Source organism: Pistacia vera, unplaced genomic scaffold (assembly GCF_008641045.1).
Source record: "Pistacia vera cultivar Batoury unplaced genomic scaffold, PisVer_v2 Contig331, whole genome shotgun sequence".
Classification (NCBI taxonomy): Eukaryota; Viridiplantae; Streptophyta; class Magnoliopsida; order Sapindales; family Anacardiaceae; genus Pistacia; species Pistacia vera.
Genome location: NW_022196148.1, coordinates 639,425 through 711,513, shown reverse-complemented (window position 1 = coordinate 711,513; position 72,089 = coordinate 639,425). Strand labels below are relative to the sequence as shown.

General features: G+C 36.9%; 7 protein-coding genes and 2 pseudogenes across 10 annotated transcripts; 6 read left to right on the top strand and 3 right to left on the bottom strand.

Moving 5' to 3' along the window:
- The first annotated feature begins 10,620 nt into the window (after positions 1 to 10,620).
- LOC116137642 (early nodulin-75-like) lies at positions 10,621 to 11,646 on the top strand. The gene has a single exon (XM_031423322.1). The coding sequence runs from the start codon at positions 10,621 to 10,623 to the stop codon at positions 11,644 to 11,646; it is 1,026 nt and encodes a 341-aa protein (XP_031279182.1).
- Positions 11,647 to 14,523: 2,877 nt separating this feature from the next.
- LOC116137641 (early nodulin-75-like) lies at positions 14,524 to 15,375 on the top strand. Its single transcript, XM_031423321.1, has one exon. It carries the CDS (start codon positions 14,524 to 14,526, stop codon positions 15,373 to 15,375), a length of 852 nt encoding a protein of 283 aa, XP_031279181.1.
- Positions 15,376 to 25,602: 10,227 nt separating this feature from the next.
- LOC116137640 (uncharacterized mitochondrial protein AtMg00810-like) lies at positions 25,603 to 26,419 on the top strand. Its single transcript, XM_031423320.1, has 2 exons — positions 25,603 to 25,695; positions 25,796 to 26,419. The coding sequence occupies exons 1-2, from the start codon at positions 25,603 to 25,605 to the stop codon at positions 26,417 to 26,419; spliced, it is 717 nt and encodes a 238-aa protein (XP_031279180.1).
- Positions 26,420 to 30,655: 4,236 nt separating this feature from the next.
- On the top strand, positions 30,656 to 31,048 carry LOC116137639 (repetitive proline-rich cell wall protein 2-like). Its single transcript, XM_031423319.1, has one exon. The coding sequence runs from the start codon at positions 30,656 to 30,658 to the stop codon at positions 31,046 to 31,048; it is 393 nt and encodes a 130-aa protein (XP_031279179.1).
- A 3,858-nt stretch (positions 31,049 to 34,906) lies between these two features.
- Positions 34,907 to 37,514, bottom strand: LOC116137582 (annotated as a pseudogene).
- Positions 37,515 to 42,594: 5,080 nt separating this feature from the next.
- On the bottom strand, positions 42,595 to 43,634 carry LOC116137607 (ethylene-responsive transcription factor 1B-like). Its single transcript, XM_031423299.1, has one exon. It carries the CDS (start codon positions 43,538 to 43,540, stop codon positions 42,887 to 42,889), a length of 654 nt encoding a protein of 217 aa, XP_031279159.1. The 5' UTR covers positions 43,541 to 43,634; the 3' UTR covers positions 42,595 to 42,886.
- A 5,772-nt stretch (positions 43,635 to 49,406) lies between these two features.
- LOC116137645 (ethylene-responsive transcription factor ERF098) lies at positions 49,407 to 52,664 on the top strand. Of its 4 annotated transcripts, XM_031423325.1 has the most exons (4): positions 49,407 to 49,964; positions 50,064 to 50,117; positions 50,500 to 50,783; positions 52,354 to 52,664. In XM_031423325.1, exon 1 carries the CDS (start codon positions 49,483 to 49,485, stop codon positions 49,948 to 49,950), a length of 468 nt encoding a protein of 155 aa, XP_031279185.1. In that variant the 5' UTR covers positions 49,407 to 49,482; the 3' UTR covers positions 49,951 to 49,964; positions 50,064 to 50,117; positions 50,500 to 50,783; positions 52,354 to 52,664. The 4 variants fall into 4 exon arrangements, with proteins under 4 accessions (XP_031279185.1, XP_031279184.1, XP_031279187.1 ...); XM_031423324.1 differs by having other exon boundaries at positions 49,407 to 50,117; XM_031423327.1 differs by lacking the exons at positions 50,500 to 50,783; positions 52,354 to 52,664 and having other exon boundaries at positions 49,407 to 49,687; positions 49,806 to 49,964; positions 50,064 to 50,192.
- Positions 52,665 to 55,277: 2,613 nt separating this feature from the next.
- LOC116137654 (ethylene-responsive transcription factor ERF096-like) lies at positions 55,278 to 55,844 on the bottom strand. Its single transcript, XM_031423338.1, has one exon. It carries the CDS (start codon positions 55,821 to 55,823, stop codon positions 55,374 to 55,376), a length of 450 nt encoding a protein of 149 aa, XP_031279198.1. The 5' UTR covers positions 55,824 to 55,844; the 3' UTR covers positions 55,278 to 55,373.
- A 7,770-nt stretch (positions 55,845 to 63,614) lies between these two features.
- LOC116137638 overlaps positions 63,615 to 72,089 on the top strand; it is a 13,741-nt pseudogene continuing 5,266 nt past the window's right edge.

Here is a 72,089-nt window from a genome sequence, read left to right as displayed (position 1 = left end):
GAAACCAAAAAGAGAGAATTGAAATAGAAGAAGAAAAAACAGAAAAAACCAAAAACACAGAAAGAGAAAGAAAACAGAAAGGAAATAAAAAAGAAAATGCATTGCATAGAAAAAGTTTATGCTTTTGTGCATATGCATCATGCCATTTCTACTACCCCGAGTTAGTTTCCCTATTTGTGCTTACATATCGGGAAGTGAGAAACTAGAATCTTAGAAAGAGCAAAGAAGAATTGAGAAGTTTGGTGTAAGGAAAGAAAATCCAGGATCTGAGTAACGGAGAAAGAATAGAAGTATTGTGGGTTTACTTACTAAGCAATTAGTTCTCACTCCGTTGATTTCATTGTTTTTGCAGGTAATAGAAGAGATGCGGTCGGAAGGAACGTCAAGTAGCGGAGGAGAATGGCACCACTGTCCGAGATTACTTTGTACTTGTTTTTGTGACTTTATTACTTGATGTAGAGATTTGTATATAAAGTTAAATTTATTTTGGGCCCATTATTACATTCTTATCTACATATAAATTTTCTATAACATGTTAGTGAGTTTTACTTATATTTTTCCAAAGAACTACTAGCTAGACAGAATATTACAAGGGTTTTCAGGGTTTCTTTTGTTCTTTCACGTCATCGTATGGGCCACTATACGTAGACTGAGTCATCTCTGCATGTCGCTCCTTTTTCAAACTTTTGGAGCAATGGACACTTTTGAGACTAGAGCAGCTGAGGGGATGAGCCCGCGGGCGCCGAGCACCTCAGCGGGTCCCATGCAAGAGACATCATCAATGACCACTCGGGATGAGATACAGAAAATGGTGGACCAGTTCTCGCTTAGTGTAAACGTCTACCAGTATAAGACGTACACAACTTAGAACCCCCTAGAAGGAATGGCCATGACCTTCGAGGCGATCTTTAAGTGTGGGGCATTGATTCCTTTTCACCCCTTCATCAGATCGATCCTCGACCACTTTGAGGTCGCGTCATTACAATTGACGTCTAATGCGTATATGATAACGGTTGCTATGTATATCGTCTGTGGCGAGAACGGTCTTGGTGAGCTGACAACGCTGGAGCTTGCATGTGCTTACTATTTGAAGAAGAGCAAAGATAAAGACTCTTTTTACCTCTCGAAGCGATCTATGATCGAGGGAGGAATTTGATTACCCTAGTAATGTCGAGGCTTATGAGACCAAATTTTTGTTTTTTGCATATAATGGTGTTTGTCAATTTAGGGAGCCGAGTAGGTTTTCCATTCCTTTGGTTTGCGAACTACCCTTTTTTCTTCAGCTCCTCTTCGATAAGTGAAATTAACTAACTTTTGTCTCTTTGCAGAAAACTAAACGACTTGGTTGACGGCTCTGATAGACTTTAACGGCATTGTGGTGTTCGATCGTCTGCCCAAACAGAGTCGCGACGAAAGACTGCTTGTGACTACTGCTAACTTGCAAAAGTACGGTTTCTTTAACCCGAAAGCATCTTTGGAACCCCCAGCTTATAAGTATCTTCGTACTTAGAACCCTTTTTTTTTTTTTTTTTTTTTGCCTGAGGTGACATTTTCGCTAACAAGCGTTGTCGCGACATTCTTTGACTAGGTCCAGACTTGTACGTAAAAGTGCTTCATTGTCTGCCTCATTGAATAGGTCTCTCCGGAGTGAACCAGCCCTTACTTCCACTGAAATCATAGCCTCACAGTCATATGCTAGCGAGAAGGACGTTTCTAAAGTAGAGGTTCTTAGAGTTGTTCTATATGCCCATAGAACTTCTGGAAGGTCATCAGCCCAATCGCCCTTGGTAGCGCCAAGCTTAGCCTTCAATGTGTGCTTGATGGTTTTGTTGACAGGTTCAACCTAACCATTGGCTTATAGTCTTACTACTAAGGCGAACTTCTTATAGATCTCCAGCTCATCGCAAAACTACTTGAATTCCTTCATTGTCGAACTACTTTCCATTATCGGAAATGGGTGTATGAAGAATCTCGTAACGGCACACTATATTCTTGAAGATGAAGTCTTTTAGCTTCTTAGTGGTGATCGCGGCTAAAGGCTCGACCTTGACCTCGACCTCGACCTATTTGGTGAAGTAATCCACTACGACCACAGCATACTTGACGCCCTTTCTTCCAGTCAGCATGAGTCCGATGAGATCAATTCCCCACATAGAAAATGGCCAAGGGCTGGTCATTATCGTCAACTGGTGGGAAGGAGCTCGTAGGATGTTCGCAAATTATTTACCCTAATATTATATCTTCAATTGGATCGTCATTCGGATGCTCTTCGGTTCCCGTCTAGCCGATTCAATTACAAATTGGATATTAGGCAGGCAGGCAGGCCCGATTAAAATAAATAAATAAAATTTAATTATTACATGCCATTTAATAAAAGAATATTACAAACACTTTTGAATATTTTTGAAAAACTAAATGGTGCCCATGATCAACCCTCTAATCTAATATTCATTCATCACATAAATAAATATTAAACATTTATACCAAATATAATAAACAATTATTTAAAATATAGTGGTAATTTAATTATAACTTTGGGCTATGCAACAATTACACATTTCATAGGAATCATTACACAAACATTTTTGTCATATTCCACCCAAAAATATATTATTTAATTGTTATCATCATTTCAACACTTTTCACAAAAGTCATGTATGACATAGATAAATGAGTTATATTATTCCAAGAGTAATCATTCTATGATACAAGTTGCTTTTAACTAAAGAAATGTTTTTTTATGACACATTTATCTTCTCAAAGACAATCATGTCATTTTGCATCATCAATTTTTGAAACCATTCAAACAACCAAATTATTACATTTCAAAAATATAATAATTTATGCCAAGCAATGATACATTATAAGATAATTTAATCAAATTAAATATCCTACATTAAAATTACCACCATCATATATACATAATATCATAATTCATCATATGAATTAATAATCCATAACTTTATGCTAACATCAAATTCCACCACTAAACACTTGCAACATTTGCATACACTTTATGCAAAAATATACTTTAATCAAATTAAAGAATAACACATTTAGCATGTCAAAGCATAAACAATTTAATCAAAGTCATGGAAATGAACATGCATGAACATTTTTCTAAATGAATCATCATGCAACATTTCCGAAAACATCATTCATCAATACATGAATGAAATGACATATCCTTATGGCAAAACTAGTCATGGCCGAGAATGACATATATGCATGCATGTAGTTCTCAACACATCTCATATAATAACCATCATCCAAACATGCTATAGCCATCATCCAAACATGCTTTAAATCATATTCTAACATATCCAAACATATTAGAGCAAGAAAAAAAAACATGTTTTCCTTAAACAAAGAGATGGCTGAGAATCACACATGCATCAAACATGCTTATTACATCAAACAACTCATTCATTACAAAGGCATGCTCATTATAACCATTACCATCATTCAAAACATATGAGAATGAGAAGAAAAATGAACATATACCTCCGATCTATGTATGGCCGAGACATGCATGTAAAGATCTACTATGAAAAAATCATTTTTGAACATATCACTAACATGCAAACTCAATCAAGTTTGATGAACATATGAACACATGGAAAATGTCATTTTTGCTTATAAATTCGACATGCAAGGAGCTTTTAGCTCTGATACCATTTGAAAGAACAGCATGCATGCATGAAGAGTGGTGGAGATGGAGAATGAAAGCATGACAGCATGGATTCTAAAAACCGGTTTTCAAACAAAGCTTGGAAAAGAGATTATACCTACTCCTTTGCTTTGGATTGATGAAGATTAGCCTCAAAGTAATGAGACCTCCACACTTTAACACCACCTTGAGAGGTTTAGAGAGTGGTTGTGGGTTTGAGAGAGAGTTTTAGTTTTGCTTTGAGTGAACAATGTGTGTTATGAACTAAAACGAAACCTTTTGCATTTATATATACTTGGACAATTTTGTAATTATTTGGTTTTCACTTCCAAGCCCAATAAAATCTTATTTTAAAAAGAGAGTCCAAGTATTTATTAAATTTATTATGTCACCCTTTGAATAATCAATATTATTCAAGGGTCCATGTAAACTAAACTAGTTTACATTAACAACCCATAAATTTACCCTTTTACCTTTTAACTATTAAAAGGTAATTTTCGTTCATCTCATTAATCTTAACGCTTTAAGATATAATAATTAAATATAATTAATTATTGCTTGACCATTTTAACCCTTAAAATGTCACAAACAATTTTCTATGTAACTATTACCATAGAAATCCCGTCATTACCCTCGGAAGGTGCTAGCCCTCTTCGGATAATCTTCGGATAATCATTTATCGCTCTCATCATTCTCTAACTTCTCAAGGCTATTGGTGTGACCATGTAGGTCCACCGTGGATTAGCCGTGAGCCAGTTTTGGATGAATCCGAAAACCTGTCCGGAGGCCCAACAACTATGGTAAACATCTATTAATGTGCTATAGTCCATAAACCACGATGAAGAAATACTTCATCGAACCCATTTCAGATCATATGTACCATGCAGGTAAAGTCCCTCCATTGAAATATCCTGATCGAGCATGGATTCATTTAACGTCAAAATCCTAAACTCGATCTTCTACCGAATCGTTGATCAATATGTCTGAAACTCGTCAACACAAACTTGCTGTTGTATGACTAATAATAGACTCTGGCCAGAGATTCTGTTTTTGGACATTTATCGACGTTCTTCTAGGAACTCGAATTCGGATGGAGTCAGCGGTACTCTCGATCCTATATTTCTGAGTCAATGGATCCCCTTTTGACCATCGTTCATTTCCGCATATGAACAGTGCATGACCAAATAGGCTTTATTATACGAAACATGATTAGTCTTGTACTTATACACTGTATAAACCATACGCATCCGTATCGGATCCGACTACAATGTCTCAGGTCAAAGGACTACATCGTGCACTGATATAACCAAACGATAAATCATTGACTACATGCTTTTCCAAGTGATTTGTCGTTATTCGGTTATGTTCAAAAAACAGTTCACCAACTGTTAATCCATACCAATGCCCCAGTGACATAACTATCATCGTCATCTGTACTTATATCAACCCATGATATCTTTCGGAAGCATCCGATATGCCTACTGTGCAATATAGTTGCCCAAATTATATTGCTTCCGTAGGGAACCCTTTTTGACAATTCATTTATCGATTAAATGAATCATCTAGACAATTCATATACATACTTTATTTTAAATGTATGACTGAATAAATGAAGCAATTTATATATATGAATTGAAGAACTCTTTCTTCTATTATTTATGATATATAGATACAAGACAAAATGCTCTGAAACCGACAACACGAATGGTTTCTAGGGCATACACTAATATACACTAACACAGAAAACCCGCTCCAGCAAGACCAACCCATCCTTGCCATCCCATCTCACTTCCAGTTGACCATCCCTACACAAACACTATTCGGCTCGGCTCACCCTTGCGGGTCGAACGGCCACCCAAACCAAACTATCCCACTCGAGTCCATCCATCATAACGGGCCCAACGAATACTAAACAACCCCCCTGACCATCCATGTAGGGCAAAACACCCGATCAGTTACAATGGGAGTCATCCAACCGGAGGGAATGAACGGCGATCTAGGCTACCAAGATGTGCACGAAAGAATGATCCACCAGGCTACACCACGTGGAATGACCCAACAAAATATATTGAGTGCGAATGCAATGGCCGACCCAGTCAAACAGGATGACCTAGTGGTATCCCCCTCTCCTATGGAGTAGATACTGGCCAAGAGACTGGCTGATGTAGAGGCAGTGATGAGGGGCATACCAGGAATGTCGATCCCCACCAAGAAGAGCAAGCCTCACTACTATGCTAATTCGCCCTTTATGGATGCGATCGCCCTAGCCGACGTGCCCCACAAGTTTACTATTCCAGCATGAAGCCCTATGACGGCACAACTGACCCAGATGATCACATAGTCTCGTACAAATAGCGGATGCTCATTGTCTCAATACCCCAAGCGCTAAGGGAAGCCGGCATGTGTAAGAGTTTTGGTTCAAGCTAAACCAGTCCAGCACTCCAGTGGTACACAAATCTCCTAAACGGTTCCATCGACTCATTCGCACAACTCACCGACACCTTTGTGGAGCAGTTCACCAGCAGCAAGAAGCTCGAGAAACTATCGGCTGATCTATACAGAGTATACTAGAAGAGGGGGGAACCACAGAGAGAGTATGTCAGCAGATTCAACAAAGAGAAAATTTCCATTCCTTCCTGCAACCTCGAGACAGCCGTAGACTCATTCAGAAAAGGTCTCCTCCCGGATGGTGAATGATACAAAGAACTGACGAAGCTCAATTGCACCACGATGGAAGACGCCTTGGCCACAACGACGATTCAAATAAGGTGGGAGGAAGAAGAGATGAATCGGGCGACTCATGTCAAGAATGACTGAATGCAGAATGATAGGAGGCCAGAGCTTAGATCGATTGTAGGCCCTACAAGATCACCAAAGCAGCAAGGAAGGGCGCCTACCGACCCCAAACTCCCGAAGGCAAAGACATCAGCAACAATTGAAATGCAGTCCATCCCACACGCCACTACTTTTAGGTAAACTCAATCTAAATATTTGTTGTCTTTTCATTTTTAATTTAAAAATGATGAGTGGGCCCGTCCACTTCGTTCACAGGCAGTCAGTCTCATGGCCCAAATTCAATGAAGCATTATTCAGCAACTGACACCTTCGAATCGGCCCAGCCCGATTCACAAGTTTATACCTTCGGATCGACCCTGCTCGATCCATGGATTTACACCTTCGAATTGACCCTGCTCGATCCATAGATTTACACCTTCGGATCGACCCTGCTCGATTCACGAAGTTTTTACACCTTCAGATCGACCTTGCTCGATCCACGAATTTTTTACACTTTCGAATCGACTCTGCTCGATCCACGGATTTACACCTTCGGATCGACCCTGCTCGACCCATGGATTTTTTACACCTTCGGATTAACCCTACTCAACCCACAGATTTTTTACACCTTCAGATCGACCCTGCTCGATCCACGGATTTACACCTTCAGATCAACCTTACTCGATTCACGAATTTTTTACACCTTCGGATCGACCCTGCTCGACCCACAGATTTTTTACACCTTCAGATCGACCTTGCTCGATCTACGGATTTACACCTTCGAATTGACCCTGCTCGATTCACGAATTTTTTACACCTTCGGATTGACCCTGCTCGATTCACGGATTTTTTACACCTTCGGATCGACCTTGCTCGATTCACGAATTTTTTACACCTTCAGATCGACCCTGCTCGATCTACGAATTTACACCTTCGGATCGGCTCATGAAGCTACACACTCAGTTAGCCAGACTGAGCAAAGGGTTGATACACCCATAAATCGACAAGTCATCGACCTAACCCAACGAGAAGTCTACATGACTCAGCCACTAAGTCGAACCAAAGTCAACACCAGCATATGAGTTCAACCCCTAGTACATCTACGAGCAAAGAAGCAATCAAGAACTCACTCACCCATCAAGAAAGCATCAAAAAACATAACAGCAAGTATAACATATAAATAGCCTCAAAACAGCTCAGTTCATAGTACAATGAAAGGCACACACGCCAAGAAAAAGGGTATCACATGCCCCAAAATACATGAGCAGAAGGAAAAACTAAGGTAAGTGTCCTCAGTTCGAGCCGTCTCTCCCATCTCCGACTCGGTCACCCTATCACTAACACTCACCCAACCTTTTACCTCTCAGTCAACCCGTTCGTATGAACATGGTGCCCTGATCTGGATCGAATCAAGAATGTGATACATTGTCCGGAGCCGCCACACGTCATTTTCTTTAAGCATGGGCGGATAATCCTTGCTTAGAATCCCATTTCCCTGTTGACTCAGCTTGTTCTCAGAGCCACTACTGGACGAGGATGGACTACCAACTCCTTTGGAGTCTTCCCCACTCGCCCCTTGTCGGCCCAAACCACTCGGCTTAGTAGCATTCGTCCCTTGGGCAGCTATGGTCACATCGGTCGGTATACTTATCAGAACGGCCCCTTCGGGCATCATCACCATGGTCGGGGCACTCTCGTACTCATTCCCAACAGCTGCCCAAGCCCCACTAGAACCACTCAACCCCGAACCAGACATTTTTAGCGTATCCACTCTACCCAACCGACTCAACTCTAGAATCCTTACTCCCCAGGAACCAAGTATTAGATCACCACTCTCCCTATACCACCGACCGACCCGGTCTTTTCAAACTTAACGACTTTATCACCATTCACCCCACCCCACCCCACGCCACGCCACCGATCAAATCACAAACTTAACCTATCTAAAGATTCAATCACCCTTCCTACCCGACCGAGCTAGCACACTGTAACACGCCGGCTCCCTCAACGAAGCCGACACTCCCATGCTTCATGTCCAGGAGATTTTCCCAATCGGGGCGACTGGCCTGGAACAGTCTACCAGACCTTTTGCCTTGAAACAAGCGAGGCAAAAGGGCCCGGTTATTCGGTCTTCCCTAGAGGACGAGTGGATACTGTTAGCACTCACACAACCCTTGGCCTGGATCAGACCGCTCAGCCCGAGCGAACGTTTGGCCCAATCTCACCCATTCGACCCAATGGCACCTAGTAAGGACAGCCCCAAGCGATCATTCTAGTATCCTCCATGCGGTCAAGCAAGCTGGTCGAGTCGATTTCATCTACTCATTCGGCCCAATACATCGAGCGAGCGCGCCTTCGGTTAACTTGTTTACTCACTCGACCTGCTTACCGATCGAAGACACCTGTGATAAGTAAATTGTTCATCTCTGCACTCAGCCAGACACACCGAGTGATTACTTGTACACAGATGGATTACCCCTACTCTGATCCGCTCGGCCTCGCACACCGATCGACCACATCCCCTTGAGTTGGGTGCACAACATGACTCCGCGAAGGATACCGAATGACTCTTGACCACACGCCATCTCCACCCGATCGATCAGTTACATCGGAGACATTAACTTCTAGCGTGATCGTGCTAGCAATCGGTCGACTGTGGAGGACGATCGGAGACGCCTCGGGGGATTCCTACTCTCTAAGTTAAGCACACCTTAACTCAGAGAGTGGGGGACAAACAGTCAGGGCCAAAAAATGTCCTCGGCCCAAATAGGATAACACATCTGACAGAGTTAAGCCTAGGCCTAGTCCCGATGCGGTCTGAGCCAAAATTCCCCATATGAGGCCCATTCGGTGCGAAGTATAGCCAGTCCATACCATCTGGACCCAAGCCTCCTGCTCCCAGCACACCACCTGGGCCTATGGCCCAATTTGAAGCCCACAGTCAACTACGGATCACACTCTTACTTGAACTCTAATAGGGTAGTCCACTACTACTGCAACTCCTCCAACACCCGTATCCGAATCATACTTGGACTCCCTTTTACGCCATGATAAGGGGGCCAAAGGATACATCACAGGGGGAGGACGATTACAATGAGAACTCCCAATCCTACCAGGATTGGGAGACCAGATAGTCACTATTTAAACAGAGGTCAGCCCTCTCACAAGGCAGATTACACTACACTTACAAACCCTGGAGTTCTAACTTGAGAACTTCACATCACAGTCGTAGTCACAGTCCCCGACTAGACTTTTGGTAACCTTTCTACTCCCTAGCCCTCACTAAATTAGCCTTTCAACCTTGCTGACTTGAGCATCGGAGTGCCTACGGCAAACACCACCTCGGTGTTCTTCGTCGCTTCACGTGTGTTTCCTTACGTGTGCAGGTATAGCAGATCGCTAGTGGCCTCAACCTCACGGGATCAGTCCCTCCTTCTGTACTAGTAGATTTTTATGTCTATGGTCAACAAAAAGCTACTATATATAATATCGTGCATTGTTTTTTTCAGGATCACTTCAGCATAGTATGGATACATGATATATGGTACTACCCTTTCATGTGTATCGTCAACAAAAAGCTACCATATATACTATTGTGCATTATTTTTTTGCCTTTTTTTCAAAATCACTTCAGCATAGTATGGATACATGATATATGCTCATGAGATAAGCTACTGGTCTAACCAGAAAATTTTCTATGCTTGAAATCAAAGATATGTATCAATACTTCGCAGTTGATCGGTGTAGAAATTTAGATTAACTTGGAGATTTATTACGAAAGTATCAGGAAGATAATGTATATTTGGGTGATTACCTAAAGATGGTAGTGCAATGTTTAAAGAGAAAACAATGGAAGAAGTTCCCGGTTCCGCCAAAATTTACTTTAAAAAGGTAAAAGAAGAAGGAAAAAAGTCTACAACAAGGCCTTGACCTCTGCCACATTGTAAAAATTTTCAAATTAGAGGGCTTGAATCGGTCCTTTTCACATTATCCTTGAAAAATGCAACCAGAAAAAGATATCAAAAGAAATTTATCGTTTGTGCATGTGCACTCAAACTAGTTCAGTAGCAGTGATATAAAAGACAAATGAGGCTTAGATAAGTGATGACGATGGCTAGCTCCCTCGTTCCCTATAAAAGGACACTCAATCTTCTCAGTTTTCCACAAACTCGAAAATGTCTTCCAAATACTTACCAGTGTTGTTCCTGCTCGGAGTGGTTCTTTTCATCACTTCCTCACTTGCTGATAACCATCATGAGCCTCCCAAAAATGAGCATAAGCCACCAGAACACAAACCACCAAATCACAAACCACCTCACGGACACATGTTGGTAGAGGAAGTTGAGGACTCACACAAGCCCAATTTCCCAGGACATGGTGGCAAGGGTGAGAAGCAACCACCCAACAAGCCTAATTTCCCAGGACACGGTGGCAAGGGAGAGAAGCAACCACCAAAACACAAGCCACCGCATGGAAACATGTTGGTGGAGGAAGCTGATGACTCACACAAGCCTAATTTCCCTGGACATGGTGGCAAGGGAGAGAAGCAACCACCGAACAAGCCTAATTTCCCAGGACATGGTGGCAAGGGAGAGAAACAGCCACCCAACGAGCCTAATTTCCCTGGACATGGTGGCAATGGAGAGAAGCAACCACCCAAGCACAAGCCACCGCATGGACACATGTTGGAGGAGGAAGTTGAGGACTCACACAAGCCTAATTTCCCAGGACATGGTGGCAAGGGAGAGGAGCAACCACCCAACAAGCCTAATTTCCCAGGACATGGTGGCAAGGGAGAGAAGCAGCCACCCAACGAGCCTAATTTCCCAGGACATGGTGGCAAGGGAGAGAAACAGCCACCCAACGAGCCTAATTTCCCAGGACAGGGTGGCAAGGGAGAGAAGCAACCACCCAAACACAAGCCACCGCATGGACACATGTTGGAGGAGGAAGTTGAGGACTCACACAAGCCTAATTTCCCAGGACATGGTGGCAAGGGAGAGGAGCAACCACCCAACAAACCTAATTTCCCTGGCCACGGTGGCAAGGGAGAGAAGGAGCCACCAAAGCACAAGCCGCCAACTCATGGAGAAGTTGAGGATTCACATAAGCCACCCAGGAAGCTGAAGCCACCAACTCATGGAGAGAAGGAACCAAAGCCCTACCACAAGCCACCCCATAAGCCCCCATCTTCCAATTGATCAGACCCTACACATATATATATCTATAGGAATTTCCTCGTATGAAGAAATAACAGACCATGCAAATCATATATCAATTTCTTGAGATTAGTATTCTGTTCTGTGTATTAGTTACTACTTAAGAGGAGTATTATTTGTTTTGCTTTGGTCATTGTAGTGCTTATTATCACTTGGCTTGTACCTGATGAGCATATTTTATTCAGTAGTTTGCTCGTCTTATGGTGTCATGTAAATTATCCAGTTTCCCGAGTTATATTTGAGATTTCTTCTGTTCACTATTTGCATGCTTTTTTTTCCTTTATCTTTATTTTAACCTATAAGGATTAAGATTTCTTCTATCATCAATTAATATACAATCTTATTTTATCGACCTCCAAATAACGAAAGTGAAAAAATAAAGAAGGGGCTCAAAAAATTCATTGACAATTCATATAATTACATAACACAATTAATTTGCAGATAGATTTTAATTAATTTTAAAATTTGTCTGAAATCTCTGTTAAAATTGTAAAAATTATTTTTCAAAAAAGTAATCTGTCAAAAAAATATACGAAAAAACAAAAGGTCAAGCTGACACGCTTTAATTGGTATTGAGATAATATTTCTATACAGAAATATAGGATGAGAAAAGAAGGTCGACTATCACGCATAATTAGCAAGTCTTTTCGCCGCATGCAAGGAGATGTTTCCTTATATCGATCTTTGATTTTACGTTTAGCTGCTTTTACCCAACACGGAACTTTATAATAAGGCAAATTAATTAATCTTGTCAAGAATTCATCACAAAGACATTGTAAGCAATTATATAGACAATAATGAAAAGTTTTAAATACACATAACGTAATAATATATATACAAAATGATATGATAAAATTTAGATGATAAAATTAATTTATTAATTGGTATGTCATTTAAAGAGTAATATCACGTAGTTTTATATTAATCTCTTTATTACATAGAGTTTGTAACTATAACATTATTCATAAGAATAGAATAATATTATATTTATAAAGTACTCATGCAAAAATGTATAAATTTTTTAATATATAAAAACACACAAGAAGATAAATGAATGAATTTGTATACAAACTCAATTCAGTCAAACTAATTTATATAAATAAAATGATGTGACACTAAAAATATTGTGCCATATATATATATAATTTAAATATTCTACCTTCTCATAAATAAGGAAAGAAAAATGTTTGAAAATATTAATAAAAAAGGGATACATGATTATAATTAAACTCTATTTTTATATGAACTCTCCTAAAATTTTAGTGATTTGTGTAATTTATGTAATTTAATTAAGTCTTTATATTTGTATTTTTATATTATGAAATCATGATGAGAAGCAGACAATTAAACTAAAAGTCAAAAATCTCAACTAAATGGACCCAATAATTGATGTGTTCCGAACATTTTGTAACAAAGAGTAGCAGCAATTAATGTAGTATTGCACAATGACATGTATGATGACGAATGCTGGGCCCCATTCTCAAGACCAATTAGAGTAATTCACTGTTCACATGCAGCTTGCACTTTGCTCATTATAACGCGCCCTTCTTTCTTTCTATTCGGATTTTATTGATTGAATCATTGAATGAAATAAACTTATATTATTATATAGTAGTCGGTGCTTCTAGTTCTATAATTTATATATGTAGCGGCCTTCTTTCTAATCGGATTTTATTGATTGACTAAAATAAATTTGTTCACTAAATTTATATTATTATACAATAGTCGGTGCTTCGAATTTCATACTCTATATGGGTAAGTGTCACTGTTTTACCATATGTATCTACTCAACTAATAACTAATGTGACCAATTACGATAGGTTATCGTTTACTTTAGCAAAGTTGATGTGCATAAAAAATGATTTTCGACCTAACAACTTAAATATTATAAACCTGTTGGAAAACGATAGTTAGACTATGTTACACTTGCAGCCAAACCATATAATTAGTTTATATATATATATAAATATGTGTTCCATGCAATAAGTCTTCTTTCCTAGCGTGAAATGGAGAAAATAGCTAGACATTTTGCCTGTTTTCAGCCGATCTATATGCTTAATCACAGGATGATAAAATTCTAATTAAAAATTGCATGTACATATATAGTCTATAGCTTTCCATAGTTCCAGCTGATTAATTATAACTTTGCACATGCTGGTGTGAACGATCGAAATGTATTTAAAATATTTTTCCCTCTTTTCCTGGCACGTGCAATCACAGATCTCTTAGAAAGATTGTGTTCACAAGATATCTTACCATTTACAAAATGGAGTAGAGAAGTAAATTATATAGATTAACTCAAAACAGTATGCCTGGGCTATTAAGAAGGAAGAAAAAAGATTAACAATAATTAGTGTACCATAGAAGTTTCTGATCATATTGTTCCTAATGATTGTATCTCTTTAAGTAGTACTTAACTGTTAATGGTAACTAGTTAGAATTGCCATTAGATTTCTATAACACATTCGTATGGGTTCGTGTTTAGTACTTCTTAATCAAATAAGGGATGGAATTTCTTTTGGGAGAGCAAAATGGTTCATTTTCTGTTCATTGAACTTGAAATAAGACCCACCAAGAAAGAATAGATATATCTCATTAAGCATTGATACGTGTAGTAGGGCACTCACACATTTATATCTCATCAGGCTGCAAGACGAGATGCCTTGGCCCCATTTTTTAAACTTTTAAACTCAGTGCGGGACTCTCCTCCACTCACATTATTCTTGGTTGTTTAGTTGATGTAGTGAACTATTAAAAAAAAATAGAGTGACATAAGTGATGACGGTAGCTATCTCCCACATTCCTATAAAAGGGCATTCACTCCTCTTAGTTTTGCATAGCTTCAAAACTCGATTCAAAATGTCTTCCAAATACTTACTAGTGTTGTTCCTTTTTGGCGCGGTTCTTCTCACCACCTCCTCGCTTGCTGATCACCACCATGACCCTCCCAAAAATGAGCGTCAACCACCAGAGTACAAGCCACCACATGGACACATGTTGTTAGCGGAGTCTGAGGTTTCCCACAAGCCTAATTTTCCAAGGCAGGGCGGCAAGGGAGAGAAGCAACCACAGAAGCACAGGCCACCGCATGGACACATGTTGGCAGAGGAGGTTGAGGATTTGCACGAGCCCAATTTCCCAGGACATGGTGGAAAGGGAGAGAAACAGCCACCGAGCAACCCTAACTTCCCTGGACACGGCGGCAAGGGAGAGAAGCAACCTCCGAAGCACAAACCACCACATGGACACATGTTGGCAGAAGAGGTTGAGGATTTGCACAAGCCTAATTTCCCAGGACATGGTGGCAAGGGAGAGAAACAGCCACCGAGCAAGCCTAACTTTCCAGGAGACGGCGGCAAGGGAAAGAAGCAACCACCGAAGCACAAGCCACCACATGGGCACATGTTTGTGGAGGAAGTTGAGGACTCACACAAGCCTAATTTCCCAGGACATGGTGGGAAGGGAGAGAAGCAACCACCCAGTAAGCCATTCCCAGGTCACGGGAAGGGAGAGAAGCAGCCACCAAAACAAAAGCCACCACATGGACAAATGTTGATGGAGGAAGTTCAAGAGGAGTCACACAAGCCATTTCCTGGACAGAATGGCAAGGGAGGGAAGCAACCACCGAGGAAGTTGAAGCCGCCAACTCACAGCGAGAAGCCACCAACGCCCTACCACAAGCCACCCCGTAAGCCTCCAGCAGCCAATTGAGTGCACCAATACGAGTTTATATAGTAGAAATAAAAGCCCAAAATGATATAACTAAAACGCCATTCGGAGTTACTGTTCTATGTTATCAGTCACCGCTAGCAGCGTGCTCGTTCTTGCTTTAATTAGGTCTTTGTGCTTGGTTTCTCATCTTATGTAAACTGAGTATTTCGCGTCTCCCACGACATATATACTTGAGTTTTCCTTCTGTTTATTATTTGACAAACATATCCATCTCAGACTTACGAATTAACTTCCCTCTAGCAAATTTCAAACAAACGAGAAAAAAGAAAAATACGTAAGATGAAGATTCGACCTCATATTTTGGCCTCATCCTCATGCAATAAGATATAATTAACCATTTTAATTACAGTCTACTTCTGATAGGACTTATATGATCATATCTCTATTTGGCTCTTAAACGAAGAGAATGTAGTTTCACTGCCGTGCTGATTTAGGTCCGTTGGAGAGAAAGCATAATGAATGAAGATATGACTAAAAAACTTTAAGAGGCCACTACGTACAATACTGAATAACACAACCAAACCGAGTACTAATAAGGGTGATAATTGGGATATATGAAAATATTCTCAAAGATTGATAACCTCCTTTCTCTTAACTTATAGATGGGATTTGACATGAAATTCAATTTTGTTGATGCTTGATTTTGACACCAACTAATCACACGTGAGAAATGCTAAGCGAGCTTAAAAGTCACACATGATTATAAAAGTATTTAGTTGAATAAAGGGTGAAGAACAATGTTTAAAGTGGTTCGGATGCTCATAAGGTGAATCTTACGACCACTGATATAGAGAGAAAGAGAGTATGCTATTCCAGAGTGAAATTAGCCAATCCCACAAATGGGAGAGAAGTCCCCTATTTATAGTGGGATGAATCAAGGTAATGATTACTAAATCTGCGAGTGGGGTGGATACCATGCAAATCCTTCTTTGCGTCTTATTGTTCACCTGCCCGAGTGATTTTCTCGACTTGTGCAGGGATTGGACACGTGGACCTTTTTCAACCATTCACCAATCTGGCGTACACCCACTACACTGGCAGAAGCATGCCACTCACGTCATCATGCGACGTGGCTGCATCTGAGCTGTTGAAGAACTTTCTTAAGCTCTGACCGCCCATGCTAACAAGACTCCACGTCAGTCCTACTTTTCCAGGCATAATAAAAGTCCCCTAGTTTTTAAGGTTTGAGAATTGAACCTTGAGAACTTCATAATTATGCCTTGATTTGACACATTCTGAATGACACCCGATCGACCTGACCTGGCTACGAGGAGGTCGCGAGACATTTCCACATAGGCGACCTGAAGTGGTCTCCTTTCGCAAGGTCTACGACCTGAGCCAGACCTTATTCAGGGCAGTATTAATGCGCTTCTTATCTTGACCGAGGTCAGCGACCTGGTTATACTTAGCGTATTTTTTGCTGAAGGCGAGGAGTCATATTGTTTCACGACTGACCGTTGCATCACTTCGCAACCGTCATGCGACGAAGAGTATTTTATCTAACAACCTCTTCAGATGTTATCCGTTACGCTTTGGCAGCTAATCTATTAATGAAACACATTTTGCTCTGACAGACGTGTCCTATGCGCAATAAGTGACACCCAGGCGAATTAAATGTAAGCCATGCTGAAACGACATTCCTTATCAGAGCATTAAATACGGATGAGAGCACATTTAATGTGGAGGAGGGAAACGAGCCGTCGCTCGATTATTTCAACGGAGGGAAGCGACGATTTGGTTTCTCGAAGCGTGACGGTTACTTCTTCTTGTTGATTGATGACATGTGGTCGCGATCAACGGTGAGAGATGATTTCCGTTCAAACGTCGCTTGGCTTCAGGAAAACCAAGCGCCATTTCCTTCACTATAAAATCCCAGGCTTATCTCAAGCAATGTCACAATACTCACTTTTTCAGAAAGAGCTAGAAGCTTTCGTGAGACCAGATTTTCCATTTCTCAGATTGGTGCACACTTGACGTTCACAGCAGGAAATTCAATCTCCATATTTAAGGGGTAAGGATGACTCTTTCATTATTTTCCTTTTTCTGATTTGATGATAACCATGCAATAACGATGGACGTTTGCGGGTGGTTGATCGGAGAAGAGGTTTTCCCCTAGGTTTTGAATCTCTGGGGGTGGCCCCCAGGGATCCGCAGGTTTTTTCTGGGGTTTAAGGAAGACAGTGTTTATCTTTTCTTCCACGACTTTGTACGATGACTGAGTGATTCTTGTGTGTCGCTCTTTTTCAAATCGCAGAAGAAATTGACTCGTCAGCGACCCGAACTGACGAAGGAACGAGCTCGCGGGTGCAGGACCCCCCAACGGGCCCCTCACAGGAAATCCTATCAATAGCAACAGGAGAAGAAATTCAAAAAGCGGTAGACCAATACGCAATTAGCGTAGATGTCTACCAGCATAGGACGTATACGGCTCGGAATCCGCCAGAGGGAATGGCTGCGATCTCTGAGAACATCTTCAAATGTGAAGCACTGATCCCTTTCCACCCTTTTATAAAGTCGGTCCTCGATCACTTCGGGGTCGCACCGTTACAGTTGACGCCAAATGCGTATAATATGATAGCCGTAGCTATGTATATCTCATGCGGCAAGAATGGTCTTAGCGAGCTAACCGCGCCAGAGCTCGACTGCTCGTATTACTTGAAGAAGAGTAAAGACAAGGACTCTTTTTACCTCTCGAAGCGATCAACGATCGAGGAAGGGATACATAGTTACCCTAGCAATGTTGGGGCGTATGAGAAGAAATTTTTCTTTTTTCAAGACGATGGCATTTGCTAGTTTAGGGAGCCGAGTAGATCTTCCTTTCTTTTACTTGACAAATTTTCCCTCTTTTAATCTTTGCTAATGAATTTTTTGCTTCTTCACAGTAAACAAGACGACCAGGTTGTTGGCTCTCACTGACTTCAACCGAATAACTGCCTTATGTTTTCTGCTCAAACAGAGTCTTGACGCGAGGCTGCTCGTGACAACCGTAAACTTGCAGAAATACGGCTTCTTCAACCCCGAAGCGACCTTAGAATTCTTATCGAGTAAGTATCTGTATCCTTAACCAACTTTGTTGTTTGCATACAGTGAACTATTTCGCTAACGATGTTCGCATGCAGCGACCATGCCACCGAAGGTACCCAGGTCGCTAAGAGCCAGGCAATTTGCTTTTCCCTGGGTTGGTACCACGAGACCAATCGGGGTGGCCTCTACTGGTCCCCCCATCGGAGGAACGTTGACGGGGGTGCCGGCTCGAGCAGCGGATGCTCCTCAACCTACGGCTGCCCGACCTAAGCAGAAAATCGTGGTCTAGAAATTGAAGAAGAGGAAGCAGCTTTGGGTCGAGAAGTCAAAGTCCGAGCCGAAGGGCTTGGGCATTCAACCTGGGAGGTCGCAGCGTTACCAGGCCTTTTGCTCGGGAGGACCTCCCAAGGGCGTGTTCGGCACTTCCATTGCCCCTAAGGATCCGCAAAGGGAGTAAGGGGAGGTCGAAGATCCTAGGAGGAGAGCGGGCAAGGAACCAGTGGGTGAGACGCCACATGCTGCGGGCACAGGCACGCCCATGCTAGACTCTATGGGGCAACTCCGGGAACATTTGCAGCCAGTGATGTTTACTCTGCTAGAGTGTCAGCTTGCAAAGGCATTTCAACAGTTCGTGGCCTTTAACCCCGTGGACCTGATGACCATGGCGTTTCAGTATCAAATCCAGGTAAACAAGGTTTGTCCTCGTTGAGGACTTTCTTACATTTCCTTACTTTCTTAATGAAAAGGAATTTAACCTCTTGCTCTCTTTGCTACGCAATCCTTGCTTGCCATGCACCTGGCCCAACAGAAGACTCGGTTGGGGGCCGTTGAGGGGCTTGTCGAGCTGAGAGAGGAACTTATCCACCGTTCAAATGAATCAATATATGTCTGAGAGGAACGATGCGCTTCGTACGGTGGATTTTTAGAAGGCCAAGCTAGAGAAGAGGGGAGAAGAGGTTAAAGAGCTCCAAAGGACAATGGCCAGGCTCACCAAGGAGGCTGGCGAGAAAGAGCTGGAGCTACGAGCGAACTCCGAGCGAGCCTTGCAAGCAGAGCACTACAGAACAGCATAGCTGTGGGAAGCCACCGAGAAGCAGAGGTGGGCACTTGAGGCCCAATTGCCCTAGGGTCGCGTCGCTTTGCTAACCGAAGAGATGAAGCGACAAGAGCTGGAGATTGAGAAGAGGGTTGCCAACTGGTCGATCCAGTTCATCTATGCCTTTCGGCCAAAGAATCCCAAAATAGACCTCGCGGACGACTACCAGAGGATCCTCACTTCCATGGCACAGGCCGATAACGAAGAGAAAGGTCAAGGGCCTGATCTAGAGGATGAGCATCCAGAGGAGTACGTCCTGCAGGATCCAGCGGTCGACCAGGTGATTGGCGACCAACCTGGAGATACTGAGGTCGCACCTTCGGGGCCTAGAGATGAAGGCCAGTGATGGTTTCTGCTTTTCATTGCTGTTTCTGTGCTTGTGAATCTGTACTTGCCTTTTTTAATTTTCTATAAATAAAGAAGTTATTTCCTTAATCATTCATGAGTACTTATAATTTTTCGTACCTCACAAACGTTACACATGTGGACACGAGGTCGCTTTCTAACTATTTACAATAGTATTTGTACAAAGGATATATGCGAACAGAATTGGCACACATGCGAAAAATGATATTACAAAAGAGCTTATCTTATTTACAAGGCTTTTTTTTTTTCTAAAGTAAGTCTTTACAAGAAAATTAGAAAATGAGTTCATAATTACTAATAATAGGGGCGAAGATGTTCAGCATTCCAAACTCACGGTACTTCAGAATCATTCAGCCTTTTAAGATGATAAGTCCCCAACCTTATCACTTTAGCAATGCGGTATAGGTCTTCCCAATTCGGACCCAATACTCTCGCACTTGGTTCTCTTAGACCAAAAAAAACTTCTTTCAGAACAAAGTCGCCGACCTGGAAGTCTCTTCTTCTAACCTTAGAGTCAAAGAACCTTTTCGCGTGCTGTTGGTAGGCTGTTATCCTCAGCTGAATCTTGCTGCGATGCTCTTCAACTAAATCAAAACTTGCACGCATAAGTGCTTCATTGTCTGTTTCATTGAACAGGTCTCTCCGAAGTGAACCAGTTCCTACCTCCACAGAGATCATCGCCTCACAGCCATATGCTAGCGAGAAAGGTGTTTTTGAAATAGAGGTTCTCGGAGTTGTCTTGTATGCCTATAAGACTTCAGGGAGGTCATCGGCCCAATTACCTTTAGCAGTGCCAAGTTGGGCTTTCAAAGTATGCTTGATGGTTTTGTTGACAGCTTCAACTTGGCCATTTGCTTGTAGTCTTGCGACTGAGGCGAACTTTTTATGAATTCCCAACTCATCGCAAAACTGCTTGAATTCCTCGTTATCGAACTACTTCCCATTATCAGAGATGAGGGTATGAGGAATTTTATAACGGCACACTATGCTTTTGAAGACAAAGTCCGTGAGCTTTTTGGTAGTGATCGCGGCCAAGGGTTCGGCCTCAACCCACTTAGTGAAGTAATCCACCGCATACTTGACCCCTCATTTACCAACTAGCATGGGTCCAATAAGATCGATTCCCCACATGGAGAATGGCCAGGGGTTGGTCATAGTTATCAGCTGGTAGGAAGGAACTCATGGTACATTCACAAACCGTTAGCACTTGTCATACTTTTTAACAAAGTTGTGGGTATCCTCTTGGAGTAGGAGCCAGTAATACCCTTGATGAACAACTTTGTTAGCGAGGGATCACGCGACAGTGTAATTATCGCAGATCTCTTCATGTATCTCTCTCATGATATAATTTGCTTCCTCATCGGTTACACATTAGAGAAAAGGGGCGCTAAACCCGCGCTTATACAGTTGATCTCCTATAAGCGTGTAACGAGCAGCTCTAGTTCGCATGGTTCTCGCCTCGATCTTGTTGTTGGGCAAGGTCCCATCTCAGAGATACTGAATAATCAAGGTCATCCAGGAAACTGACTCGATCACATTCACGGCCTGTTCGGGCGAGTTTATACTAGGGATCTTAATGAACCGAACAGGAATACTTTCTGGCACATCTGAGTCTAGCGACGAGGCTATCTTTGCCAAGGCATCCACGACAAAATTATTGTCTCTAGGGATCTACGTGATCGTGAAGTGCTTGAATGGCTCGAGCGCGGCTTTAGCTTTCTTCAAATAACTGATCATGTTTTCTTCCTTGGCCTGATATTCTCTCACGACCTGGTTAACAACCAGCATGGAGTCGTTGTGGATGCTAATCGCGGTCGATCCCATTTCTCTTGCCAACCGTAGACCATCGAGAAGAGCTTCATACTCAACCTCATTGTTGGTCGCTTTGAACCCAAACCGGAGAATGCCATGAATGCGAGTCCCTTCGGGACTAAAGAGGAGAAGGCATGCTCCAGCCCTCTTCCTGTTCAAGGATCCATTAACATAGAGGCTCCAGGTCGACAGATTTTGAACGGTTTCCTAGGTGACTTCGTTGGCCTGTCGCTTGGATTCCTTAACTGGTTGATATGAGAATTTCGAGATGAAATCGGCAACAGCCTGCCCTTTGATGGTTGCTTTTGGTCTATACTGCAAATCGAACTAACTTAGTTTCATAGCCCACTTGAGCAACTTACCCGAAGCCTCTAGTTTCTAGAGGACTTGTTTGAGCGGATAGTTGGTCAATACATGAATTGTGTGGGCATGGAAATAAGGTTGCAACTTCCTGGAGGTGATCAGCAGGGCATAAGCTAATCGCTCAATTTCTGGATACCGCATTTCGGCGTCTAACAGATGCTTGCTCGCGTAATATACTGGCCATTGTACCCGGTCTTCCTCCCGGATTAAAGCTGCACTGACCACATACTAAGAGACGGACAGATACAGAAGAAGAATTTCTTGAGGGAGAGGCTTGGACAAAAGAGGTGGCTTTCCGAGGTGCTCTTTAATGCTCTGGAATGCTTGTTCGCACTCGGGAGTCCATTCGAATTTCTTGTTGGCCTTGAGTATATTAAAGAATGGCAAGCAGGGATCTGTTGCCTTTGATATGAAGCGACTTAGTGCTGTTATTTGCCTATTGAGACTCTGAACCTATTTTCGATTGGTCGGGCTTTTCATATCAAGGAGAGCTTGGATCTTTTTGGGGTTGATATCTATTCCCTTCTGGTTAACCATGTACCCCATGAATTTTCCCGAGGATACTCCAAATGAACACTTGAGAGAATTAAGCTTCATTCTGTATCTCCAGAGTATACTGAACATCTCAACGAGATGCGCTATGTGATCTGAAGCGACATGTGATTTGACTAACATGTCATCAACATAGACTTCCATTGATTTTCTGATCAGCTCGAAAAACATCCGGTTAACCAGTCACTAGTAAGTCACCCCAGCGTTCTTTAGGCTGAATGGCATAACCTTGTAGCAATACAGCCTCTGATCTGTAACAAAGGAGGTATGCTCTTCGTCCGGCGCGTACATTAGAATCTGATTGTATCCCGAGTAGGCGTCTATAAAACTTAGCAGCTCGTGCCTGGAGGTGGCATCAACGAGCTGGTAAATTCTTGGCAAGGGAAAGCTGTCTTTCGGACAGGCTTTGTTGAAGTCAGTGAAGTCAACACAGGTTCGCCATTTATCGTTAGGCTTCTTTACCAAAATCGGCCATCCACTGACTCTCTGGTTTTTGCAGGGCTTAAGGAAAACGAAGATGGGCGCTCGCGGCTAGGGCAACCTGCAAAAGAAAAGGGCATGAATTTATATGCAAAGATGAAAGGCCCAGATTTCATCTCGCGATCTGACGGCCAGAAGCTGATTGCGTTTTTAAATGCATCTAACTGCTCAAATCGAGCCACGTCACAATCAGAGTCAAACAGGCCAACCAACTGATCAACTGGGCCCAAGTCTTAGTCAAACGGATCTAGAAACGGGTCCAATGGGTCTGACAATTCACTCTCTAATCGGGGGCAATTATATTGTGACTATTGCAAACGGACCAATCATGATCGAGACCATTGCTGGAAATTACATGGTCGCCCTAAAGACAAAAATAATAATTCTTCTTCTTTTCAGGTTGATTCAGTTTCTTCCAGCAATCCGCAAGCACCCGTTCTCACTTCGGATCAATATAATCAATTACTTCAGCTTCTGAATAATGCTCCCACCGCACCTACAGCGTCTTATGCAGGTACTTCCTACTGCTTCAATTTAATTACTACTGACATGTGGATTATTGATTCAGGAGCTAGTGATCACATCATTTGTCATCCAAAATTTTTCCACTCTATTTGCACTACCTCATCCACCTCTGTTCGCATGCCGAAAGAAAACATAACCCCGGCCACTCACATAGGCACTGTCCAATTATCCAAAAATTTATTCCTTAAAAATGTCCTATGTGTCCCTACTTTTCATTTTAACCTCATATCAGTATCCAAACTATGTGAAGACAATACTTGCACTATAAAATTATGTCCTAACACATGTGAATTTCAGGACCCTTCGACTGGAAAACTGATGGGCTTGGGTAAGGTTCATAAAGGTATATACTACTGGGCACCGGCTAAGTCTTCTAGAATTTTTCATCCATGTATTACACCTAATAAAATTACCAATTGTAATGCAACAATTAATAAAACTCTTTTATTCTCCATCAAAGGTTAGGTCACAGTGCTACTATTCCCCAACCTCATTGTCCCATCTGTCCGTTAGCTAAACAAGCCCGAATTACTTTTCCACATAGCACTTCCACTACGACACAACCTTTTGCCCTAATCCATCTTGATATTTGGGGACCTTATCACACTCCAAATCATGATGGATCCTGTTTTTTCCTCACCATTATTGATGACTTTTCTCGGGGTACATGGACTTTTCTCATGCAATCCAAAGCTCAAACACTTACCCACATCACACACTTTCTAGCCATGGTCAACACACAATTTCATACTTCTGTCCAAAGGATTAGAACAGACAATGCTAGAGAATTCTTTAATCATAATTGTTCTTCCCTTTTTTCATCACTCGGGATATTGCATGAAAGCTCTTGCTCCTATACTCCACAACAAAATGGGGTTGTCGAACGAAAACACCGTCATCTCCTAGAAGTAGCCCGTGCCCTCAAACACCAAGCCCACCTACCTATCTCTTTTTGGGGCGAATGTGTGATCACTGCTACCTACCTGATCAACCGCATGCCCAGTAGAGTCCTTCATGGAAATTCCCCTTATGAGGTATTATTCCAGAAGCAACCATCTCTTGATCATCTTCGAGTATTTAACTGTATTTCTTATGTTGCCACTCTTGGATCACATGATAAGTTTGGTACTCGGGCTACCCATTGTGTTTTTATGGGATATCTTATGCTTCAAAAAGGATACAAGCTATATGATCCAGTTACCAACAAGTTTTTGATCTCCCGAGATGTAGTATTTCATGAAGACATTTTTCCATTTGCCACAGAAGACACTATTCCATCACCATCACCATCACCATCACCATCACCTCAAGTGTTCCCTGATAATGATACTCTTCAAGATCCTCTATTCACTATGGTTCCTAATCCACCAGTTCTTCAACCTAGTACTCCTACTATTGACCCTAACACAACCAACACTGATAACACTACAGCAGATCCACCTAATCAACCCCTTATTCCTCCACCCAGTTCTCCTCTTCAAGCTCCTACTGTTCATGTCCGTCGCGGCACTCGTCAGCCCAAACCACCAATCTGGGCAGCAGATTATGAGTGTCCCACCATTTCAGATCCTTCAACTCCACTGTATCCCACCTCAAACTATGTGACTTATGATCGTCTCTCTCCTATATATAGAGCTTGTATCAGTAACATCTCCACAGAAAGAGAACCCACTAGTTACTTAGAGGCTGTTCAACACTCTCACTGGCGTCAAACCATGGCTGCTGAGCTTACTGCTCTCTCTCATAATCATACTTAGGACCTCGTGCCTCACCCCTCTCATAGAAAACCTATTGGCTGTAAATGGGTCTACAAAATCAAGCATCGTGCTGATGGCTCCATAGAACGGTACAAAGCTTGATTAGTGGCCAAGGGATACACTCAGCGGGAAGGTTTTGATTATCAGGACACCTTTTCCCCCGTAGCCAAACATGTCACCATTCGTACTTTTCTTACAATAGCTTCTATTCGTGACTGGCCTCTCCATCAAATGGACGTTCATAATGTCTTTCTTCATGGGGATCTTCATGAAGAAATATATATGGATCTTCCGCCGGGATTACGCAGACAGGGGGAGAACACAGTATGTCATCTGCAAAAATCCCTCTATGGGCTAAAACAAGCATCTTCGACAATGGAATGAGAAATTCAGTAAAGCTCTTACTGGCATAGGATTTGTTCAGTCCAAACATGACTATGATTTATTCACTTGGAACAAAGGTAAAACTTTTATTGCTCTCATCATATATGTCGATGACATTCTTATTACGGGGAATGATGAAACATGCATCAAATCCTTAAAGGAGCATCTTAATAGACAATTTCGAATAAAGGATTTAGGAGAGCCAAAGTATTTCCTAGGCATTGAAATTGCAAGATCCTCAGCAAGAATATCCCTTAGCCAACGGAAATATGTCTTAGAAATTATCTATGATTCAGGACTATCAGGATGCAAGCCAAGTATCATTCCAGTAGAACAGAATACAAAGCTGACTACTCAAGAATATGACAGTGGGATATCATCTTCCGAAAATGATCCACCATTGGAAGATCCTACAAAGTATCAAAGACTTGTTGGGCGATTGATCTATCTCACCATGACTCATCCAGACATTAGTTATGCAGTCCACATTCTTAGCCAGTTCATGCATAGGCCCAAACATTCTCACATGGATGTAGCAATAAAGGTTCTAAAGTACTTGAAAGGATGTCCTGGATTAGGACACCTCCTTCCCCGAGACAAAGAATTAGTTGTCACAGCTCATTGTGACTCAAACTGGGCCACATGTCCAATGACAAGAAAGTAACTTACAGGTTTCTGTATCAAGTTAGAGGGAGCTCTTATTTCTTGGAAGACCAAGAAACAATCAACAATATCTCTATCTTCAGCAGAAGCCGAATACAGAGCCATGGCCAAAACAACATGTGAGATCATCTGGATTTTGGGGTTATTAGAAGATCTAAAGGTACAAGTAAGAAAGTCTTTCCTTTTATACTGCGATAACAAAGCTGCAAATGACATCGCAGCAAATCCATTATTCCATGAAAGAACAAAACATATAGAGATTGATTGTCACTTTGTCAGAAACAAGATACAAGAAGGGGTAATCAAAACTCTGCACATTCGTACTTCAGAACAACCAGCAGACATTTTCACAAAGCCATTGTGCAGCAGACAGCATTCATATTTACTTAGCAAGCTTGGAGTTTTTGACATTTACAAACCACAAGCTTGAGGGGGAGTGACGAAATATGGAATGCACAAATTCCTTGATTCATGCTGGTTGTGATCAAGGAGCAATTCTCTCATTCAATCAATCCATAATTTATGTGATTGATTGAATAATTACATTTAATTGTATTCATTGTTTTCCATTTTTACAAGTACAAAAGATGTATAAATTAGCACTGTACAGATTAATACAGCAATGAAATATACAGAAATCTTTTCCTCTTTTCTCTTCTCTCGGCATACTTTGGCAGTATCAACATCCTGAACTGCTACTCTTTGCCTCTTCATATCAATTCCTTACATTATTTTCAACATAATTTGCTCAAGATTTTGCTTCTCATAGATTTATTCAAGTGGTAAAGTATTGTGTTGTTGCATTATTTTCTTTCAGATTATTGATATTATATTAGTACATTTGCTTAAGGTTTAGTGACTTTTTTAATTTTTCACTAGTTGTTTGACAAATAATGGGGGCCACGAAGCGGCCCGCGCCCCCCCCCCCCCCCCCCCCCCCCCCCCCCCCCCCACAAAAATCTGGGTCCACCACTGCACATAAGTTAAAACATTGTATTTTGTATCTAAAATTTATACCATATAAGATTAAGACATTGTATTTAGTACGTGAAATTTATTATACTACTTCTAAATAATTCATATATAAAATAATATTTTAATTTGTAATTAATTATATTATTTCCATCTAAGGTCGTACTATACAAGGGTGCTGTCACGATTCATATCATTCAAATGGCCAGGTAAGGTAAAATGTGTAAGGATTCATATCGTTCAAAATGATACATACATCAATTGTTTTATATAATAGTTCTAATACTTCAATAATTCTGCATATCTCAAGCTTTCATATCACTCCATACACGACACTGTTAGTCTTATTCCTTGTTGTGATACTTCTCTCCACCCCTTCTTATGCTCAACCTTTGCCAAATGGTGATCAGCTAGGTAGGACAAAAGCTGAAAAGTCTCCCACCATCCTATCAGCACCATTTACAATACCACCCAGCCTTAGGGGATCAACAGCAAGGCTCCCTCCGGCTCAGTCAGAAAGGACTAAATCCGAAAAGTTTTATACTGTGCTTTCTGCACCATTTACCATACCACCAAACCTTGGGGGAGCAACACAAAGGCTCCTCTGTTGGACTTGTCGATTACTTCAGCATTAATGGGTTACGCAGACCTATTCGGGAGCCCTGCTCCTCGGTGAGCAGGGGGGGGTCGAGAGGGCAGTGCCCCTGGCCCATAGGCAGTTTGAGTCTTTTCCATATATAACTGTTATAGTTTCTTTAAATCATCTATTCTTTATTGGGTTTGCGCTTAGGATTATAAATCATTGTAAAACTAGGTTTTGTCACTTTAAACCTAGTACATAAATATATTTTTCTCTTGTTATGAATGTGATAACAATCATAGGGCAATTCATTCATTGTAAATAAGAGAAGTAATGAAATATTGTAATAATATTAACTCAAATAAACGCAACCCATATTGGATAAACCATGATAAATCGCGCATGTTATTTTCTTTCTGTTTACTATCTGTGATTTGTTTTACTATTATATTGGTTTTGTTGTTGTCTCTATTTCGTTCACCCTCGGGTTCAGGCAGAAAGGACTAAGTCTGAAAAGTTTACCGTGTTGTCGGCACCATTTACTATACCACCGAACCTCAGGGGAGAAACGCCAAGGTTCCCTCGGGCTCAAGGCACAGAAAGGATTAAATTCGAAAAGTTTACCGTGCTTTCGGCACCATTTAAACTACCACCGAACCTCAGGAGAGCAACACAAAGGCTCCCCAAGGTTCAGGCAGAAAAGATCAAATCCGAAAAGCATTATACTGTGCTTTCAGCACCATTTACTATACCACCGATCCTCAGGTGAGCAACACCTAAGCTCCCTATGCAGGGCAATGCTCCATGGCGATTTCCATGACAACTACTGGCACTTGAACCTGGCGAGAAGTGACCAATACTATTGCTATACACTCATAAAAAAGATCAGCTGCAGATTTCGACTATGCTCGATATTATGATATTAATTTGTCATTTGTTTACTCTGTCGACTCTTGGTGTTGATTATGAATAATGAATGAAAAGTGTTGGAATTAACGTATCTCGTATTTTCATAAACCATCAACAGTGCATTTGTTGAATGCAAAATCACCATTCATGTGCTCATTAATATCATTAGATATATTCAGTTATGCATATAAAAATTCAGTCTTTTCACAATTAATTATAAATAATCCAGATTCCAGAGCAGTTACTCTTTTGGATGGGTGTATATAGACCTTATTTCCTATTCATAAGATCTATATATAAAGCCATTTTGATATAGCAAACTTACGTTTAATTAAAGACTGAATATCGCAATCGGTTTTGAAAATATAATAAATTAAATGAGACCGAGCTGCTCTAAAATTATTATTTCACTTATAAAAACTAGCTATTAAGTAGGGAAAACAATAAATTAAATTAAGGTAGACGCTGATCACTGCAATACTAAGCATTAATTCTTTTATTGCGCAGGAACTTATAATTTTATGCTCATAGGCTCTCATTAAAATTAGGTGGAACTTAACACCACCACAAATATATATTTATCTTCCGTTTCTTTCAATCAACCTCATCCTCATTCATAATTGTAGCAGCTACAAGATTTTTTGCGGTGTTAATTAAACAGAAGAAAAGAATAATATATGATTCACATTCGAAGTTGCGAGATATAGCAATGTGTATCACCCACTTGTACAACACTAATAGTTAAAGGGGAAGTAGACAGGCACGTGATTGTACCTAAAATTGACGCCTTAACTTGAAAAACTAGTAGTATTAGGAACCACATATATACATATATGAAGTTGTATTAATTTGTGACCACGTATCAATGAATCTAAAATGGTAATAAAAACAAATATCTGCTTGTGTATTTTCTCTAGGAAGTGCAGATTTTTGTTTTTTGGTGTAGTGCTATCTGGAGTGAGTGGGCAGCAGTGTATAGATTTAGTCTTAGGGTGATTGTGCTGCCTGTGTAAAGGGGTGGGTTTTTGCTCCTTGCTCCTTGTTGTGGGTGCTGTTAGTTCTGGGTTAGGATTGTTTATCCTTGGATTTTTTGTTCTTTTTGTTAGGCGTGGCTCTTGGGCATGTCCAGGAGTCGGCTCTGCAGGACTATCAGTGTCTCAGGATGTATGTAAATGTGAATGGAGAAAATGACCTGTTCTGTTGGAACTAATACAATTATCATGACCCAATTCATCATCATCGTCATCTATATTACTGGTGCTTTCATTTTCATGCCTTAATTATGTGCCACGACCGCGGACTAATTCTCCTTTCTTGAGAAAATGTGGAAACCAGCTGGCTTCTCTTTGATGTAATCACACCTGAAAAAATAATTGCAATTTCATGAATATAACTAAATTTAAACTAATATCTTTTTACCTCAGAATTTAATTTCTATTAAAATATGAAAGATTGTAAGAAGATAAGTAAAAGAAAAAGACGTGGATGGAACACAGGCTTTTCCAATTCTAACTTTATAGTACTATCCAAATTAGAAGTATCCCCAAATTTCCACCTTTCCGACTGATTACTGAGTAGGACCAAAATCATCCCCACCATATTAATTTGTGGTCCAATAATTCAAACCTACTTCGACTTATGTTCACAAATACCTAAGCTTAACTAAACCAACAAGACTTTGACGCCCTGCATGGCAAGTAGAGCACCGGTGACCGAGACCTCTATATAAGCAGCTCTTCTACTCCTATTTTTACCATCAAAACCAAAACAATCAAAATGTCTCTCACCTATTTGCTAGTACTGCTCCTTGGAGCTTTGCTTCTCCCCTCTCCATCTCTCGCTAACTATGGCTATAAGCCACCCGTTTACACGCCCCCCGTAGAGAAGCCACCAGTCTACAAGCCCCCCGTTGAGAAGCCACCAGTCTACAAGCCCCCCGTGGAGAAGCCACCAGTCTACAAGCCTCCCGTGGAGAAGCCACCAGTCTACAAGCCTCCCGTGGAGACGCCACCAGTCTACAAGCCTCCCGTGGAGACGCCACCTGTCTACAAGCCTCCCGTTGAGAAGCCGCCAGTCTACAAGCCCCCTGTTGAGAAGCCACCAACTTACAAGCCCCCTGTTGAGAAGCCACCAACTTACAAGCCCCCATCTCCTTATCAACACAACTGATTCGTACTATGAAAACAGATAGGCAATAACTAAGAATAAGAGCTCTTGCAGTTGCAGACTCATGTTATGCTTTCTTGTTGAATTATCAGTTGTTGCATTGGAAATTATGCTGATGCCAGTGCATTGATGAGTTTCTTTTTTGCATGTACGTAGCTTATCTGCATGTTAGCTAAATATCCTGAATTATCGAATGTAAATCCACTGTAAAAGGCAGTGATCTAGCTGCATGCAGTGTTATTTATAAGATATTTCCTCTGGATTATATGCATGTTTATGACTTCCCAGATGATCTCAAGCCCGATTTCACTGTGTTCTTCTGCCGCATAAACAATTCTTGTCAGACTTATATATATTAACAAGAACGAAAGTAGCATAATAGATATTTCTTTCAGTACTAGTTAAGTACAAGTACGGAGTCCACTTTATAAGTCAAAGACATTAACTCCAGATCTGAGATGTGATTTATAGAAACTATTCAGGTTGGAAAATATCAAGATTTGCATGCAACTGCAACTGGGAACTCATGAACCAGGGGTTACTCATATCAAATATAACCAATACAATTTAGATGACGATCACTTGGAGTAAGCAAATTAATTGAGTTCTTAAAGTTTAGTTATAAGAATCACTTGATACATCATTTTTTTTTTTCAAGAATAGTTGTATGCATTGATTTGATTTGGATGCCTTCTATAATCCCTTTAACAAATGTTGCGTCCATCAACACTTTAGTTGGTGGATAGTGGTTATGGTGATGGATCTTAAAATTTATCTTTGTCTAAGATGACTTAATATTTACTACTTAAAACAACAAATTATTTTATTTTAGTAATTATTGAGATATAATTAATTAATTCCAAGTAGAGTAAGGTATAAAAAATAATAAAGAAAAGTGAAAACTAAATAACTCTTTTATCTTTTATGAAACCAAAGTGTTGAAATCTAAAAAAATAGAAATTGATAACAGTTTAATAAAATAAAAAAAAATCTAGTATTATAGCATAGAATTACACAAATATATTATGAGATTATAAAAGGTTAAATAAAAAAATTAAGAGGTTTAATTGATAAGGGTATAATGAGAGTTAGTTAAGATTATAAAGAATAAACCACTATTGAATGACTTAATAATAAAAGAGTAAAAGAAAATTTTATAAATTTTTAAATTTGAATTTTCTCGAGCACTAATAAAATGGTTACTGAAACTCTTATCTGATCGGTAATTTTAGGACATAAGAGATTATTTGAAATGGATGTAAATTTGTCCGATCATTCTTTACGATTAAAAAAAAAATAAAAAGTATAAAGAATGTTTAATAAAACAATAAATGAAGTCAAATCAATCAGACAACCCTATGAACATGCATACGTGTGAATCCTCTTGCGTTATATGCGAAATTTGGAGACATTATGAACCAATTCGTCAACCAAAATGATCTCAAGTTGGATATAAAAACTTTTCGCTGCATAATTTTTAATTCTCTTTTTCTTGTCTTTTTATAGAATCAGACAATTGTTCCTGATAAGTTTTATAATACAGCTGGATTCGATGATGAAAGTTGCATATATTTAAATATAAGTGCAATTAACAACAATAATTTCTTGAATTGCACTTCAACTGCCCCCTCCAATATCAAACAGCAGCTTGTTTGAGCTGATTTCTTGCCTAGATCACGATCCGCGAATTCATCAGCAGTGCACTCCATTAGTATCACAGTCAATTTCAATGTGCCAAAATTCTCATAATATACTCTTTGATTTGATTTGTGAACTACAAATATTAAAGTTCTTGTAGCTACTTTGTCTTGACTTGCTATGGTGGATACATCTGTACCTCTGGGTCCTTCAAATCTTGTTTGTATGTCTACAATTGTCAAAACTTCAACCAAATGTTTGACAAATGTCCTCCAGAGATTCTCCAGTCCTTGTCACCGCCAAAACCTTGAGCAAATTATAACTTAAACTTGAGCCCCTAGTTTTGTATTAATTTTTTACCCTGTATTAACGTCTGATTAACACCGACCTACGCCTAAGAACAACCTAGAGCAGATACTGAAAAATGTTGGCTCACTATTAAATTGATAGCTGAATACTTTCACCATGTTAAAACCATTGACTCAAATTCCATAAAACCATTGACTGCTATATGTTGTGTGATCAACCTCAACACATCACATAATTAATCCACATGAATCCAGCAATAATTTGAGGAAAATGGGGAAAATGGGAAAAGAGAATGATGAGCTTGACAGCCCGATGGGAGTATGAACGGCAAACATCACATGTGGTTTTAATTAATCCACATGAATCCAGCAATAATTTGAGGAAAATGGGGAAAATAGGAAAAGAGAATGATGAGCTTGACAGCCCGATGGGAATATGAACGGCTATGGGGAAAATAGGAAAAGAGAATGATGAGCTTGACAGCCCGATGCGAGTATGAACGGCTATAATTTAAAAAAGAAAAAAAATATATTTTAATCAGTTTTTTGTTACTGTCTCTAATCTTTATCTCTGGTTTCATTTCCTTTTCCGCCGACACGCTTTTGTTTAGAAAAGAAATAAAAAATTATTTTAATCTGTTTTTTGTTACTGTCTCTGATCTTTATCTCCGGTTTCATTTCTTCTCCCGCCGACACGCTTCTGTTTTCCTTTTCTAATCTTTGAAACCCACTAACTGATTTTTCCTTCTTACTTTCCTTTTTTTTTTTTTTTTCTGTTATTCAGCGGCTGCCAGATGCCATTCCTGGTAAGTGATAACCACTTCGGTACTTACTGGCAAAAATCATGTGGACACCTGGCATAAAGCATATGAACCATGTATCTCAAAGCAAATCTTAAGTTTCTTATTTGGGGTAATGTATTGTTGGTTGGAAAATAATAAACTCATAGAAAGTAACATATCACCGAATAATATAGCATAATTTTAATTGTTGATTAATTATAAATTAATATTAATTGATAGTTAGGATTATATCACATTATTTAGTGTATAAATTCAATGTACTATTTTTTGTGACTATAACATTACTCTTGTTCGTTATATTGACTTATAAATAAAAAAGTTATTAATTAATTCAGCTAGAAATTTAAAGGGTTATAATAATAATTTTTTTTTTACAACTGGAATGTCCAAACCAGCCTACGTACGCTTCAGCTAATCCTTTAGGGTTCTAGAACTACTAATCAGGTAAGAACCGCAGTGATCATCCTTATTAATGTTTGAGAAAATTTGAACTTAAGAACTTATAAAACTTTTTTTTGCTCTTTTGTCATCAAACCACCCACCCAATGATGATGAACTATAATAATTAACCATCTCAGTCAATCATTTACATTTATAATCAATTTATTTAATTAAATATCAACCTACCTTCATCCACTTAAAAGAAAAAAAACACATTTTTTTCATTTTCAAACTCTCACATCATAAACATCATATCAAACAAGCAAAAGCATTTAACGATTCATATTATATCTAGATAACATCATTGATCGGAGCAAAATGTCTTTATATCCATGCTTTTTTTGAATTTGTTAGTCTAACAGTAAAAAATGTTAAATGTGGGCTTGTAATTGTAGTTTGTGCTGTTGATAATTTATTACAGTATTATTGCAAGACGGTTTTGTGAACTTATGTCAAGCCTGAAATTCCCAGTTAATGTGGAATATCACACATTAACCCTGCTTTTGCATAGTTTTATTAAGTTTTATCATTGACATTGTTTTTAAAATTGATTATCCAGTTTGCGTAATTTTCACGCTAAGTATCGCAATTTCATTTTAAGGCCAAATCAAACGAACTCAATCTCTAACACTTCTAAATATAATCAATCCAGTAACACCTACAACAACTTCCAAAAAGAACATAAACAATCTCTAAATTCACTGAAAACTAACAATCTTTAGTGTTGAATACTAAATTCATCCGATTAGTATGACATAATTAAACATTTTTTAGTCTCTAACTCTTTAATAAGTCGTGTTGTGAAAGATAATATGGAAAATATACCAAAACAGAGTGCATCTATATAGCCATAACTGGAGTAGATGATGAGTTTCTCAGATTCCAAAACACAATCTCAGGCACCTTATTATATCCACATTCCTTAAATCTCTTCTGAATTACTTCATAATCAGTTTCCCAGCTCTTTCTCCACCTCTCCTTCCCACCTTTGAAATCCATGTTGCCATCTATATCGTACTCTATCTCGTAAGTGCAACAACTTGCTTCATCAACTTCCATATCACTGAAAACAAATAGCCGTTTAATCATTTGATCTTCGCTCAACTTCTCCTCTATTGCAATTTCCAACATCCTGTCAAAAACTTTCTGCAAATCTGTGTTTCCACCCCCACTCCATATTGATCTCACAAAATCAGTCTTGGATTTAAGACCATCTCCCTCTATCAAGTGAAGCCGTGGCTCAGCACTAAATGTAATCAACTTCCCTTTCCACGCCTCCTCACTCAACTCCGACACCAATACACCGAGAGCAACGCAAACCTCCCTTGGTATTCCACACACACTACCGGAAACATCACAAATCACTATACAATTACTGAGCTTCCCTTTTTCTTAGCCTTATCATCAACCATTCTTGACCAATGAAGTTCAGCCACTCTTCACCGCACTCACCATTCAATGATTTAATTTCTCATGTGGAAGCAAACCTCCCGCAGCATCTTTGCCTTCCTACTCTTCACTTTCTCAAGAAACTCTTTAAATCTTTCTTCATCATGCTTCTTAAATAAACATTATATGTTTTCATTGCAACAGAAGCAATCTATTGTAAGGCAAAGAATTCCACTCATTTGAACTCATATAAACCTCAGGCAATTGGAGAACCTTATGTAAAGGCACAAGCACTTGCTTTCTTAACCTATCTCTAATCTAAGATACACATAATAAGCCTCTTCAAGACTCTCATTATCTTTATCACACTCTCTAGGAAAAACCCTTTTTGAAATCCCTTCGCAAATCAAGATTGTCTTATCATAAGAAGAGTCGGTAGATGGACACCATTTTCTAACATGCTTACCACAACATTCAAAATTTTCTAACATGTTTACCACAAAATTCCAGAACAATTACTGGAAAATGTCGCTGTAATTGTGGAAAATGTCACTTTAAGATCTCTACCTTATGATTCACCTGGACAAAGTTTGTTGCATTTGAGAAGCCAGGGGGAGTCCCAGCAGTTGGAAAATTTTCTAACATGGTCATTTTTCTCATATCTCTTGGTAGTTTCTCCAGCATTTTGCAGGAGCTGAGTTTCAAAGTCTGCAAATTCTGCAGCCTGCTGATGGAACTGGGGAGTCTCATAATACCTACATTCTTGGAGAGATAGAGATAACCTCAAATTTAGTATATTGTTATAATCATATCATATTATAACCATAATCATAATATGGTTACAATCATATATATGGTAAACTATGTAGCAACAAATAATAGATATGTGGGTGACCTTGAGTTGTTTGGTAAAACCTCTGAAGAAGTTGAGAAATTTTCCAACATGCTTACAACAACATTCAAAATTTTCTAACATGCTTACCACAACATTCTATATATATAGTCAATTTGGAAAAAAAAAAAAAACCAAACACGGAATATGCAGTTAATGTTGTCAAGCACATTTCTGATAAGCATGTTGTGTTTCAGTACAACAACACTAATACAATTCCAGAACAATTACTGGAAAATGTCAATGTAATTGGAAAGTGTCACTTTAAAATCTCTACCTTATGATTCACCTGGACAAACTTTGCTGCATTTGAGAAGCCGGGGGTTGGGGGCGGGCCGGGCGAATGAGTCGCTGTAAGCCGATAATCCTTCAAGGCTAATTCCAACACCGTGTAAAACCCTTCCTTGTCAGATTTCCCCGTCCCTCTAACGCCACTTAAATTAAAAATCAGTTTCAACATGGTTAAAGGATCGTAGGCCCATGGCAATTCTAGGCATTGGATTAACTGATTGGGCAGTGTATCTGGCACATTGTGGAAAAAGAAATCAAGGCAAAAGGGTTACCGGTTGAGAGAAACGTTTGGGGAGAGATTCTCAGTTAGGCCCTTTGGCGGATCACCAGGCGTCAATTTGAGGAGGTTAGCGGTTTGGGCCTGGGGAATGAGTGTCGACGGCGGTTTCCATCGGTACGGTGGCTCCGGCAGGAGGACCCATAAGAGGAGGAGCTTTGGAAGCCATTAACATGAACAAAATGGCGAGTTTGAATTGTCATGGGTGATTGATTGCAAGGTGTTTGTTGTTTAGATGAATGGTTCTTAGAATTAACAAGAACATACATGATCTTCAGCATTCCGCAGCCAAGAATAAAAATGCAATCTACTAATATTAGCATCTATTTTATTATTTTCAGCTGAAGGAGAATAGATTCATTCAATGTCCTGTAGTATATTATCCATGAAGAAATGAGTCCCATGTGTCTAGTGCAGGAGAAAGCTTTTAGCAAGAATGATAGTTGGGCTGAACCCATGATCGATCCGTTGCCCAATCGGAAATCCATCGTGCACTCTATTTCGTATGAACTTTGTATTTCCATTTAAATTCTAAGTTATTTCATCATTGGAATTCAGTTCTATTCATCAAAACAATATCCGACTGTGATAACAATCTCAACAAATTTTATTTTCTCATCAACGAATAAAAAGGCCCAGTACCAGCGAAACGGGCAGGAGATTCAAATAAATTGGGTGGGCTAAACAATGAAAAGAAAGGCCATTGAGGTCTGCAAATCCTCGCCCAAAGATTGCTTTTATACTGAATAATTGCATAACCAATTGGGCTTGGCTCATCTAATCAGACAAAAATTGGATTAAACTATGATTAGAATATTGAGGAGTAGAAATGTTCTTCTGTGTTTTTTAAAAATTTTTCATGGAAATTTTTTTCTTCTTATTTTTTACCCTTATATCAAAAGTCACATCCCAAAATCTAAATTGAATTTTTCATCCCAAAATCTAACTTGGATTTTTCAACCATATGATTTGATCATAAAATTTCCTATACAATTAAAATAAACCTTACAAAGTGAACTAGTTAGTCTACCTAATTTGTCTAATAACAATTTCAGCCACCCACATTTTCTCACTAGTCAATTGAGCATACAATTCTTCACCTAATAGTCACTAGTTCGCTCTAAGTCATTATTTTCTTTTTTTTAACGAAATTTGTCTCATACTATTAAGGTTTGCTTACAAAAAGAAGAAACAACTTTGTTTTCTTTGAATGGTTTAAATCGTTATGTAATTTTGATCTGAGTCCACCATTCTTTAATCATAAAAATCAAAAATAAACCCATGTGCCAATTTTTTTTAATTTTTTTATCACAAGGGTATCGAGTCAGTTTATGCATACTACAATTAATCTTTTAAGACCTTATAATTAATGATCGGATAAAAGTCTTAATGGTCACCCCATAGTATCTGAAAAGAGTCAAACTAAAGAGCTCTTAAAACATTTTTTGCTCTCTTCCGTATGACCACCATATGCCAAAGTTGATATGAGGGGAATTCTTGTTTATATTGGAAGAGACATAAGCAGTAGATACTATGGGTGTCGGCTTCGGGTACCTGCATTTTTTGAAGGAACCGAAACTGACAGTTTCTTGAAATTTAGAACCAGAACCGAAACGATGGTTCCGGTTCCTAATACCTAGAAACAGAACCTGTAACAATAGTTTCGGTCTGGTTCTGGGTACCCTGTAAAATTACATAACCCCCAAAAAATTTTAAAAAGTGGCAAAAAAACTCTTCCCCCCCCCCCCCCCGCACTTGGTAACAAAAATAAAATTACAAATTATAAATTATAAAATACAAACTCCATTACTTTGTAAAGGTAGATTCTCAAAAGTCAAACCAACTTACTTTAAATGTTATGAAATAAATATAAATGTATTCACATTATTTTTACAAAAGTTTCTATTAACCCCCCTAATATTAATTTTATTTTATATTAGTCTTGGTTTTTGATTCCTGATTCTGATTCGGGTCCTAACTATAAGAACCAAAACCAGAACCGCACAGTAAGGTTCCAAAAATTGAAACAAGAATCTATCCATTGACAACTGGTTCTGGGTAAAAATTAGAACCAAACCCAAGAAATCATCAATTCTAGTTTCAACTGATTCTTTTGAAACACTAGTAAATACTTACTTGGGAAGGTTAATGTAAACTTCCTTTATAAAAAAAATAATAGGAATATGATTTCCCCATATTACCTGAACTTGATACCAAGAAAGAGAATGACTTGTTCAGAAGGGATTCCATTTTAACATTCCAAATTCAACACATCAAAATCAAATCAACGTTGCACTCTTAATCTATTATATTATCTCCACTTACATAATAAATTTAACTGTAATTAATTTAATTTATACTAATCTCTTCTTTACAATTTTACTGGTGAACAAGAGAAGACAAAAGCTGAGCTGCGTATAGCAGTGAAATACATGAAGATCTTGTGAGAGGGGAATAAATAAAGCATTTCTTCGTTCTTGAAAGGTGGCCAAATCATTTAATGAAACTTGAAACTGAATTCATGATTAAAACTATAATTAAGTTGAATTATAAAAGTACTTGTACCTTTGAATTGAATATTTTTAATTTTTATATTTTGACTACCTCACTTTATCCTTTTATTCCTCCTTCAAAAGAATCACGTGACAATTTCATCCCTTATTTTAAATTATGCAATAATTTTTTTACAATGGCGGCCAAATTATATATATAACAATCTCTGAAATTATGATTTCTATAATAATTGTGAAGACTCGAACTCGATAAACGATATTAAATTCTCTTCTTGTTCTTTTTATTTAAAGGGATTCAAATTTTAGAGACGATATTAGATCTTATTTTATTTTTATATCAAACCAACTAACAATGGTTTCTGTTAGGGCCAAAAATGTCTGGACTTGCGGAGCCCAATAACGAAATAAACATGTCACAGCCCAAGGCCTCAACCCAATCCTGATTGAGCCCACGCTAAAAATCACCTTGCGACCTACCCACTCTATGAGTTGGGCTATCCTATAAGTTAAGCTAAACTGGGTTTCAGCCCATTAGCCTGCAACAGAGTATAAATAGGAAATCAGAATCTCATTCTATTTCCTCTTCTACTAAGATTTCAAATCTTACTCAAACTATTAAACTTGATCTGATAAGGTCAAGAAATCATATCTCTTTCATGATAGGGATTATCTCCCAAAATAGGACTTAGTGTCCTACTAAGATTCCAACTCTTATTTAAACTATTAAACTTGATCTGATAAGGTCAAGAAATCATATCTCTTTCATGATAGAGATTATCTCCCAAAATAGGGCTTAGTGTCCTACTAAGATTCCAACTCCTATTTAAACTATTAAACTTAATTTGATAAGGTTAAGAAATCATATCTCTTTTATAATAGGGATTATCTCCCAAAAGAGGACTCAATGTCCTACTAGGATTCCAACCCCTTAGGTTCACTATAAAAACAGAGGCTTGCCCTCTCATTAAGCATGCAATCTCTCACAGTCAATCTACACCACTCAAAACCATCTATTTGTTCCTAAGTTCTTGCTCCCAAGAACCCGACGCCTTCGCCGTAGTCCTAGCCTTCGACAAGACTCCTGGTAATTCTTCTTCTCCTTAATTCTTATTAAATCTCTTTCAGCCTTGCTGACTTGAGCGTCGGAATGCCTACGGCAAACACCACCTCGGTGTTTTTCGGAAACTTCACGCTTGCCCTTTCATGTGTGTAGGTCTAACGGATTGTCAGTGACCTCAACCTCATGAGATCACACCCTATTTTCATGACGGTAGATTTTTTGTATCTACTGTTTCTAAGCCATGTATTACTGAAACTTGTATGCATTTATCTCCTCTTCTTTGATTGAAAATTTTAAATTCATCTGATATTAAATTTTAATTGTGTATTGATTAATTAATTATTTATACGTAGCGAACAATGTTGACTGCAGACTTACCACCTGCAAAGGAACATTCTAAAGGCTTAAGGAAAATTAAAAGCGAAAACAGGAGTCAGGAATTGGTCTAATAGTTTAATTAATTAAATAAAGAGAAAGCTAGACGTGTGGATAATCTAGTCATGACTAGTATTAAAGTCATTGCAAGTCGTAATTAGCAGATATCAGTCTTATCGTTTAATTAAGTAATTAATTAACAACTGAAGACGTCGGCAAATTCTTATCAACTTAGAAACTTAACACACACCGTAATCAAATTCTGCCGGCGGTTACTGTCCGCTGATTTCGGTCATTTTTTATTTCAACAAGGCAATTCTTCTTCCGTAATCAGAAAAGAAATTGAGACAACTCCTGCTACAAAACCATTATCTCCATGAAACTTCCTCAAGTAAGGGAAAATAACAAGTTCGTCCTTGAGGTTTTGCACAAGTAACCTTTAGTCTTTTAGATTTTTTTTAGAAACGTTTTGATCTTTGCTAATGCTAGTAACCTTTTAGTCCCTCTCATAGTCTCTAGGAGTGGGCGGTTCAGGTACCTACCTAAATTCAAATGAACCGGAATTGGAACTAGAACTGGCTAGTTCCTTAGATTTGAAACTAGAACGCGAACGGGAAACATAAGTTACAGTTCTAGTTCCGAGTACCCAGGTTAATTTAATTACCCCTAAATTTTTAAAAAATGACAAATAAACCCTGCAAAACTTACAAATAGACCCCCAATAGTTTATAAAAATTATAATTCAGTTTGGTTCCTACTTGGGTACTCGAATCTCAGTTTCAGTTTCGGTTCTAGTTCCCGTTCTCGGTTCCAGCAGGGGTTGAATTGGAGTCAGAATCGAAACCAATCGATTCCTGATTTTTAGAACCAGAACCTACCCCTTGAGGGTTGGTTCCGGATAAGAATCGAAACCCCAAGTACCTGTCGATTTCAATTATGACCGGTTCTTTTGCACACCCATAAATTAGTCTCGTTAGTAAAGTGTAGGCACCAAAATGTTACTCACACCCAGACTCAGAGGGACCAAAACATAACTAAAAAAACTTACAAGACTAAAATGTTATAGTTAGACTAAACCTGAGGATGAAATTATGAAGATCCTCGTATCTTCAGAAAGTAAAATCCATTAACGATCAACAGGGATCATACACTGCATGCATAAGGTAAGTTGCGTAAACAAAAACATCTCTTGGGCTGTTGGGCATGAGCATGACATGTATCTTTTCATGAAAACAGTGAAACTGGAGGTAATTAACTCTGAAAAATGTTTCTATTAAATCACTAATCTTAATTTGTCCATCTTCCTTTGCACGCTTTTTTTTTTTTTTTTTTTTTTTTTAGAAGAAAGGACATATAACTACGTCGTTAGGAGTTTAATTAATCACCTTAATTAGGTAAATATTAGTTGTCACCTCAGCTTATAACACTAACTTATTAAAAAAACTATTAAAATGATTGATAAACAACAGCAGCTTCTTCTGTTTTTTTTTCTTTTTCACTGTGCTACATATTGAAATAGTTTGAAAGAGTAATGAGAAAAGAAGAGCAATCGAGCCCACAGCGTATTCTATAGTTCAAACATTAATTAGAACTTGATATTTTCAGCTTGAAGCAAATAACATAACTACATACATAATTAGCCAATAGCCTTCAAAAAAGGGAGGTTTTGGGATTCAAAATTACAAAAATCTAAAGATGTATAAATCATACTTCTTAGTTTCTACATCTCCTATCATTATGTATAAAACATAAACTAAAGAAAAACAAGAAAAAAAAAAATTAAAAGAAGAAACACATAATTAAAAGAAAAAAATAAACAAGACTAAGGCCTCTGAAACTGGAGTTTTTATTCATTCACCAAGGCCTAGCGGTGTTTTGATCAGATGAACTTAAAAGCTCTTCCAAATAATCAGCTCCTAAATCTTCCAACACCACCACATTTTCTATCCTCACTTCTCTCTCTTTCTTCTTCTTGTTTATCATTTTCTTCCTCATGGAGTGTTTTCTCTTGAGTGCCACCACCGGTGAACACCCTTCCTCCATGCCACACTTCATCTCTCTTAGAGATTCTTGAACCCTTTCCACCGGAAAATTGAGTATAGCCGATGAACCCCTCATTGAAAAAGCAGCTTGATCGTAAGCCAAAGCAGCTGCTTCTGCACTATCAAATGTCCCTAACCAAACCCTAATCCCATGTCTAGTTGAATCCCTTATTTCTGCCGCAAACTTCCCCCATGGCCTCCTCCTAACTCCTCTATAGGATTTTTCTTTACTCGGATTCTCCTCAATTCCCCAACTCACCTCTTCTTCCTTAACTCTATTGGTAGACGTAGCTTCTTGTGTGGCCTCAGCTATTAGTCCGTACAGAAGCATTTCTTCCGAGTCATTTTCATTGAAAGGAAGAGAGCTGTTATTGAATGAAAAGCTCTGAGAGAAAGATTCCGGTGACCCAAAAGAGGACTCCGGAGATGAAATTGAATTTGGGGAGGGAAAGAAGAATGAATCCATGGTAATTGGATGAGAATTTTTGTGGTTTTGGTGACCGACTCTGTTTTTGGACTCTCTGTTTTCTTCAGTAGCGCATGTTTTTCAGTGTCCAAAATTAGGCGTGGACCCTTTATATACTCTGAGAAGTAATAACTAAAGGCTAAAATAGGAAGTAATGGTGAAATTACCAAATGGGCACATAATGACATTATTTTATTTGGCAAGGAACCAGTGGGTTAAATGAACACATGGGTCAATTGAGAGATGGCGGCCAGGTCAGCAAAAAAGTTTAGGCTGACGTCAGCCAGTGATTTGAGTTTTGTCGTGTTGGAGAGCTGCCATGGACACTGCCCACTTGTTATAATTATATCCACATAAACGATATTGATTTTCCTCCTTGTGAGTCGTGACCGTTAAATTGCTTACCTCTTGAGGAATTTTTCCATTTTCTGTTATATTTTAGAAGACAAAGAGATAGAAACACAAGGAGAATTTTAATATTGAAAAGTAAATTAGAACATTTATTTTTTTTCTTAAGATTGAATAATTATTTGATTGAAAATAAAAGGTCAATTATGTCATGATTAGAATAAGAAATTTCATTGAATTTGAAACCAACATTCGTTTCAAATAAATTGGAAGTTTAATTTTATTTTAATGCTTGTTTCATCACCAATCTGGCCGATTATCCCGGCCTCCATTAATTAATCCTGTTCATCTGAAAATTTGGTCTACGGTTAGCTTAATCTAGCAATTATGTTTTTATGCACCAAAAGTCCTTGATATGGCTAACATCATATTCACCTCATACTTTTATCATTTAAATTATAATATGTAATTAACAATGTGGTTTGAATGGAGGCTACCTTTTTGTCTTCTATCCTAATTTGTTTCTCTATTGAAATACCTTATATTACACAAACATTACTAAATTTATACACCTTTTACATAGTTATAATAAGAAAATCCCTTGTATTTGTATGGATTACATATATATTACATTTGCTTCACGTCTCTCCACTCTACTTAACTGGGAATGGGATTCATGTGAAAGGACATGGCAATAATCATATATAGCTGCCAACTCCAACTCCACGTATCACTTCTTCACTCTATTCGCCTCTTTTCAACTGATAGTGGCTTGTCATTTACACATTGACAAGGCCTGAGCAGCCAAAATTGTCTTCTTGAAGAATTGTTTTTTTAATTTTAATTTATGGATCAATTATATCAAATCGTTATCCTATTCCTAGGCATATAGCCTATCATTCAGAAATTGAATTTGATGGCTTAAAAATTATGGTCCAGATACAGGTCCCTTGCCTTGAATCCCAATTCCAAAAATAACACTATTTCAGTCTCCGAAACAAAGAGGGAAATTGTTTGTTGAATATTATAAAGTCCTCCACAAAGAATGGATAGGCATTTGTAGCTTTGTAGTTGGAAATTTGATTGTGACTACTCAGTAAACCTTTTCTTAACATGTAGTTTCTACGAAACCCCATTCTGGGATAATTTTCTTTTCAAATTTTCTCAGTGGAAATATATACGTTACTACTACACTATGGACTAGGGATGTTCAAAAGAATTGTTTGGAATCGAAACTGTCGGTTTCGATTCTGGTTCCAAATTTCAAGGAACCATCGATTTCAGTTCCTTCGAAAAGTACAAGATACCCGAAACCGAACACCCCTACTATAGACTATACTTGGTTCAATGAAAAAATAAAAAATAAAAAATAAATATAAAAATAGGTTTGTGTCACGTGAGTGGCAACAGAGTGGTTGTCCTGGAGCAAAAGCTGCAAAACTCTTTCACTCTGTCTGGAATGGAACAGAAACAGATCCATCCATCACTATAATTTTGACAAAGCGGTTAGGCGGAGGATGATGCGTACAGATGGCCATAGAGAATGAGATTCATGGAACATGGTCCGTTTTGAGTTGATTGCTCACATGTAACTTGAGACAATGAGACAAAGGACCCACCTTCTCCCACCCGTGCCCTTTCCACCAACCTAGACTTAATCCTCAGTTCAAGCCGCCCGATAGACCTTCCTTTCCTCCTCCTCTAGTCATTCTCTTTCGTTTTCAATTTTCTAACTAAGTCTTCTTAATTATCACTTTAATTAATTCAATAATTTGTATTACTTCATCATTAAATATAAGATATATATTTTAAACATATATTTGTTAACATGTCATAAATTATAAATTCAAATATGACTACTAAATTAAAAAGTATATAATTTAATTTATTCTAAAATGTAAATTAAATTTAAAAAAATTAACTGAAAGCTATCTTTATTTTATATTATATTAAAATATAATTCAAAAGAATCTTTAATAGGAAATATACAATGAATTAAAATAATGGTGAGAAGAAAGTTCAAATCCATTATATGAATATTTAAATATGAAAAGAAGAAAGTTCAAATGAGTCATGGTCTAGTAAGAAATAAAATTCTATGGGCCACTTCCACATAACTAAAACAAATTCTTGTTGGATAAAAGGAATTGAATCAAATATCGAATCATATAAAGAACAAACTGAAACTATAATATATGCTTTGTTAAAAGGGGACTAGGTTAACTTTTGATTTGATGTAATTGGTACATGAACTTGAACATTTAATATGCAAGTCAAACAAATCTTATCAATTCTTTTTATATTTATTTTAAATGTGTTCAAGTTAATCTACTATCAAATATCAATACCCTAATGCATAAGAATGAGGCTTGTCCAGATTATTAGAACGAATAAGAGATATTATAGATAGGTACATGGTTTCAGGTTCAATTCACATATGAACATCTACTATTTAAGTGGGAGGTCGTGACTAAACTGACCTGAACACCTTGGTTAAAAAAAACAAATGGGCATTAGGGTTCCCAAGATAATAAATAATTAATGAATTAAACCTTGAGTAATACTACACCAACAACCATCTTTCAAAAACTTTTTTTCACGACCTTGACGTGACAACTCGTAATTAATTAGTGGGACCCGTTGTGATCTGACTAATTGCAAGCTATCATGTCAGGGTTGTGAGAGAGAGTTATTGGTTTAGTATTATTCTTAAACCTTATAGCAAAGGATTGAATTATTTTGAATTAATCTGATAAAATTTGAGATAGGTCCGACTCCTCACCCAATAAGGTATTTGTTCAATGAAAAGATTACCCACTTTTATAAACCAGTAGGTTTGAGTGTACCTAATCGATATGAAACTCTAATATAAACCCTTCTCAATTCACATTATAAATATGCTTGAACAGTTTTTTTTATGCATGAAAATTATATAAAATGAGGTGAGTACACATTGCTATCAATAGCTAATTTATCAAATGAAAATGATAACCTGGTAAAAGTCATATGGGTAATCTACAACATATAATTTTGGAATTGGAATGATAATGGAATTGGAATCATACACATGGATGATTAATGTAATTGGATGGCTGCCCCTAGTAATTGCATTATAATTAAATAATTTTGGGCACAGTAATTAGACTAGTAGCAGTTTCAGTTGATAGTTTTGCCATAAAAAAAGAATGAACTTGGAATAATTATTGTAATTAAATCATCCTTACTTCCAAACAAATATGGGATACTGGGCTGGGCTGCTATAAAACTAAATCTTTTGGATGTCTATTTACTTTTTCAATTTTTTTTATTTATTTTTTCGGTATTCATTAACTAAAAGTATATAACCCAGAATTTTAATGCTTTATGTCAACATAAGGTTTTACTTTCATTTTAAATTTAATTTTTCATTTAAATTTTTACAATAGTAAAGTTTATTATTTTTAAAAAAAAAAAAAAAAAGGTAGGGGAATGGTCATATCAATACTATGGGCCTACAATTAAATACACAAAAGCATAAAGCGGCCCAATTTTTATCAACTTAGGATGTTCCCGTTATCCAATTGTTTTAGCGGTGAAAGTCAAACAACTATGATTACTAAAACTTTAACCTTTCAAGCACATTTTTAATTTGTTCATCACAATAAATAATTAAAAACTATACTATATTATTTGAATTAAAATCCAATGTCTAGATGCAAAGTTTCCAGCATAACAAGTTAAATATTGGGAGAAAATGGTCTAAATCTTCTAGGACTTTAAAATTCTCTTTAATGTTTGGCTTTGTCCACTTCTGATTGGCTAATTAAAATTTTAATTAATTAGAGATCTTAATCACCTTTTGAATCGATATTGTTTCAGATATGACGTGCGGAACGGAATTAAATATTTGTATCCCGTTAGGCCGTTACGTTGTTTTTGATTAGTTTATTTTTGTTTAATTAGACCAACTTTTTTATTAAATGAAGATGATTATTTTTCAAAGACTGACACGTGTAATGAGAGGAAATTATAATTTAAAATATAAATTTTTTGTAAAAAGAAAAATGAAAATGTTGGTTCGGTCAAAGGGAGATTCAAAAAAGGGTCAACAAGCGAAAAAGTATTTGACCTTGGTCATACTCATCTCATTTATGATTTATCAGATAATCCTACTCCTACCCGGATCTACCAAGTCATCCTCCTACGTTGATCTTTGCTAATGGGGTCCATCACTGGGCCATTTAATTTCATCAATTCGCTATCGATTTTTTTTTTAAATTAAATACCTTATAATAAGAGATACATATTTTAAGTAATGTGATGATATTACATGTTCTATCAACACATTACTAAATTAATTAAAATGTGATATTTTAACTAGAAATATAAAGTAATTCACCATATCTTTATGGTTGGATTTTAAAATGAGAAAATATTGCTGTGCTTTTTTCTTTTGTATATAAAAATCTTTTGTAGGTTTAGTATTTTTCTGCAAAGTTTTTGTAATACTATGGATTGTATTTTTTGTGTTGTTAAATGACAAGACCTAACCTTAAGGGGTTGACTTGAAGGTTAAAGAGATTTGTTCAATTTTTTGGCGATTAAAGAGATTTGTTCAATTTTTTGGCGATTAAAGAGATTTGTTAAATTCTTTGAGTTATTGGTTTAAACCTTGGGACTACCTACCATAATAATATTATAGTTTATCTAGTCTTTTGACTTGTAAAATATTCAATGACTCTAAGGATTAGTTGAAATATGCGCAAATTGACCTAGACATCCCGATTATCACAAAAAAAAAAAAAAAAAAATGACAGAGACCAATAAGAAAATTAAATAAAAAACACCCAATAAATTGTTGTTTGGATGCAAGTAAGATAAAACCTAGTTCAATAAGGGATTACATTCAATCTGATAATTTTAGCCGACAGTTGATAGATCTTCAACGTTTGTATTAATTTTCAACACTTGATTGCATAATTTTCTCAATAATAATAATGTCTGTTTTTTTTTTCTTTCAAAACCATAGAAAATAATAGTGACTAGTGAGATTCCCATTGAATTATTTTCAAGCAATGAATTTTTCCCTGGCCCCTAGGTGTTTGTGATTTGGGTATCCATGGATGCTCCTTTACTTGACATATATCTACGACCAAAATTTATGTTATTATTGACCACAAATATATTAAGCAACAAAATCCATTTTATTCTCCCATCTGGACCAAAAAAAAAAAGGAGAATCCAACCAGATCGAACGAATTCTTATCATGAATGAAATAAAGAAAAATGCCTATCAAGAAAAAGAGATCCATTAGTCGTTTTTGATCAATTCTGCCATAGGAAAGGTCGAACAATCCAAATCTTCTACTGCTAGCAAGAACCTTCCTAGAAGAAGTAATCATAAAATTTAAGTATATTTTTCAACTTGGTCAATCCACGTTCTAGAAAATTCATATCCACCGTCGGATCTGACTTGACCTTTCATTGATTTAAATTGTGAGAGCAACCAAGTTTGAAACTATAACTAAAAAGGCCCTTAGCTCAGCTAGGTTAAGCTTAATAATTGTATTTCTTTTTGTTTTAACCTGGAAAAAAGGCTAAAACAAAAATCAGCTATGGAGGACCCCGGAAACAAAACCAAAGAAGAGAGAAAAAATAAAGAAGAAGTTCGATATCGAGGAGTTCGACGAAGGCCTTGGGGAAAATTCGCCGCAGAGATTCGAGACCCTTCAAGACAAGGTGCACGGTTGTGGTTAGGGACATTTGACACGGCTGAGGAGGCTGCTCGTGCTTATGATCGTGCGGCGTTTAATCTCAGAGGTCATCTTGCTATTCTCAACTTCCCTAATGAGTATTATTCTCAAGTTATGGGGTCTGCTCCTCATCGTCCTGTATCATCTACTACATTTTCATCATCGTCTTCTTCTTCCTCTTCTAGTTTTCGACCTAGTGAGGGTTCTGAGAGAGGAACTTCTTCGAGTGGACAACAAAAACCAGTTTTCGAGTTCGAGTATTTGGACGATAAGGTGTTGGAAGAGATGCTTGAACCAGAAGAAGAAAAGAAGAAGCGAAATAGAGATTGAATTTCGAGGGTTTGGTACTGTACACTTGCTTAAATCAAGTTTCTTATAATTACTTATTGCAAAGTACTTTTCTAAAGTTCTAAACAATGTTGGATGCGCTATTTTCTGTTCAGCTTTTGGAGATGAATGGTGAATGTATAATGGGAGAGCTGTATAAATTATTACGGGTAATCTAGTTTGAGTTTGTTGGCATTTTTATACTTGAATCAGATCTATCAATTTCATATAAAGTGTTCTAAAAACATGCCCTAAAGATATATATATATATATATCAATTGAAAAACAGCATTAAAAAGATGAATCAATCGAGTAGTTAGGTTTCTGTGTATTTAAAACAATCAAATCCTTGTATTATGTTAATCTAATTCGTTGTTATATTTATATATCAAAATATATAAGAACATGAAAGTACAACTAGAAATTTCCCATTCAAGATGGCATTTGTAACTTTGAAGCAAAAGCAAAATTGGTAATTAAACTATATGATACAGAATGTGGTCTTCACACAAAATCGAACATAGTTGTGTTGTAATCTTCATGCATTGGCAGGGATTAAAAACTTCTTGGAGAACATATTAAATCATGTTAAATTTCAAATTAGACGAAGTACTGCATATCTGTGCATTTGTGAGTTTGTATTTGTACTTGGTTGCTGTTGCTGGCATGGCGTTTCTGAAGTGAAAAAGGAAGATTGAGGTTTCAGAGATGGAATCAACGAGGGCTTAAACTGCTTTTAGCTCTCTTCATTGGAAGAAGAACAAAGGGAATCATAGGTGTTCAGGCATATCACAAGCTTGATGATTAAATCAATAGTACACTGTAGGCGCTTACAGGTAACCATGTTTTTACATGTAGTAATTTAATTCAGCTAAAATTAACTGTCCAAAATGCTCATTTGGATGAATCCTTTGACAAGAATAAAGATTGGATTTTTTGTTGATATTGTATAAATATGTGTTGCCTAATATGGAAATTGTACATATCCCCAAATATACTTTTCAAGATTGTATGTCTAGTAACTCTTTAAGAAAAAGTTTAAAAAGAAGATGATTCTAGATTATAACGGCATCAAAGTATTGTCTTTAACATCTCCTTTCCTAGTATTCTGCTGCAATTTGCAAAAAGCAAGCCAAGCATAAGGACATTAATTAGAAAAGTATGTGTATAATAGATGCTTATTTAAAACAACAACGATTTGATCATTGTTTTTTAAAGCAATAATGTTACTTATATATTGTTGGGATCCTCAATTCGTATCTCAATCTATGCATATGTCTGTTGATTTGGCAATACCGTATTAGTTATAGAATGGTGAATTAACTTCCATATGATATGAGATACAAAGGCGCAACTTTATATATCTAGCATTACTCATCTTTTGGAATGTTAATTGTATATTTGGTAACCGGGTTATCATATCATCAATATAGGGGTAGACTATATTTCGCTATGATCATTGGTTATCAGATCATATTCATTATCATCAACAATGGACATTGAACTAAAATGTTTTCATCGTATAGTTTAACTAACATTTTTTTGATATAATCCTAAATATGTACTCTCTTTAATAAATTCAATATAATTTGGGTAGGAAGATCTCTTGTTAAAACACATAATGGTTTAAAGGGTAAATCATTTATTTATTTTGCAAATAGTTTAAGTAATAAAAGAGGATACCTGAATGAATATCATGACATGAAATATCGGTATCTTGTAAACATTGACAAGAAAATCCAGTTTCCATGTTAAATCAAAATAAATGGAAATCCAGATAGTTCATAATGATGGTTACATCAAAACATACTTAAGAGAAAATCAAATGTAAAGCATTTTGAGATTTATAACATTAATTAGCAAACAATTTCACAGTACTTACATACACATTCTCATTATGAATGATCATACAAATAATAAAATTAATTTCATGAAAAGAACTCGATTACAAAACCAATCGGCCATGAAACATACTGTGTAATTTGCACTTTTACAAATAATTATGCATACCTTTATCGCCAAAGCTAATTAATTGTAACTTTCATTGAAAATTCCAAGACATTCGATTCGCACCTCTATCACTTGAAGATGTTTTGATAAACAAAAAGTATTAGAAAATTGGTTTAGAAGAACTTTTTTGATGGAAATAATTATATGGGAAGGAGGTTAAACAAAATGTTTCCTTAGAGTGTGTTTTAATCAATTAGGGAGTTTAAGAAGTGAACAACTCTTCTGTTAAACTTACTAGAAAGTTTGTGGGGAAGTCAAATTAGGGAGCTATAAAACAGATTTGTCATTATTGAGAAAAAAGAAAAGTTACCAGATAATTATCCAATGATCTTTCCTTTTCTTTCTTTTTATAAAAACTAGCATCTTCAAGTCTTATAACCAGTTTAGCTCTTGCAGGTCTTCCATATATTTATTTGGGTGTCTCATATTCCCTTCAGTTGGTTGTTGTAAAACATAGAAGAACTTCAACTTTGTCGAATAGCATCCCCCAGAAATTGATAGCGAGTAACAGACTCCTTCAAAGTGTGAGTAAACTTTTGAGAAAAAATTCTGGGATCAAAGAGAATTTCAATCCATGAATGAGATATTGTAATACATTTTACAATGGTATTCCTCCTTACATAGTCCGTAGACTTATTTAAGGAAAACTTCGGAAAAGAATTTGTTACATATATACACTATTCTTATAGACATGTTTTTTTTCTGCCCTTTTCTCTTCTTTTTTTTTTTTGGACTTCTCAGGCCTCATTAATAATCTTCATTTCTCTAATATTAATTGGTTTTATACTTAAAACTACTTTAACCTTCCTTCTTTGTAAGTTTATAGAATCTGATCTCATTTAGCTTAGCTTGGTCATTTTCTTAAGTCCGGCTCCTATAACTACCACTGGGTGACCGAGTGGTTCGATAGGGACTCTTGGATGTATTACTTAAGAGATTCTAAGTTCGAGTTTCTCCTCGGTTGTTAATAAGGGTAGCCACTAGAACTCTTACTCAACCGATAGTTCCAAGATCCCAGAGAGTATTGAGGTGTGCGTAAGCTGGCCCGGACACTCCCAGTTAGGGGTGGAAAAAAAAAACCAAAAACTGAACTGAAATCGGTCCGTTTGTTTGAAATAACAAAAATGGTTAACCGAACCGGATTTTTAAACTAGTTTAATGAATAAAAAAATAATTTTATATTTTTCAATTTTAAAAAAAATTATTCCTAGGTCTTCACTAATGCGCATTTTCCAAAATGCAATTTAAAAAAAAATAATTTTATATTTTGAGCATTTTTAAAAAATTTATCCCTAGGTCTTCACTAATGTAATTTTAAATTATTAATACTTGATGTACATTAAAATTATATGAATTCAAATTATTCAATTACAATAAAATATCTTTAATTTAAGTTAAAAAAAAAAAACCTGGAAAAAAAAAAAGGCCANTTTTATACTTAAAACTACTTTAACCTTTCTTCTTTGTAAGTTTATAGAATCTGATCTCATTTAGCTCAGCTTGGTCATTTTCTTAAGTCAAGCTCCTATAACTACCATTGGATGACCGAGTGGTTCGATGGGGATTCTTAGGTGTATTACTTAAGAGGTTCTGAGTTCGAGTCCCTCTTCGGTTACTAATAAGGGTAGCTACTGGAGCTCTTACTCAACCGATAATTTCAGGATCCCAAAGAATATTGAGGTGTGTGTAAGCTGATCTGGACACTCCCGGTCATTTAAAAAAAATAAAAATTCCAGCTCCTATAAAAGGAAATTGTACATGTGTGAAGGTTTGGAAAATATTACTAGATCCTGTATAGCTTTGGTTTCAAATAACGGTTTTCTAACCTAAGTAAGGGTAGTTATAATACTAATTTTTAATTTTTAAACGGATTCTAAAATAATCAGTCATCACAATATTATCCTTTATTCCATTTCCACATATTTAACAGAGCATTTAAAACATTCACGTTTAACAAAGATACAATATCGATACACAATATATATATTCAGGAAAAGTTTGATGATTAAAAATATATACACACATTAAAAACATAAACTTCATCTAATAAATTTATCAATGAACACATAAAAAATATTTATTACTTAAAAAACTTATCCTTTAAAATTTCTGCTTCCTTCGATCGCAGACTGTCCATTACGCGTTATTGGTTTTCTTTTTTTTTTTTAAACTCCTCGGTTATTTCTTTCTGTCAAACCTTCCTGTTTTGCTCCTCTCTTTCTCTACTGTTATTTCTGTCGTTTAATTTTTATAAGCCTATCAACCGCCTGAAGCAGCTGCTGCAGGCTAATTAACTCACAAGATGTATTTTTCCTGAAAAAAAAAGAGTAATTAATTAATTTTATTATTATTTTACTGCTCAAGCAAGCAGCTGCCACCACCGTCCACCTGCTTCTTTAAATCGAACCACCTCTATAGGAAAATGCTGGCTATCATTTTATGTCAACACGCGGTATTGAAATATTTTCTTACCTGTTATCTGACAAAAAAAAGATTACTCGGTTAATTGTGACAGTTGTTGCACAAATTCACTTATCAATAAAGATTACCCCTCAAACTTATTAGGGGAATAGCTGGAGTTTTCCTCGTTTTCTTTCGTTAATTTGGCCATTTGTCAAGCTTCACATCAAATCAAAATCAATCAGATCAGAGAGTAATACCGAAAGATAGGTAGGATGAATCATTCCCAAACGTGCCTATAACCACCCTTGAAAAATTCCAAAACAGAGTCATCGATCTGCTATTCATCTAACCAGCATTGCTGAGATTCGGGGAAGTATTTTGATTTGACGGTTGCTAAGTATATACCTTGGAAATGGGAGCCGGTTGCCTTTAAACTACCAACACAGAATTAGTGGCTCAACGCTTCACATAAGTTAAAATACACTTTGACGAAGGACACTCGAAACAATATTGCCCAGAAACAGAAGTACTGACGAACTAAGGGAAAAGCACCGAGCTGCTTCTCAATGTCGTTTTGCCAATTGTCAAGAAGGTGCTGTTCCTAACAATAGGAAATACATTAAATTTTCCAAACATGGTTCCATTATTTATAAGTCTCTGGTTCTTTTTTGGGCTACACAACTGGGGGTTAGCCCTCCCCTGTCTCTTGAATACTTTATACATATGTGTTTTTTAAAACACTTTATTCAATCTCGATCGACAGATGTGGTGAGCTCTAGGCAGCATTTGAAAAAAAAAATATATATATATATATATATATGTCTCTATGAGATAATGCAGCCCAGTTCTCACTGCAACTATGTATACCAGTATACACAATCAAAGCAGCCGAGTTCTTACTGCAACTATGTATACACAATCAAAATTTGGAAAAACGAACTGATTGTGTATTTATAATATATTATATCTGAACTCTAGCTGGCTAGGCCGCCATCACCATGGCCCAGAAATGGTCACCATTTCTTGTTATTTTTCTCTCCTTGCTCGAGAAGTTCCTCCAGCAACTTATCATCAAAATACTCAAACTCGAAAACCTGCTTTCCATGTCCAGTTGTTCCTCTCTCCTGCACATTATGTTCCCGCATTGACGATGATGAAGAAGAACCTGTTGAAGACGAAGATGAAGATGAAGATTGAGTAGAACTGGAAACACCACTTGACATAGGGTACTCATGAGGAAAATTAAGAATGGCTAAGTGACCCCTCATAGCATAAGCAGCACTATCATATGCTCGAGCCGCCTCCTCAGCTGTGTTAAAAGTTCCAAGCCACATGCGTTGGCCGTGGCGGTTGGAGTCTCGTATCTCCGCCGCAAACTTCCCCCATGGCCTCCGCCTGACGCCTCTGTATTTCACCTCTCCGCCACTCTCATTAGCCTTTCCCCTAGAGTCCTCGTGATCCATGGTCGAAATGTGTATGTTAATTTGTTTTCTTGTTGCATGGCTCATGTACTTAGAAATAGCATATATATGAGTGGAAAAAGCAAAAAATTTGGCAAAATTTGTGGGTCCGGGTCATCCACGTGTCAGATTCTTGGGGCGAGAAGTGTTCCCACGTGTTGATTAGAAGTTTCTATAATGACTGAAGTTTATTTGAGTCCAATGTATCTGGCTAAGTCAAGGTGCATGGTGGCTTTCGAGCTTAGAAGTGGCCTTTCAAGATGTCACTTCTATGACTAATTAATTAACGCAAAAAACAGACAGTACTAGAACCAAGATTTCGTCAGGTTTACTGTCGCACGTGCGACATTTACCAGTCGTGTTTGGGTCTCTGTTGCTAATGAAGTCAGCTGTCTCAAGCTTACATATAGGTATAATATTTCTGAATTATAACATAATTAATTGTTCTCATGTTAATATAGTATTCAAAATTTTGTATAAAAATAACCCCAATGTGCCGTCTTTCCCAGTAGGGTTTTTTAAAGTTCAAAATTGTCAATAGTTTGTGCTCCTTTAACTAAAGGATATAGTTTTTTTTTTATGAGAAACGATTGTCCATTACGTAACATTTACTGCAGAAAATGGTCAAATTAAATACTTAAGTCTGTGGATTCCATGATTCGGTGATTGGATTTGTCTGCTTCTTTTTGGCTTTAACAATTTGATTTGATTCGTGTTTTAGTGTTAGTGAGAATCAGAACTTTTACTAATGTAAGAGCTGCATATATTGTAAGGGGGAACGTAACTTGGGTTATACCTTTAAAAGGGGGATTAAGCATCTTAATAAACTAATAACCAAAAACTTAGAAAACGAGGTGATATGTATTTGTTGATGCTCCATCTCCATGCAGCTATCAAATTAGAATTCTCAATTTGACCACCTAACTTTCTGGTTGATTCATTTTTCAAGAACCCTATTTCATTTAAAGAATAAAAACTATTCTGACTTCTATAGCTAGGGTCCCAATATTTGATTTATGTGCACGTTTCTTGACTTTTAAGGAGTAAAATTTCAAACTCTATATAATTGATGTGCATTTCTTAATATGCGTTTCCAATATGTTGAATTTGATAGCTAGCCCAATATGATGAAAAACCCACTTCTCTGATGAATCATCAATGACCTTGCTTTTCTCAAATGCTGATTCCGCACTGCAGGTATCTGTCAAAATACTCATAATACTACCGAGAGAAAATTATTGTGGGTAGGGTTTTAATATGGGAACTTTGTCTTTGTCTCACCCTGTTTAATTTACACAGTGAATTTTATGTAAAATATAATAAGAGATAAGCGACTTTTCAGGTATGTTTCACACCTTCCCAACGAAAGAACTCGATATAATCTCAACTCCAATTAATTGTCTATGAAATAAATAAATAAATCCTCTTTTTTCTTTTAAAACAAAAGGATATGATTAAGTAGCATCTGTAAAAGCACTTCAACCAATCAAATAAAAAAATTTGATTATTTTGTTCCAAACAGTTCTATGAGGGCCTCTTTCAGAACAGTTTACTAGCTACATCTAAAAAGAAAAGCTTAAATCAAAAGATAATTTAAATGATTAATTGCTTATAGTTACACCTACTGACTTTTCTAATCAGGAAAGGTGGATCATAGTTTAAATGTGTTTCAGTTATTAGTTAACGATCTGATTATATAATTATACAGTAAGCGCATGATAATCTCCCATTTATCTGTGAAAATAGAATTTAATAATATATCCCCTCCTGTTTTATTTATTTATTTCTATAATTAACCCTAACACTGATGGAAGCCTGAAACGAGTGTTGTCTAATTATTAGCTTTTGATTAAATTTAGACTGATGAAGAAGAGCTAGCTGTATAATAATTAAAACCATGAACTCAAAATAGTAAATATAAAAAGCGGCGCTTACTTCTGATCACATTAAATCGTATATTTCAATAACCTATCAATGTTATCTGTCTGTTGGTAGTTCAACATATTTTTCTAGTTTAGAAAATGGTATGGTCTCCATTTAATCTTATTAAAACGTTTTATCTGATAAAAACCAGAAAGCAATGCGAAAAGCCATGATATGTTAATTCTCTGTGGAGATCGTCAAGGAAACATGGAGTCATGTCAAAATGTGTTAACATGCAAGTTCTAATGTAAAATGTGATCCACAACGTCGCAAAATACTTTGCTGCCACAAAACTAATCTAAAATGTCATCGAGCTGGCAATTCGAGGGACATATATATACACATGATAATTGACTTTTCATTCACTTACATATGCTTAATTAATTTAAGTCAACCATGGTTGTTTTGATTTGGGAAGAGAGTACAGACGCAGTCCGTACAAAATATGAAGAAATAATATTGGAAATATAAACAAAAAAAAAAAACAATTAAGTTCGAATAAAATTTGTTGACATGTGAATAATGATACGCACCATATTTAGAAGATTGGAAATATTTGATACGACCTAAGTATGAATAGTGTAGCTAGATTTATTTCATTTCGTTTATATGTTGATTTGTTATATTTGACTTCCTTACATATCACTGTTAAAATTGTATAAATTGTACAAACTTTTACATAAAAGATATAAAATACAAAAAAGTATTCCTCTATTCTTTTCTTTCAAGGCATACTCTACAACCGAGTGTTGCTTCTCTTGCCTCTCCAGAATTATTCTAGGCATTCTTTGACAGTTCAACTGCTTTATTGCCACTCCAATCCTAACTTCTTACATGGTATCAGAGTCAAGTTCCTTAGCCAGATCCTCTTCTTGTTTCTCAAGTTCACTAATCCATTGCCTCTCCGCTGTTATTGGTTTCCCTGCAAAACAGATCCTAGGATTAGTTCATTAGAAAATGGATTCAAACCAGAACCCAACAACAAACCCAATAAAGCCGATTACACCAGAAATGGGCCTTGACCCACATTCTCAAACCAACCCACATATACAGCCCAACCAGGAAAACCAAAGCAGCCCAAATACACAAACTAATCCAAATAACCAAAACAACCCAAATATGCAAACCAACCCAGATCCTCAAACCGGCCTAAACCCAAACACATATCCATTCGGGTTTTCGGGTCAAACTGGCCCAAACCCGTTTCCCTTTCAATTCCAAATTGTCCAGCCAAACGAGCGTCGACCAGAGCCTAGTGATCCCTTTTACTCCTCAACCTCCGATGAACAGGAACTTGTTCTGGTCAAACAAGTTCTCATTGGCACTGAAAACTATGCAACATGGGCTCGTGATTTTCGACGAGCCCTCATCACCAAGGACAAAGATGGCTACATCGATGGAACCGTTGTACCACCAGCTAATCCCTATCTCCACAAACACTAGACTAGATGTAATATGCTGGTTCGTTCGTGGATCAACAACTCCTTGACCTAGGAGGTTACTGCAGGTCTGCCGCCAACAAAGATCGCCAAGGAGCTCTGACGATTCATCAAGGAGATGTATAGATAGTTAGATCTGGCTAAACTATTCACACTTCTCAAGAATCTCGCCGAGATCAAGCAACACAACAACGCAGTCATAGTTTATTACAACTGCCTCTCTGCCGTGTGGAATGAACTCGATGTTGTCGCTGAACCCTTACGAGGATCACCAAAAACACTTCAGTAGTACAAAAGAATCAAAGAACATGACAAGTTAATTCATTTTTTAATCGGATTGAATGACAATTTTTTGCCCTTTCGAATGCAGATGTTGCCACCATTTCACCACCATCACTCTGTCGTGCCTATTAATTGGCCATCCAAGACGAGAGTCAAAGGCTGGCCTCCATGGAATCGCCAAAAATGGGTGATTCCATGGCTTTCGTTGCAAACAGGGAAGAAAAGAGGGAGGCGCGGCTAGGTTTTTCTAATGACAAAGAAAAGGAAAAAATTTTATATCCAGGGATGAATGACCCAGATTTGCCCAAGCAATCCAATGGCCAACAGGCAATCAACCAAGTTAGTGGGGTCAACAGTCAACCGGGTCAACCTTTGGGGAATTCATCCAATGGTAAATTTTTGAGCAATTTTTAGAATAAATCCAACGGACCTGGTTCATTCTGATCAAGTAAAAAAATGTACTGTGATTATTGTAAGAGAAGAAATCACAATAAGGAGACATGCTGAAAATTACATGGTCGTCCTAAAAACGGCAATCCAACCGCCAACAATGTGACTATCACCACCACATCCGGATCCGAAGCTCAACCACCATTGATCAAACCTAAACAAATTACTCAACTCATCCAGATGCTGAACCAAATGCCAACAGACAATGCTTCTACCAGTTATGCAGGTACTTCTTTCTGTTTCAGTAATTCAATTTCCTGTGATTTATGGATTATTGATTCAGGGACTAGTGATCATATAATTTGTGACCTGAAATATTTTCAAACACACACAAAAACCATATCACATCTATCTGTTAGAATGCCCAATGGTAGCATTGCTCCCGCCATTCATACAGGGGTTGTAAAATTAACTGAGGTCATAACTCTTAGAAATGTCATGTTCGTCCCTGCTTTCAACTTTAACCTTATATCTGTCTCAAGATTTTGCACAGATAATAACTGCATACTACAATTTCATCCTAATCTGTGTACCTTTCAGGACCCTTCGACTGGCAAACAAATGGCCTTTGGTAAGGCCCTCATGGTCTCTATTACTGGGAGCCTCTTTCAACTATTCTTAGTAATAAAGTCTCCTCTTGTAATGCCAATATTAATAAAAAATTTCTAATTTTGCATCAAAGATTGGGTCATAATGCATCTAATCCTTACTTAAATAGTCAAATTTGTCCCATTGCCAAGCAACAAAGAGTAAGATTTCCCATTAGCACATCTTCCACAAAACAACCTTTTAACCATCGTGGATGATTTCTCTTGCGAGACTTGGGTCTCTCTTATGTAATCCAAAGCCCAAGCCTTCAGTCACATCCTTAACTTCCTATTAATGGTCCAAACACAATTCAACACATGGGTTCAAAGGGTTGGAGTGACAATGCATTAGAATTTTTTAATAAACAGTGATCTTTCCCACGAGATCTTACATGAAAGTTCTTGCACTTACACCCCCAAAAAAATGGGGTTGTTGAACGTAAACACTGTCACCTTCTGGAAGTTGCCCGAGCCCTAAAACATCAAGCTTGTATCCCAGCCACCTTTTGGGGCGAATGTGTGCTCACTGCCACTTATCTCATTAATCGCATGCTTACACGGGTTATCGGAGGTAAAACTCCTTTTGAATTATTGTTTGGAAAAAAACCTGATATCAATCTCTTACGAGTCTTTGGTTGTTTATGTTACTCTACAATTGTGGGACCCCATGACAAGTTTGCTTCCCGTGCCAGGAAATGTATTTTTATGGGCTATTCTCTGCTCCAGAAAGGGTATCGTTTTTATGATCCTCAACTTAACAAATTTTTTGTTAGCAGAGATGTTGTTTTCCATGAGGAAACTTTTCCCTTCTCTGATTGTGACACATCCTCTCCTACACCATCGCCTGTACTGTTGGAGTCTCTACCTGACACTCCAATCACCATGGTTCCAGTTCCCATTGCTCAGCAGCCTTCTGACCCTTTGATTCTTCCTGATCAGCATGACAACCCTACCGACTCAGATGAGCCTTAGGAATCTCTCCATATCACTAAACTGTCCGATCAAGATCCATTTCCAACTGATTCTCCACCTACAGAGTCAATTCTCCACATTCTATCACTAGATGTTATTCCCTTATGATGGTCCTCCAAAGTTTCCAGACCCCTTGTATGGCAAGCCGACTACATATGTTCTCATGTGGAAGGTATTCCTTATCCCATATCCAAGTATGTGAGTTTTGACAGATTATCCCCTAGAAACAAATCCTTCATGAGTAATATTTCCACTGATCGAGAATCATACTCCTTTTCTGATGCCGTACAACATGATTGTTGGCGATAGGTCATGGAGGTAGAATTAAATGCTCTTGTTAGCAATCATACATGGGATCTTGTTTCCTGGACCTCACACAGGAAACCTATTAGTTGTAAATGGGTCTATAAAATCAAACATCAGGCTGATGACTCCATTGAACGATACAAAACTCGGCTACTTGCAAAAGGATTCACCCAACGGGAAAGCTTCGACTATCAGGAGACCTTTTCTCCAGTGGCCAAACATGTCACTATTCATGCATTCTTGTCTGTTGCTTCCCACAATGATTGGCCACTCCACCAGATGGATGTTCATAACGCCTTCCTTCATGGGACCTTGATGAAGAGATTTATATAGATATTCCTCTCGGCCTTTGCAATCAGGGGGAGAATCTTGTATATAGATTGCGAAAATTTTTATATGGCCTAAAACAAGCATCAAGGCAGTGGAATGCAAAATTTATGGAAACTCTCACAGTTATTGGATTCGCCCAATCCAAACATGACTATGCCCTATTTTCCAGACACAAGGGTAAGTCTTTTATCAGTCTCATTGTTTATGTTGATGACATTCTTATTACAGAAAACGATGAGAAGGCAATCACATAATTAAAGGAACATCTACACAGAACCAGTGGCGGACCTAGGATTTTTGCCCAAGGGGGGCCTCCGTGGCTCCGCCATTGTTTGTCAAACAACTAGTGAAAAATTAAAAAAAAAAATCATTAAACCTTAAACAAATAAAATAATATAATATAAATTATCTGAAAGAAAATAACGCAACAACATAATGCTTTACCATTTGAATAAATCTATGAGAAGCAAAACCTTAAGCAAATTATGTTGAAAATAACATTCAATTCATGAGGAAACACAAGAAAATTTTTATGTGGAAAAACGTCTTCAATTAAAGAGAGCAAAAGACCACGGGAATCTAATGATTCACTTAAATCCAATATAATTAAAAGAGTTTACAACAATCACAATCCACCAAAAATGTTCTACACAAATTTCTTATTTCTCCAATATTTTTTTTATTATAATATAAATTTTTATGACTTTGATCAGGCCTAGCATAAGCTAAAGTCAACCAAAACTTAAATTAAGTCAACGTTGCCTTAACTTTTAATATGAATTAATAAAAAAAGGGGAAATTTTTTTAGTATAAACATAGATAATAACTCAAACTTCTTTAATAATTTTAAGCAGCTAAACGGTGACGTTTGAAATGTAGGAAAGTTGTGGGTGAAGAATAACGTTCAGTAAAATGTTGTTAAGGTTTAATTTGGGAAAGCAGTAACATTCTTAAAGACAAAACACAAAACAAACTCACAAGATCCATGCCTTTTTCCATCAAATTAGAATAAAAAACCTCCAAAAAATAAGCATGATTCAACCCTAAAATAAACTAAAATGAAATGAGCAATACACATACCTAAAATTGAGAAAACAGAAAACGAAGCTAATTGTGGCACCTTGATGAGTGAAAGTTTCAACAATTTCAGTCTTCAAAAGTTTTAAGAACAAATAACATAGAGAAAGTGAAAGAGAGAATGAGAGAATAAAGAATTTCAGGGATAAAATCATAAAAAACAGATGGACGTAGAAAAGAATGGAGAGAGTTTTAAACTTTTACTATGATGTAGGCGTGAAATATATATATTGATAGCAAGTTTTTTATGAGTCTGGATATATGTATAAGATTTCTCATTTTTTTTTTTAAATCTGAAGATAGGCCTAGAGATATATATATTAATAGAATTTTTTTATGGGGCCTATATAAACATTTTTTTTTTTTTTTTAAATGTGTTGGGTTCACCCTTGCACAAAACATTCCACATTTAAGATCTAGGAGCACCAATGTTTTTCATGGGTATTGAGATTGCTCGCTCCTCAAAAGGAATATCACTCAGGCAACGGAAGTATGTGCTGGAACTCATTTCAGATTCAGGCCTAGCAACATGCAAACCAAGCATCGTTCTTATGGAACAGAATGCTAAACTCACCACAAAAGAACATGATGAGAAAAATCAGAATTCTGAGTTAGATCCCTTATTATAAAATAGTTCCAGTTATCAGCGACTCGTCAGAAGGCTCATATGTCTCACAATGACGCGGCCAGACATTAGCTACACAGTTCAAATTCTCAGCCAGTTTATGCATGCTCCAAAACAATCCCACGTGAATGTAGCAATTAAGGTACTTAAGTATCTAAAAGGTTGTCCATGGCTAGGACTTCTCTTACCTAGAAATGGAGATATGAATATCACAGCATACTGTGACTCAGATTGGGGTTCATGCCCAATGACAAGAAGATCTCTCACTGGTTTATGTATCAAACTTGGAGAGTCACTCATCTCGTGGAAAACAAAGTAGCAAACCATTGTTTCACTCTCATCAGTAGAGGCCGAGTACAGAGCCATAGCCAAAACTACATTTGAGATCACATGGATCCTTGGTTTACTAAAAGATTTAAATCTACAAGTGGAAACACCAGTCAAACGATATTGTGACAACAAAGTAGCAAACCTAGTCTTCCATGAAAGAACAAAACATATAGAGATTGACTGCCATTTTGTCAGAGATAAAATACAGGAAGGAATGATTCAAACGGAACACATCTAGACTACAGAGCAACCAGTAGACATATTCACAAAACTGTTATGTCAAAGACAACATTCACATTTACTAGGCAAGCTTGGAGTTTATGACATTTATAAACCACGAGCTTGAGGGGGAGTGTTGACATGTGAATAATGATACGCGCCATATTTAGAAGATTGGAAATATTTGATACGGCCTAAGTATATATAGTGTTGCTGGATTTATTTCATTCGGTTCATATGTTGATTTGTATTTATTTTTGTATATTTGACTTCCTTGCATATCACTGTTACAATTGTATAAATTGTACAAACTTTTACATAAAAGATATAAAATACAAAAAAGTATTCGTCTCTTCTTTTCTTTTCGAGCATACTCTGCAACCGAGTGTTGCTTCTCTTGCCCCTCCAGAATTCTTCTAGGCATTCTTCAGCAGTTCAACTGCTTCTATTGCCACTCCAATTCTAACTTCTTACAAAAGTAAATACATTAGGTATTTATATATTTATCTATACATAATCACTTGGGATGCTTCACAAAAACACTATACTTTATAAGACACTTGAATTTAAGAGTATTCACAACCAATGTTCTGAAACCTGGCCTGGTCCAACTGGTTTAACTGGTCAAATTGGGGACCAGGGCCTTCTCCAAGCTGGGTTATCCCTGTCCAATGTTTCAAAATCATCGCCGACCACTTCTGGCCATTTTTCAGCGCCTTTTATCCCCTCCCACTCACCCCCCACCCTTACCTGACCATCGCCAATCCCCTAGTGTCAATAACGATTGGAATCTGGGTAAAAAAAATCAACCTAATCGTGGTAGTATATGCGAATCACAATAGGTGAACGGGGGGCTACTAAGTGGCGAGGTTAGAAGGGGTTTTGTAAAGTGGAGGCCGATGGTTCAGGTGGCAATGTTGGATTGATTTTTGGCTGCTGGAATCAGCTAGAAATTGGCCTAGGAAAACAAAACCCTAAATGCATGGTCAAATAGCAAGGGCGTGTTTGCTAGATTTCAAACTTATAAGGACTTATGCGAATTTATCAGGGTTGTGTTTGCTAGACTTCAAACTTGTTGCATCACCAATCAAATTGTCGGTCAGAGTGGTCAACCCGGGACCCAACCCCTTGACTGAGTGACACCTTGGGTTGGGTATCTGAACACTACTCACAACCATTAAACGTCCTTTCAATAACTAAAACTATGTGTCTATTTTCATATATAGTATTTTTCGAAATTGGTAAAAACATTGTTCTTTTAGATTATAAAGCAAAAAGATTCAATTCTACATACCCTATAAATAAAATTTAAATTATTTAAAATTATTTTGTAAAAAATCACTTATCAATAAACTTACTTAAAAGTTTCTCTTGCATTAATCGATTTTGATGTCCAGCAACCTATTCGTTCCATCGATTAATTTGATTATCATAAGGGTTTCTAGCTACCTTCAGTTATCTTCTTTAACCTCCACCCAAAGGAGTGAAGGATATAATTATAACAAAAGTATTGTAAATTAAAACTTTAGTCTTTACTTAATTCTCATTATAATGGGGGAGTTCATTCTCTTTGTCCTCTTCTTCTTCTTTTTCTTCTTCGCTATTAAACTGTTAGAGAAGCTTATAAATTTAATATTTGAAGTAACGTGACATGACATGACATGATATGATATAAGCAAGCATTACTGAATGTCTTAGTAGCAGGGGCGGACCCCCTAATTGGGTTTTATTTTTTTTATTTTTAAAATTTTTCAATTTTGCCCCATAACAAAATTACATAAACTAAATTAATTAAAAATTTTGACTTTTTATAATAATATCTTTCCCTTTTTTTCCCCAATCCAACTTTTTCTCTTGCCCCAATCCCTAACTTTTTCTTTTGCTCATCGTGCCCCACTCCATCTCTCCAAACTCCAATCCTATTTTTCCTTACCCAGCCCAGCGTGCCACACTCCATCTCTCCAATCCTATTTTTCTCTTCACCAACGCCCATCCCAGCGTGCCTACCACTCAATTGAAGAATCTCCACTGTTTTCAGAATATATTTAACAGTAAGAATATTTGTTGATTTCTTTTTTTTTACTTGATTCAATTATTGAGTTTTGTTAATTATTTTCATTTAAGTTCTCTAGAATGTCCTTTATAGTGTTGTGCTCATGGGTAATTTTGATTCACTTTCACTATGTTTTCTTAAGCACCTATAGAATTTTTTTTCTTCATAAATGGTGAGACTGTTGGCATGTTGTTGTAGTTTTGTGCTTGGTTGGCTGCTACTTTTTATCTTCTAAGGTTATTTTAATTTATTAGCTGCCAAGTAAGAGCAGAAATGAATTGTTGACTTATTGTTCTTGTATCAAGAACAAAACCCTAATAAAGAAAATTAATCTTATTGGAAAAAAATGATGAACCAAAAAAAAAAAAAAAAAAAAAAAGATTAAAGCTTTTAGAATTAAATTTCTTTTGTTGTTTTGATTTATACATTAGAATGAATTTATGTCATTCAAACTATATGTAACTTCAGATCATGAATATGAGATTAACAATAATATCAATTGAAATTAAGGTGCTATTAGCTGAATTTACATGTGTTTACCTAAGGTTTAATGGCTTGTAGATAGGGCGGACCCGCCCTTGGAGTTCGGCCAGTTCTACCCTCACATTAAAAAAAAAAAAAAAAAATTGTTTGTATAGCCCCATAAAAAAATTCTATTAATATATATATATTATATATATATATATATATATAATATATATATATATATATTATATATATATTATATATATATATATATATATATATACCATCTTCAAATTTAAAAAAAAAATGAGAAATATTATACATATATCAAGACTCATAAAAAACTTGCATTAATATATATATTTTACGCCTACATCATATTAAAAGTTTAAAACTCTCTCCACTTTTTCTACATCCTAATGTTTTTTATGATTTTATCCCTAAATTCTTTATTCTCTCATTCTCTCTTTCACTTTCTCTATATTATTCTTCTTAAAACTTTTGAAACTGAAATTGTTGAGCTTTCACTTATCTAGATGCCACAATTAGCTTCGTTTTCTGTTTTCTCAATTTTAGGTATGTGTATTGCTCATTTCATTTTAGTTTATTTTAAGGTTGAATCATGCTTATTTTTTGGAGGTTTTTATTCTACTTTGATGGAAAAGACATGGATCTTGTGAGATTGTTTTGTGTTTAAAAATGTTCATGCTTTCCCAAATTAAACCTTAACTATATTTTACTAAACATTATTCTTCACCCTTCACCCCCACTTTCCTACATTTCAAACATCACTGTTTAGCTGCTCAAAATTATTAAAGAAGTTTAAGTTATTATCTATGTTTATACTAAGAAAATTTCCCCTTTTTTATTAAATTCATATTAAAAGTCAAGGCAATGTTAACTTAATTTAAGTTTTGGTTGACTTTTCTTAGCTAGCCTGATCAAAGTCTGAAAATTTATATTAATATCTTTAAAGCAAAAAATAAAAAATAAAAAATTGGAGTAATAAGAAATTTGTGTAGAACATTTTTGGTGGATTGTGATTGTTGTAAACTCTTTAATTATATTGGATTTAAGTGGATCGTCAATTTTTGTGGTCTTTGCTCTCTTTAATTGAAGAGGTTTTTCCACGTAAAATTTTTCTTGTGTTTTCCTCGTGAATTGAATGTTATTTTCAACATAATTTGTTCAAGGTTTGCTTCTCATAATTTATTCAAGTGGTAAAGTATTGTGTTGTCATTTTTTTTTCTTTCTGATTATTGATATTATATTATTTCATTTGCTTAGGTTTGGTGATTTTTTTTTAATTTTTCACTAGTTGTTTGATAAACAATGGCGGAGCCACGAGGCCCCCCTGGGAAAAATCCTGGGTCCCCACTGCTTGTAGATCAAGCATTTTTTGAAATACTATTTATTTTTGAGCTCTTGTTTGATTTCTTTACGGCAATTTAAGTTCATTTATTTACTTTCATGTTTAAAATTATTATAAATGCTAGTTTAGTTTATATTGAGCCTATATATAATTTATTTATTCATTTTTTTTATCAGTAATAATATATTGTTGTTTTGAATAGTATGGAGAGATATTTCAAAGGAATCACAATGATCTTGTCATCTCAACAAGAGAAATATTGATGATTCAAGAAAAAATATGGATGTTGATTTGCGAGATCTTCCTATGGATCTAGGTTTACGTCCCCAGATTTGATTAGATCCTAATATTCAAGATCAAATCCGAAGAGTATTTGAAAAGGTGCCTTGTCAACCTAAAGCCATGAGTTTCTTTTTAGAGATTTTGGTGATTTTCAAGAAGATTTGTTGTTTCTTAGTTTGATGATTTGATCAATGTTGAATAGTATAGCGAAAGACGCAGGATTTTGTCTTTGTTGTTATCTTTTTAGGTTAATGTTGGTGATAAGGGGTGGTTGCCACTTTGTGGTCAGGCTCTGTTTTAAAAACCGGACCGGACCGGCCGTCGACCGGACTGTTAGCTTCTCCGGTCCGTTTAGGTCTCAGGGGTTTTTTGAATTTTAAATTGAGGGTTACTTGTATTTTAATGGGTATTTTGAGATATATCAAAAATTTAGGGTTAATTGTAATTTATTGGGGCATTTTGGAATAAATAAAAATTTTAGGGACCAATTTAAACTTTTTTAGGAAATTTTTGTAATATATTGAAATTAAGGGTTTAATATGTATTTTTTAAAAAAAATATTGCTGACGTCATCGGTCCAACCAGCCGGTCCAACCGGTTGGACAATTGAACCGTGACCCGACAGCAAAACGGTTTGCCCTCCGTCCGGGTTTTAAAACAATGGTCAAGGGTTTTCAAATTAGAAAGAAAGAAAGATTGAATGTTTATGCTAGAAGTGCTGCTCATAAACAAGCTCGAAGATGTGTGAATCATTATTGAATCAAGACCACACATTCAGACATTTTTTGATAGACCCTTCTAAAGCACGAATTGAGTACCGAACTTGTTTAAATGCTACAGTTGACTGTGTTTGTTATCTTCTAAGGCAGAACTCCCATTTCGTGGTCATGATGTCCTCATTCAACAACCAAGGGCATTTTCTCGAGCTTTTACGACTTTCTTGCTATCATAATGAGGATGTCTATGTTGTTGCTTTCAAGAATGCTCTGACAATCTCAAATTAACTCACCTAGATTTAGAAAGACATTGTAAGTGCGACTGCAAGTGAAACTGTAAATGTTTCATTAGAGATTAGGAGATTCATTATTCTCTATATTGATTGATAATCTGATATCTCTACAGAAACAAAATGGCTATTGCTTGCATTATGTTAATAACATGTTGTGGCGTGTTTTGTAGGTGTTGAACACGTTACCAGTACTACAGCTCTCTCACTCAAGATGACACTTGACAAATTTTTTTGTAGGCATGGGTTGATTTTTTCTGACTGCGAGGACAAGTTTCTGATGGAGCTAGTAATATGCAGGAGAATTTAATGGTTTGAAGACACTGATTTGAAAGAGTATATGTGCTTATTATTTTATTGTTTTGCCCATCAACTCTAGTTGGCTCTTGTGGCTTTAGCAAAGAACAAGATGATGTTAATGATCTCTTTAATATTGTGGCGATTATAGTTAATATTGTTGCTGCTTCACACAACGTTGCAATATTCTTAGAATAAGCAAGCTAGTAAAGTTATTGAAGCTCTTTCTAATAGTGAATTCAAGTGGAAAGGGCCCAATCAAGAGATAACTCTGAAACTTGGCGTTGATACATGTTGAAGTGCGCTTAGGGTACTTAATGAGCATAATCTTGCTGTTCTCATCCATTATCGATGTTCTTGAAATTGTGGCAAAAGATGGAACAAACCCGAGCAAAGATTCGAGCAAGAAATATTTAAATTGTAGCAATTATTTGATTTTGTGTTTGTCTATTTAGATGAAAGATTTACATGCTTTACAAATGAACTTTCTCAACACTACAAAGAAAATATCATATTCTAAATGCTATGAATTTGTTGAAGTGTGTAAGCAAGCCTTACAATTGATGAGGATAGTGGATGGGAGAATTTACTTAGCAAAGTTTGTTCTTTTGGCCAAACGATATTGAAATTCCAATATGGATGATAAAATTTTATTCAGGGCAATCACAACGGAAGACTAAAGATTACAATGCATTATTACCGCATTGAAGTATTTTATAGTGTCCTAGATATGCAGCTTCAAGAGTTGAATAATCGTTTTAATGAGTAACACTGAATTACTTATTAGTTTGGCAGCTTATGTCCAAATGAGATTTGTTTCTTTTGATAAGCAAAAATTGATGCACCTTGCTGAACTTTATCTAGAAGATTTTTTTACTTGAACTCATGGCACTTGATTCTCAATTTGATATTTACTTGGATATACGTTCTAATGTCAATTATGGAATTGAATGAGATTGAGATCTTGCAAGATGATGGTTGAAACTAAGAAGATAAAGTATTTCCATTAGTTCATCGTTGATAACATTAGCATTGATTTTACCGTTGCCACGCTAGTGTAGAGAGAGCATTTTCGCAATGAATGTTGTAGAGGTTTGCGAAATATAATGAGTGATCAATGGTTGAATGGTAGTTTAGTTATGTATATAGAGAAATATGTATTTGATAGTTTTGATAATGAAGTCATTATACAATATTTTCAAAAGATGAAATCTCGTCAAGGACAATTATAATGCATTAGTTAATGACAATTTATTAATACAAATATTGTGTTCATTTTTATTTTATTTATGTTAATTGTTCTTTAACCTTTGACCCCCCTAAGTTTCATTCCTGGTCCGCCCCTGCTTAGTAGGGTTGTAAGTAATTAGGAAGACCCAATTAATGATATTTACGAGCAACCCTGAGGCCCAGAATGTAATGCAAAAGCACACCACACATAAATAGAAATTGTTCTGTTTACCATATGATTTTCTATGAAACTCGTCCTCAAAAGAAGAATCCAACTCATCAATGAATCGGATACCATATCTTCTTGTTCTGTCTACTTAGAAATTGAGGGTAGAGTTGTGAATAAGAAAGGGATGATTCCCAAATTGTGGATTAGGATGAATTCCTTTACTTCGCCTTTCAATTTCAATCCCACTATACATTATTGCAAGTTGTAGGGGGGTGGAGGCAAACATCAAGGTTGGACTGTGATTGAAATATAAAAGACACTCTTCTTCATCTTCAACTTAGAATTGCGTTAGGGTGGGTGGGTTTCAGCAGGCTTTTTCAGAATAGTCCCATGTCCTTTGTTTGTTCTCTTCCAGTACATCAGCCCACGGCCCACAAGGTAGCTCAAACCAACAAATTAATTATTTTTGGGATTATAACAAATTGATATAATTCATTTATCATAATTAATATCAAAGTTAATTGATTCCTTCATAATTGTTGTTTTATATATATATAATTTTTAAAGCAAAAGAGAAACCATTGAAATTTTGTTGCATCATGAAAGTAAAATTATGATTAACATTAATGATGTAGATTCTATTCAATTAATTTGATTGGATTAATTTAAACGCTGAGGTGCTTGTGGTTCAAGAATTTTGGTATTAAGAAATCTTATATTAATTGAGTTAGATTACCTTGAAGATTATTGGAAATCTTTAGAAAAATGTTTAATTTGTTGGAATAAATTAGTGAGTATGTTATATTAATATGTTTGGTTGGGGAATAAATTGGTGGATATATTATTTAAATACTA

Coding starts and splice junctions, on each gene's coding strand:
- LOC116137642 (XM_031423322.1), top strand. CDS start 10,621: ATGTCTTCCAAATACTTACCAGTGTTGTTCCTGCTCGGAGTGGTTCTT.
- LOC116137641 (XM_031423321.1), top strand. CDS start 14,524: ATGTCTTCCAAATACTTACTAGTGTTGTTCCTTTTTGGCGCGGTTCTT.
- LOC116137640 (XM_031423320.1), top strand. CDS start 25,603: ATGGACGTTCATAATGTCTTTCTTCATGGGGATCTTCATGAAGAAATA. Junction 25,696..25,795: donor GCAGACAGGGGGAGAACACA/GTATGTCATCTG, acceptor GGATTTGTTCAG/TCCAAACATGACTATGATTT.
- LOC116137639 (XM_031423319.1), top strand. CDS start 30,656: ATGTCTCTCACCTATTTGCTAGTACTGCTCCTTGGAGCTTTGCTTCTC.
- LOC116137607 (XM_031423299.1), bottom strand. CDS start 43,540: ATGGATTCATTCTTCTTTCCCTCCCCAAATTCAATTTCATCTCCGGAG.
- LOC116137645 (XM_031423325.1), top strand. CDS start 49,483: ATGGAGGACCCCGGAAACAAAACCAAAGAAGAGAGAAAAAATAAAGAA.
- LOC116137654 (XM_031423338.1), bottom strand. CDS start 55,823: ATGGATCACGAGGACTCTAGGGGAAAGGCTAATGAGAGTGGCGGAGAG.